Source organism: Lepidochelys kempii, chromosome 1 (assembly GCF_965140285.1).
Source record: "Lepidochelys kempii isolate rLepKem1 chromosome 1, rLepKem1.hap1, whole genome shotgun sequence".
Lineage (NCBI taxonomy): Eukaryota > Metazoa > Chordata > Testudines > Cheloniidae > Lepidochelys > Lepidochelys kempii.
Genome location: NC_136380.1, coordinates 336,177,084 through 336,249,172, shown reverse-complemented (window position 1 = coordinate 336,249,172; position 72,089 = coordinate 336,177,084). Strand labels below are relative to the sequence as shown.

General features: G+C 44.3%; 1 long non-coding RNA gene across 2 annotated transcripts; it reads right to left on the bottom strand.

Moving 5' to 3' along the window:
- Positions 1-28,933: 28,933 nt before the first annotated feature.
- On the bottom strand, positions 28,934-68,981 carry LOC144930126 (uncharacterized). 2 transcript variants are annotated; one of them, XR_013635217.1, is made up of 4 exons: positions 68,749-68,981; positions 37,660-37,778; positions 30,979-31,155; positions 28,934-30,658 (listed from the first exon to the last, which is right to left on the bottom strand). It is a non-coding gene; the product is annotated as an uncharacterized LOC144930126 (long non-coding RNA). The 2 variants fall into 2 exon arrangements; XR_013635218.1 differs by lacking the exon at positions 68,749-68,981 and adding an exon at positions 68,497-68,604.
- Positions 68,982-72,089: the final 3,108 nt, after the last annotated feature.

Sequence of the window (72,089 nt, the reverse complement as noted above, 5' to 3'; positions counted from 1 at the left end):
GCTGAGCAAGTGCAGAATGGTGGTAGAATGTGCATTTGGATGTTTAAAGGCGCGCTGGCGCAGTTTACTGACTCGCTTAGACCTCAGCGAAACCAATATTCCCACTGTTATTACTGCTTGCTGTGTGCTCCACAATATCTGTGAGAGTAAGGGGGAGACGTTTATGGCGGGGTGGGAGGCTGAGGCAAATCGCCTGGCTGCTGGTTACGCGCAGCCAGACACCAGGGTGGTTAGAAGAGCTCAGGAGGGCGCAGTACGCATCAGAGAAGCTTTGAAAACCAGTTTCATGACTGGCCAGGCTACAGTGTGAAAGTTCTGTTTGTTTCTCCTTGATGAAACCCCCCGCCCCTTGGTTCACTCTACTTCCCTGTAAGCTAACCACCGTCCCCTCCTCCCTTTAATCACCACTTGCAGAGGCAATAAAGTCATTGCTGCTTCACAGTCATGCATTCGTTATTCATTCATCACACAAATAGGGGGATGACTACCAAGGTATCCCAGGAGGGGTGGTGGAGGAGTGAAGGAAAATGCCACACAGCACTTTAAGCACAGCACGTTAAAAGTTTACAACTTTAAAATTTATTGAATGACAGCCTTCTTTTTTTTGGGCAATCCTCTGTTGTGGAGTTGCTGGTTGGCCGGAGGCCCCCCCCACTGCGTTCTTGGGCGTCTGGGTGTGGAGGCTATGGAACTTGGGGAGGAGGGCGGTTGGTTACAGAGGGGCAGCAGTGGCAGTCTGTGCTCCAGCTGCCTTTGCTGCAGCTCAACCGTACACTGGAGCATTCTGGTTTGGTTCTGTAGCAGCCTCAGCATTGAATCCTGCCTCCTCTCATCACGCTGCCGCCACATTTGAGCTTCAGCCCTCTCTTCAGCCCGCCACTTACTCTCTTCAGCCCGCCACCTCTCCTCCCGGTCATTTTGTGCTTTCCTGCACTCTGACATTATTTGCCTCCACGCATTCGTCTGTGCTCTGTCAGTGTGGGAGGACAGCATGAGCTCGGAGAACATTTCATCTCGAGTGCATGTTTTTTTTCTTTCTAAGCTTCACTAGCCTCTGGGAAGGAGAAGATCCTGTGATCATTGAAACACATCCAGCTGGTGGAGAAAAAAAAAGGGACAGCTGTATTTAAAAAGACACATTTTATAAAACAGTCGCTACACTCTTTCAGGGTAAACCTTGCTGTTAACATTACATACATAGCACATGTGCTTTCGTTACAAGGTCGCATTTTGCCTCCTCCCACCGCGTGACTACCCCCTCAACCCTCCTCCCTCCCCGTGGCTAACAGCGGGGAACATTTCTGTTCAGCCACAGGCAAACAGCACAGCAGGAATGGGCTATACTGAGTGTCCCTGAAGAAAAGCACCCTATTTCAACCAGGTGACCATGAATTATATCTCACTCTCCTGAGGATAACACAGAGAGAGAGAACGGATTTTGGTTGAATGCCAGCAAACATACACTGCAATGCTTTGTTCTACAGTGATTCCCGAGTATGTGTTACTGGCCTGGAGTGATAAAGTGTCCTACCATGAAGGACGAAATAAGGCTGCCCTCCCCAGAAACCTTTTGCAAAGGCTTTAGGACTACATCTAGGAGAACCGCAAATGCCAGGGCAAAGTAATCCTTTCACATGCTTGTCTTTAAACCATGTATAGCATTTTAAAAGGTACACTCACCAGAGGTCCCTTCTCCGCCTGCTGGGTCCAGGAGGCAGCCTTGGGTGGGTTCGGGGGGTACTGGCTCCAGGTCTAGGGTGAGAAACAGTTCCTGGCTGTCGGGAAAACCGGTTTCTCCGCTTGCTTGCTGTGAGCTATCTACAACCTCCTCCTCCTCCTCATCTTCTTCGTCCCCAAAACCTGCTTCCGTATTGCCTCCATCTCCATTGAAGGAGTCAAACAACACGGCTGGGGTAGTGGTGGCTGAACCCCCTAAAATGGCATGCAGCTCATCATAGAAGCGGCATGGTTGGGGCTCTGACCCAGAGCGGCTGTTCGCCTCTCTGGTTTTCTGGTAGGCTTGCCTCAGCTCCTTCAGTTTCACGCGGCACTGCTTCGGGTCCCTGTTATGGCCTCTGTCCTTCATGCCCTGGGAGATTTTCACAAAGGTTTTGGCATTTCGAAAACTGGAATGGAGTTCTGATAGCACGGATTCCTCTCCCCAAACAGCGATCAGATCCCGTACCTCCCGTTCGGTCCATGCTGGAGCTCTTTTGCGATTCTGGGACTCCATCATGGTCACCTGTGCTGATGAGCTCTGCATGGTCACCTGCAGCTTGCCACGCTGGCCAAACAGGAAATGAGATTCAAAAGTTTGCGGTTCTTTTCCTGTCTACCTGGCCAGTGCATCTGAGTTGAGAGTGCTGTCCAGAGCGGTCAGAATGGAGCACTCTGGGATAGCTCCCGGAGGCCAATACCATCGAATTGTGTCCACAGTACCCCAAATTCGAGCTGGGAACGTCGATTTAAGCGCTAATCCACTTGTCGGGTGGAGTAAGGAAATCGATTTAAAGAGCCCTTTAAGTCGAAATAAAGGGCTTCACTGTGTGGACGGGTGCAGGTTTAAATCGATTTAACGCTGCTAAATTCGACCTAAAGTCCTAGTGTAGACCAGGGCTTAGGCCTTTATGAGACAAGGTCAGACAGCTGCATACTTGTAGTTTGTTAATTAGAATGGGAGGATGGGACAGAAAGTTATGGAAGAGACTGAGTGGATAGCGACCTTGGTTTTAGGTGCCCCTGACATATTGTTGTTTTGGCTAGAAATGTTTTGAGATTAGGAGAATTGGTGACCTACTAGGAGTCACTGTACGTTGTATGTTTTGTTAGTTAGCTATAACAGATTAGGTAAAAGTAAATACCTTGGAGCAGTCCAAGGATGCTTTTCTTTGTGCAAGGAGCTGACCTCTAAACTCCCTATCAGCTAGGGCAGGGATCGGCAACCTTTGGCATGCGGTCCATCGGGGAAATCTACTGGCGGGCCGGGATGGTTTGTTTACCTGCAGCATCCTCAGGTTCGTCCGATCTCAGCTCCCACTTGCCACGGTCCCCCGTTCCAGGCCAATGGGGGCTGCGGGAAGTGGTGGCCAGCACATCTCTTGGCCCACACCACTTCCCGCAGCCCCCATTGGCCTGGAACGGTGAAACGCGGCCAGTGGGAGCTGAGATCGGATGAACCTGAGGATGCTGCAGGTAAAAAAAACTGTCCCGGCCTGCCAGCAGCTTTCCCTGACAGGCCACGTGCCAAAGGTCGCTGATACCTGAGCTAGGGTGACCAGATAGCAGGTTACTAGTTGCCAACTTCCTAATCACACAAAATCGAACACCCTTGCCCTGCCCCTTCTCCAAGGCCCTACCCTGCTCACTTCATTCCCCCTCCCCCATCACTCATTTGCACTGGGCTGGGGAGGATCTCTTTTCAACACTGTCAAGGAATAGGGGGTGTGGGGGTGATATGCCCCTATATCAGAAAAAGCCCTGAATATCAGGGCTGTCCTTGTACAATCAGGACATCTGGTCACCCTATCATCAGCTGGATGGAAAGAGGGTCCCTGAAAGCCTGGCTGGTGATCACTCAAAATCATCTGACTGTGAGTAACTGTATCTGGGATGTACTAAACCTATTGTTTGTCTGTGTGCTTTATATCTAATAAATAGTACTTTTAGATAAGTGCATGCTTACTTGTATTAATATTTCATCAGACAGAATTGCTGTGTTCCCATTGATTTATTCCTGACACTGCCTGAAGTGAAACAGTTAAGTTACCACTGCTTTGAATTCTGAAAACTCCAGGTAACACTTTATGCAGGTGTCTAACTGGTTCAGGTGCCTGTCCCTGGCCTGGCAACATAGGGGTTAACCCTTCAGCTCTGGGAGAAGCTGCTTATAATCAGGGGAAAAGACAGTTGGGAAGGGAGGTGATGTTTCTCAGGGTACCCAGGGCTGTCGGTTACTCCCTGCCTCCAGCATAAGGGAATCTTGGTGCATTTATCTTCATGAAAATGGGATCTCGGCCAGCGTTGGTTAAAAAGCTGAAGACCCTGGGTGAGAAGACTTCTTTAAACAGAATGTTAACCTGTTAAGTTTAGTTTCTAAAAAGCATGTTATGATTTTGTTTTATATATAACAATTTGTTTTCATGATCCTTCCTCACGAACACTTGAATCCTGAATCTTTGATGATAAACTTATTCTTGTTTTGACTATAAATGTCAGTGGTGTGATATTAAGGAAAAGTTCTGTTCCTGAGTTATACCAGCTTGTATGATGTATGTACTGTTCCTTTGAGGGCTATAGACCTGGTATTTCTGTGAGTGTTCACTGGATAATGGGGAAGGACCCTATAGAGGGTAGCACTGGCATTTACCAGAGGAGAGCATTTGAGTGGTTAACAGATTGGTGTCAGGGAACTAACACACAGCCAAGTACAAGCAAGATTCCCTCATGTGGGAGACAGGGGTTAGCAAGGTGACCCAGAATTCTGGGTATCTCAAGAACTCTCTCAACAAATAATTCCTCTTATGACATGAGGAAGGGCATAAGTCAAGGCCTGTTGCCTTAGTAGTGGGGTGTTGGCCTAGGATTTGGGAGATAGAGGGTCAAGTCCCTGCACTGTCACAAGCTTTCACTTAGCCCTGGTCTACACTAGGAGTTGAGGTCAAATTTAGCAGTATTAAATTGATTTAACCCTGCACCCATCCACATGACAAAGCCTTTTTTTTTTTTTCAACTTAAAGGGCTCTTAAAATCTATTTCTTTACTCCACCCTTGACAAGGGGATTAGCACTGAAATCAGCCTTGCTGGGTCAAATTTGGGGTACTGTGGATGCAATTAGATGGTATTGGCCTCCAGGAGCTATTCCAGAGTGCTCCATTGTGACTGCTCTGGACAGCACTCTCAACTCAGATGCACTGGCCAGGTAGACAGGAAAAGGCCTGCGAACTTTTGAATTTCATTTCCTGTTTGGCCAGCGTGGCAAACTGCAGGTGAGTGCAGAGCTCATCAGCAGAGGTGACCATGATGGAGTCCCAGAATCACAAGAGAGCTCCAGCATGGACTGAACAGGAGGTACGAGATCTGATCGCTGTATGGGGAGAGGAATCCATGCTATCAGAACTCCATTCCAGTTTTTGAAATGCCAAAACATTTGTCAATCTCCCAGGGCATGAAGGACAGGCCATAACAGGGACCCGAAGTAGTACTGCATGAAACCTAAGGAGCTGAGGCAAACCTACCAGAGAGGCAAAGGCCACTCCGGGTCAGAGCCCCAAACGTGCCGCTTCTATGATAAGCTGCATGCCATTTTAGGGAGTTCAGCCGCCACCACTACCCCAACCATGTGGTTTGACCCCTTCAATGGAGAGGGAGGCAACATGGAAGCAGGTTTGGGGAATGAGGAAGATCGCTTGCTTGCTGTGAGCTGAGAAACTGGTTTTCCCAACAGGCAGGAACTGTTTCTCACCCTGGACCTGCAGCCAGTACCCCCGAACCCACCCAAGGCTGCCTCCCAGACCCACCAGGCAGAGAAGGGACCTCTGGTTAGTGTACCTTTTTAAACAGAATACATGCTTTAAAAGCAAGCACGTTTAATTTGCCTGGCATTCATGGCCAGTACTGCTACTGGAAAAGTCTGCTAACATGTCTGGGGATGGAGCGGAAATCCTCCAGGGACATCTCCATAAAGCTCTCCTGGATGTACTCCCAAAGCCTTCGCAAAAGGTTTCTGGGGAGAGCAGCTTTATTCCGTCCACCATGGTAGGACACTTTACCACACCAGGCCAGTAGCACATAGTCAGGAATCATTGCAGAACAAAGCATTGCAGTGTATTTGCTGGTGTTCAAACATCCTTTCTTTCTCCTTGTGTTATTCTCAGGATAGTGATATAATTCATAGTCACCTGGTTGAAATAGGGGGCTTTTCTTCAGGGGACATGCAGAGGTGCCCGTTCCTGCTGGGCTGTTTGCCTGTGGCTGAACAGAAATGTTCCCTGCTGTTAGCCATGGGGGGGGAGGGGCTACCCACATGGTAGGGGAAGGTAAAATGCGACCTTGGAACAAAAGAACATATGCTATGGTTGTAATGTTAACAGCAAGGTTTACCATGAAAGAGTGTACCCATTGTTCTATAAAATGTCTTTTTAAATACCACTGTCCCTTTTTTTCTCCACCAGCTGCATGTGTTTCAAGGATCACAGCATCTTCTCCTTCCCAGAGGCTAGTGAAGATTAGAAGGTGAAAAAAACACACTTGTGATATGTTCTCTGACCTCATGCTGTCCTCCCACACTGACAGAGCACAGATGAATGCATGGAGGCAGACAATGTAAGAGCGCAGGAAAGCACAAAATGACCAGGAGGAGAGGTGGCGGGCTGAAGCTGATCGGTGGTGGCAGTGTGAGGCAGGATTCAATGCTGAGGCTGCTGGAGGATCAAACTAATATGCTCCAGCATATGGTAGAGCTGCAGAAAAGGCAGCTGGAGCACAGACCGCCACTACAGCCCCTGTGTAACCAACTGCCCTCCTCCCCCAAGTTCCATAGCATCCTCACCCAGATGCCCAAGAATGCTGGGGGGGGCTCGCCTCCTGCCACCCAGCCACTCCACCCAAGAGGATTGCCCAAGAAACAGAAGGCTGGCATTGAATAAGTTTTAAAGATTTAAACTTGTCCTCTACCACCCCTCCTGGGCTACCTTGGCAGTTATCCCCCTATTTGTGTGATTGAATTAATAAAGAATGCATGAATGTGAAGCAACAATGACTTTAGTGCCTCTGCAAGCAGTGATTGAAGGGAGGAGGGAAGGGTGGCTAGCTTACAGGGAAGTACAGTGAACCAAGAGGGGGAGCTGTAGCTCACAAAAGCTTATGCTCAAATTGGTTAGTCTCTAAGGTGCCACTAGTACTCCTTTTTCTTTTTTTAAACAGAACTTTCACACTGTAGCCTGGCCAGTCATGAAACTGGCTTTCAAAGCTTCTCTCAGGCACAGCACGCCCTGCACCTGGAGCTGCAGCTAGCGAGAGATGTTAAGAGTAACAAGAAGGGTTTCTTCAGGTATGTTGGCAACAAGAAGAAAGCCAAGGAAAGTGTGGGCCCCTTAATGAATGAGGGAGGCAACCTAGTGACAGAGGATGTGGAAAAAGCTAATGCAAAAAAAGCATTGAGTACCTCTGTCTTCACGAACAAGGACAGCTCCCAGACTGCTGCGCTGGGCATCACAACATGGGGAATAGATGGCCAGCCCTCTGTGGAGAAAGAGGTGGTTAGGGACTATTTAGAAAAGCTGGACGTGCACAAGTCCATGGGGCTGGACGAGTTGCATCCGAGAGTGCTAAAGGAACTGGCGGCTGTGATTGCAGAGCCATTGGCCATTATCTTTGAAAACTCGTGGCGAACAGGGGAAGTCCTGGATGACTGGAAAAAGGCTAATGTAGTGCCAATCTTTAAAAAAGGGAAGAAGGAGGATCCTGGGAACTACAGGACAGTGAGCCTCACTTCAGTCCCTGGAAAAATCATGGAGAAGGTCCTCAAAGAATCAATCCTGAAGCACTTGCATGAGAGGAAAGTGATCAGGAACAGTCAGCATGGATTCACCAAGGGAAGGTCATGCCTGACTAATCTAATCGCCTTCTATGATGAAATTACTGGTTCTGTGGATGAAGGGAAAGCAGTGGATGTATTGTTTCTTGACTTTAGCAAAGCTTTTGACACGGTCTCCCACAGTATTCTTGTCAGCAAGTTAAGGAAGTATGGGCTGGATGAATGCACTATAAGGTGGGTAGAAAGTTGGCTAGATTGTCAGGCTCAACTGGTAGTGATCAATGGCTCCATGTCTAGTTGGCAGCCGGTGTCAAGTGGAGTGCCCCAGGGGTCGGTCCTGGGGCCGGTTTTGTTCAATATCTTCATAAATGATCTGGAGGATGGTGTGGATTGCACTCTCCGCAAATTTGCGGATGATAAACTGGGAGGAGTGGTAGATACGCTGGAGGGCAGGGATAGGATACAGAGGGACCTAGACAAATTGGAGGATTGGGCCAAAAGAAATCTGATGAGGTTCAATAAGGATAAGTGCAGGGTCCTGCACTTAGGACGGAAGAACCCAATGCACAGCTACAGACTAGGGACCGAATGGCTAGGCAGCAGTTCTGCGGAAAAGGACCTAGGGGTGACAGTGGATGAGAAGCTGGATATGAGTCAGCAGTGTGCACTTGTTGCCAAGAAGGCCAATGGCATTTTGGGATGTATAAGTAGGGCCATAGCGAGCAGATCGAGGGATGTGATCGTCCCCCTCTATTCGACATTGGTGAGGCCTCATCTGGAGTACTGTGTCCAGTTTTGGGCCCCACACTACAAGAAGGATGTGGATACATTGGAGAGAGTCCAACAAAGGGCAACAAAAATGATTAGGGGTCTGGAACACGTGACTTATGAGGAGAGGCTGAGGGAACTGGGATTGTTTAGTCTGCGGAAGAGAAGAATGAGGGGGGATTTGATAGCTGCTTTCAACTACCTGAGAGGTGGTTCCAGAGAGGATGGTTCTAGACTATTCTCAGTGGTGGAAGAGGACAGGACAAGGAGTAATGGTCTCAAGTTGCAGTGGGGGAGGTTTAGGTTGGATATTAGGAAAAACTTTTTCACTAGGAGGGTGGTGAAGCACTGGAATGCGTTGTCTAGGGAGGTGGTGGAATCTCCTTCCTTAGAAGTTTTTAAGGTCAGGCTTGACAAAGCCCTGGCTGGGATGATTTAATTGGGGATGGGTCCTTCTTTTGAGCAGGGGGTTGGACTAGATGACCTCCTGAGGTCCCTTCCAACCCTGAGATTCTATGATATGATTCTATGCTGTATTCTTCTAACTGCCCTGGTGTCTGGCTGCGCGTAACCAGCGGCCTGGCAATTTGCCTCAACCTCCCACCCACCGCCCCCTCATAAATGTCTTTCCCCCTTAATCTCACAGATATTGTGGAGTACACAACAAGCAGTAATAACAATGGGAATATTGGTTTTGCTGAGGTCTAAGCAAGTCAGTAAACTGCGCCAGCATGCTTTTAAATGTCCAAATGCGCATTCTACCACCGTTCTGCGCTTGCTCAGCCTGTAGTTGAACAGCTCCTGATTACTTTCCAGGCTGCCTGTGTACAGCTTCATGAGCCATGCCATTAAGGGGTAGGCGTGGGCATTTCAACATCCCCCATGGTTATTTTCTGGTCTGGGAAGAAAGTCCCTTCCTACAGCTTTTGAAACAGACCAGAGTTCCTGAAGATGCGAGCGTTCTGCAGAAAAGGACCTGGGGTTACAGTGGATGAGAAGCTGGATATGAGTCAGAGGGCCATTGTGGCTAAGAAGGCCAATGGTATTTTGGGCTGTGTAAGTAGGGGCATTGCCAGCAGATCAAGGGATGTGATCGTTCCCCTCTATTGGACATTGGTGAGACCTTATCTGGAGTACTGTGTCTAGTTTTGGGCCCTACACTACAAAAGGATGTGGAAAAAATTGGAGAACGTCTAGCGGAGGGCAACAAAAATGATTAGGGGACTAGAACACATGACTTATGAGGAGAGGCTGAGGGAACTGGGATTGTTTAGTCTGCAGAGGAGAAGAATGAGGGGGGATTTACTAGCTGCTTTCAACTACCTGAAAGGGGGTTCCAAAGAGGATGGATCTAGACTGTTCTCAGTGGTAGCAGATGACAGAACGAGGAGTAATGGTCTGAAGTTGCAGTGGGGGAGGTTTAGGTTGCATATTAGGAAAACCTTTTTCACTAGGAGGGTGGTGAAACACTGGAATGCGTTACCTAGGGAGGTGGTGGAATCTCCTTCCTTAGATATTTTTAAGGTCAGGCTTGACAAAGCCCTGGCTGGGATGATTTAATTGGGGATTGGTCCTGCTTTGAGCAGGGGGTTGGACTAGATGACCTCCTGAGGTCCCTTCCAACCCTGATATTCTATGAACTCCTGGCTGCTCGCCAGAAGATGGTACGATAGGACTGCTGGCAGGACTAAAGAGAATGACCTGGTCGAGTCACTCCTATTTCAGTCCCTGCGCCCATGTCTGCCCAGGCGCTCCTGACCGACCTTACCAAGGTAGCCAGGAGCACCTCAGACATGATGATGATGGTTATCAGGCCTATTGCACCGTCTGCTGTCACAAGGCCATGAGCTGCTGCTGTGTAGCAATGCAGTACCACATCTGCCAGCACCCAGGAGACATAGGGCGACAGTGAGCTGAGTGGGCTCCATGCTTTCCATGGTATGGCATCTCCACAGGTAACTCAGGGAAAAAAGACGTGGAACGATTATCTGCCATTGCTTTCACAGAGAAGAGGGGGCCTGACGACATGTACCCAGAACCACCCGCAACAATGTTTTTGCCCCATCAGGTGTTGGGATCTCAACCCAGAATTCCAATGGGCAGCGGAGACTGCGGGAACTGTGGGATAGCTACCCACAGTGCAACGCTCCGGAAGTCGACGCTAGCCTCAGTACTGTGGAAACACTCCGCCGAGTTAGTGCACTTAAAGCACTTTGAGCATTTTGTGTGGGGACACACACAATCAACTATATAAAAACAATTTCTAAAAAAACCAACTTCTATAAATTCGACCTAACTTCATAGTGTAGACATACCCTTGGGAGCAGATCCACCAAGGGGACTTTACAGTGCTGTGTCTTATGCTTAACTTTAGACACCTTGCTCCTAGTGGAATCCACAGCCCCACATTAGATGCTCAGGATCTCTGTACAATACATGGGTACAGGTAGGTGACTAAGAATGGGATCCACAAGAGTCAGCATGCTGAGAGGAGAGCTGCCTAAGCTAGCCAATCGGAACTGACAGGGAGAGGGGTGTGATCTAGGCCCCACCCCTCAAAGAGATTTCGGAACCAAAGTCCAGGTAAGAGAGAGGTGCCTATTTGCATTTAGGATTTTCAGATGTGAACCCTCTCTTGGAGTTTGATGCCTAAAGCCAGTCAAGCAAAAACAACAAGGAGGAGGTGGTGCTGTCCTCCTGCCCCCATTCCTCATGTTATATTTTTAGCCCACTGGTTAGAGCACTCTCAGAGGTTATAATCCTCCTTCTGCTTGAGTTGGAACTCAACTCTCCCACCTCTGTCTCAATTACTTTTTAATCCAGTCCCCAAATCATATTGTTCTGCTTGGTTTTCTGAGCCTGATTAAACCAGTTTGGGCAGCCCAGCAGGAGTCAGGATAGCCACATTAAAGTTAATATTCTTTGTTTTCTGCTGAGAGTCTGCCCTGAGTTCTTGTCCTCCTTCCTGACAATCCTGCTATTGAATTAACTCAATATATGCACACAGTAAGCCTTCCAATAAGCAGGTCACACAGTGCATTCAGAAATTACAGAGCAGCTCCAAGTCTATTGTACCTGCTTCATGCTGAGCATTCTCATAGGCTTCACACAGATATTACTATAGTTGCTCCTCTGCTACCAATCCATCATCTCATTACCACAGTCACTCCCCAACTTGTAATGATGTTACCTATCTAAGAGGATAGCAGTACCCTTCTGCAGATCCAACCTGTTAATGAGCGTTGGCTCTGTTAGATGATGAATGAGTTCAGTTGATAACTGTGCATGTGTAGCTCATTAAACTCCACTTTGGTTACATATAGTTGGGAGTGGCTCTTTGGGGAGAAGAGTGGTTGGGGAGGATCCCTAGGAACCGCAGTCCAGTATGTGGAGAAAGATCATGTTAAATTTGAGTGACTTGTTAATAAAGTCAAATATCAGAAAGGTGGGGGTATATTTTGACCCCATGCAGAATGTGTAGATTGTGTCTTGGTGCAAGCTGGGGAAAAGCATCTACTCACAAGAGGAAATTCACTTGTATCGGGGGAAAAATAATAAAATTGCTAAATTAATTGCTGTTGCACTAGCATATGATACAAAGAACAGAAGTCTCTGCAAGATGTTTACAGCAGGGTCAACATTAAAAATGTCAGCAGTCATTGTAGACTGATATCTGCAAAGCTGTTTTACAGATGGAGAAACTGAGGCAGAGTGTAAATGATTTGCTTAAACCACCGAGGAAATCAATGTCAGGGCTGGGATTTTACAGAGGAATTCCTGGCTTCCAGTCCTCCACCACATGACATCTCTCTCTCTCTCAAATATTAACAATGTTTTAGTATCAGTTTATATGTGTTACTTTATTGGGATGTATAAGAGGGTGCCCTCATCTCACACGAGCACCGCATCTGGGTTTGTGGGACTGCACTCTCTTAGTCTGCAGTAAGCTCTATCAGTGATTTCTCAGGTGGTTAGTCGACAACTCATCCCTCTGGCTGAGTCACACATAGTCTGTATGTAAAACAACATAGATAATTTCTGGGGTATACAGTCCAACTGGAGCCTATCCCTGTAGCCCTCCCTGGGCTTAGTCTTTAAATAGTCCCGGCCCTAGTATGGGACCATATTCCCAGGATTCCCTCCCTGGGGACACTGTCTTTGTCCGTTCTAGGCCTTTCCGATCCCAGCTCGGCCACTAAACTATCTGATCCCCTTCCAAGGGTGTTTCACAGTTTAATATTCAGCCCCTTCTCAGCTTCCTTCTTCAGGGCTAAAGCCACTTCCCTAGTGGCCAGTAGGGGGGACTCAGGCCAACTCAATACTCTGGGTCCCAGCCCAGACACCCTGTGAATAGCAGCCACGTGCACTGCACCCACTATGCTGCTACACTTCTCTGGGCCACTTCCCCGTGGCTTCACAAATGCTTCACCCTTACTATAGGACTGAAGTCTTTTTCTCAGTCTTTCCCAGCATCCATCCAGGAGTTCCCTCTTACTCCTACAATCCCTGCCAGCAACTGATCTGTCTATTGTCCTGCTGCTCATTCATCCAGCCAGGAATGCAGGTCTCATTCCTCCAGTTCCAGGCAGCAACTGACTGTCCTAAACTCCTGCAGCTCCTTTTGTATGGGCCTATAATGCTCTGATTGGCTGCTTCCCACACAGCCTCTCTAGGCCACTTGGAGGACGCACCTCCACTGCTCCTTTCTGAGACAGTTGTGGTAGGACCACAAGGCCTCCAGCAGGGGGTCTCTGGGCTTAATACAACCCGTCACAGAAGAGCATATAGGTGAGAAACTTTTAACCCACTTTCAGTTTACAGCTACTTAGGATTCAAGCTTTTAACAGAGAATATGTATCCTGAAAGATAAAATTTTAGGCAAACTTAACAGTTTTCATTGTAGGGGTTTGAAGTTTTGTTTAGTGCTTCTGGTTTCTTGGTTGCTTCAACAGTGTCACAATAGATGGAATACCAACTTTTGTGAATTCTGAGAGCTATTGGCAGCTGACTTTCTAAGAGCGACAGCTGTACATGTCACCATGGCTCACAGAAACTAGCTGCTAGCAAGTAGCAAAACTTTGGGCTTCAGAAGGAGGAAAAGGCCTTTCCTTTAATGTGTGCTTTAGGAAGGAAAAGATCCTTATAAACACAATTAGATGTGGAAGATATTCTGAATACCTATCAGTGAATAGTAACGGGGCTTCTTATAATGATCTTGTTTCACCTGTTAAAAGCTGGTTGTTTGTTTTTTATATATGCAGCAAAGGGCAACAGCATCAGTGCAAAACCTCTTGTTCTCTTGACTCTTGTCTAACAAGAATACTGTGCTCCACTTTAGATTCAGTGGCTGACCCAGCTGATCCTAAGAATATTTCTCTGTCGTCGCTTTTTTCTGCACTTGGCAATAAGCCAAAGGAATTTAAGAGTCCAATTTACCAAATTCTCCACAGTGAGATTTGACTACTATGTACTGTGCTTTGGGCTTTCCTACGCGCGGGTCAATATCCCATGGTCCATGAGAAGTAAAAAGATTAATGGGCTGCTCTAGCCCACATGGAACTCCACAAAGAACGAGGTGCTGCTTGGAGTGATTAAGGGTTCATATACTTCAAGGGGATGAGGTACAGAGCCTTTGTTTAGGGTATAAACAGCCTAGAATGACTTATTGTGTCAAGGACCATTTATTATCTATTGTATATTCATGCACAGAAATAGGATCCTGCCCCATGGCATTTCTAATATATGGTCACCAGTGAGAGGGAGTGAAACATCCTGCTGCTGTAACATGCCAATGTCTGGGTTGCCACACAGCTGTAATTCGTGATTTCAAATTGAACTGTAACTCCATTTTTTTTAAGTGTAGCCCATTCACAATATTCAGAATCTCATTACCCCTGAAGCAACATCCATCCTTGTCTCAACTGTGCCACTTAGCACATAGATGGCAGTGGTGAAAGAGGGTTGAGCCAGTAGAGGGAGCGCTTATCACCTGCCTAGTCCTAGAGCCTGTGGAGTGTGGCGTTGTGGGGGAGCACTGTTTACTTTAGCTAGGGAAAGGAGGGGAGCTCCCCTCTAGCTTTAGCTGAAGAGATGGAGCTGTGACCATCCCCTCACCACTTCCGCCACTCCTACTGCCCCTCAGTTTTACCCGTTGTTACTATTATGATTTTACGTGTGGTTTTGGGGACTGTGTCTCTATGGGTCAAACTTCCCAGATATAGAGTCTGGGTGGGGCGCTGTGAAACTCTTGTTGTTATGCACACAGCCAGCTGGAACCAGGCATAGAACAAAGTAGACCTTCCGCAAGCACCATAAGCACTGAGTGATCACTCAACACCACATTAGGTAAGCCAGACTACGAGATCCGCTGCTAGCAGTCCATCATACTGCTACTGTCCAAACACAGTCAGGTTCCTTTTAAGGATTTGGGGTAACAATGTACAGGAAAAGCCTATTGCACTATGCAGTACAATCACAACTCTTACCAGAGGGCACCCATTATGGGTGAAATCCTGGAGCCACTAAAGTCACTAGTAAAGCTCCCACTGACTTTAGTGGGGCCAAGATTTCACCCTATGTGCTCACCTCTCCATTCATGAGCCAGGTGAATAATGAATTCTAGTTCACGTTATTTAATGACTGTGTTCTGCTCATGCTTGTGAGCTTTTTTGTATTGACATCCAGCAAATATCTGTGTGATCGCGTTTTAGTGGCACAAATATTCATAGGAAATGAATCGCAAAGTCATGTGCATGAGTGATCATGGAAACCAGATTTTAAAGGGCCTTTCTGCTGGTGCAGCTTGCCATAGTTCCATTGTCTCCAATGGAGCTATGCTGGTTTTCCACCAGTTGAGGATTGGGTGCACATTTTCTCATGCAAGAGTTTATGCAGAAGTGCAGGCACACACATCCACAAACTATAATAAGCAAAAAACCCAAGAGTGTTGGAAGGGATGTAAACTCTTCTGCTGCAAGGTATAAGTCAATCCTTATAGACCAGTATGACAAGGTATACTCGCCCTGCACTGGAGTGGAAGGGGTTAAGGCAGCACTTTTGGCAGTGGAAGACACACCCCCTTGTCCCTGCTGGGCATGCGCTAACTGCTGCAACAGTATAAAAGGGAGCAACCTAGCTCAGTCAGGGTTGACTGCTAAGGAAGGAGGATGTGCTTTGCCAGCTCCAGCTGAGGAGAAGCCGGAATCCCAGACAGTGGGAGATGCTAAGACCCAGATAGGTGCGAAGATGCCCCAAGGAGATTGCAATTGCTAGGAGCAGTGCTGCCTGAGGAGCCCTGGGACTCTAAAGAGGCCCAGGGAGAGATGTAGCCAGTGTCCCTGCAATGTTGGTGTGTTTTGGGCGGATTCCCTGCTGACTTGGTGGAGAACCCATTTGCCACCATCAGAGCCCTGGGCTAGGACCCGGTGGAGCAGGGAGGGCCCTGGTCCCCCTACCCTGGCCATCCCCCTTTTGGGGGGAGGCCCACCAAACCTCCCTTACTGACTTTGGCCATTGGGCCACACTCCCCTACAAACCAAGGGGAGGTCCTATTGATTCTGGCCATTGGGCCATGTGGCCCTCAGGCTAAGGGCAGCCATACTGATGTAAATGCGGCCCTATCACTCCCTTGCCATAACCCCCAGGGTTGATGTTGCTCTGTGACAGTCTAATACAAGGTTTCTTGCTTCTTGCTTATTTTCTCCATAGTTCCTTGTGTTGGGCCCTTTAAAGTTTTCATATTTGGCTGACCCAAAAATGTAGCATAAAAGGGAATCTGATTCACTTCAAGCCATCAACCTCCTCTGATGCAATGTAATATTTTCATTTCCTTTTTTTCCCCCTCCAGGTTTGGCTGTATTTAGTGACCTTTCCATCTGGATGTGTTTCATCTTAGCTGATGGGAACAGAATGCTTATGAATCCAGGGAATAGTATTGTCAGCAATGTGCTCCCAAATGTGAACAATGGGTCTAGAGGCACATCTTGCAAGACACAAGCCTCCCACAAAAGTTTGAGGGTGGTGGGGATCAGTGTCAGGAAGGGAGCCCACTAGTGTCAGGGGGTAGGAACAGTGCGGTGGCAGATGCCTGTCATTCTTATCTTACGTTGAATCTCTAAGAGCTGTCTGACAACACTGACGCTATATCTTACTCCACAAATGGTTCTATTGATTTTGACTGCTCAATGGGGCCTGGTTTTCATTTACACTACAGCTTTTATACTGCTACCCCAGACTAGCAAAATCTGTCCCTATAGGAATTTATCCCCAGTTTGTGGCACTGAGACCAAAAATCAGAGCAAGTGGGCTCCTACTGGAAATCATCTGATAAGGGTATGTATTTGTTTTAATATTAAAAGCTCTGCTAGCATCCCCAGCGATTTATGAGCCTGGCACCAGTTGTGGACAGCTGCCCTTCCCTGCAGTTTTTATTATTAAATAGAACTTTGTGAGAGCCCAGACTTAATGCCAACACCGAGGCAGGTTCCTGCATTTCATTTACTTGCTCACTTCTTATTTATGAGGGCTTGGCCACACAGCTAAGTCTTGGAGCTGAGATAAAGCATCATTCACATTGAGGAAGTGGAGTGAGAAAGAGACAGGTCTGACTGCTGTTTCTTTATTTAAATAGATTTTTCTTCACTGGTTAAGATCATCTACTGAAAAAGAAAAGGAGAAAGAAAGGGGAGAGTGTGAAAACAATTTTTTAAAGAGCTATTTAGGGTCATGTAATCAACAGCTGAAGCAAGATCCGAGCCTGTTCCCATTGAAGATAATGATGGTTTTGCTAGGGATTTCAATGCAGGGAGAAAGGGGTAAGACTGGGCCAATAAAGCAAAAGTTGGTACTTTTAATAACCACATTACCAGCTCTTGCAGTTTTATCACAAGTGTTGGCATATTTCTGTTCTTAAAGCACCAGGTCCCAAAGTCCTGGGACTATGGAAAATCTCCACTTTCATTTTAAAAAAACTCAGTTTCTACCCTCATGATTGTAGAGGAAAGCTTGAAAACATGAATCCTAGAGGCTTAAAAAAAGAAACAGCAAAAAAGATCCCAAAATTATTATTTTTAAGCCAACTTCATAATTTTGGGGAGGGCTTGACTCGTGTTTTGAATGGTTGGGGTTGACAGTCGTGTATAAGCAGTGACCTCTTTTTGCATTCTAGGCGCCAGATTTCAGCAGGTGTAGGTCAGCCTAGCTCCTCTGACTGCAGGATTTCCATTGTGCTAGGCCGATTTACACCAGCTGAGGCTCTAGCCCTATATTAAACTCTTTCCTTCCATCTGTGCCTTTCCTCTTCCTGCATTCCACATTTCCTTATTCTTCCATGAATATTCTCTTCACTTAGAATTTGTCCATCTTCACATCAGGCCAGTTTTCCAAATGGTTTCTGCTTTTTAAACGTTTCTTCCTCTAAAACCCTTCAGGGCTCTTTCTAGAAGAAAAAAATTGTTTCCACTTGTTCAGCTTTTCTCACTCTTCATATTTTCACCTTTAAAGTTATCTTTGTTCCTCTCTGACCCCAATCCCTCTGATTCTCCATTGATGTGTCTCTCTCTCCCACCTCTGTCCTTATTCCTTCTCTTTCCTTTCCTCTGAATGTTGTCTAGATTAGGGTTTAATGGTGTAACGTTAAAGAAAATTAAATAGCTAGGACTTCCCTCTGGGGGTTGATTTGGCCAGTTTAGCACATTCTAAAGTACAACTGCTTTGTCTTGACTAGTTTTAGGTGTTAATTAATTTGAGTTAGCTAAACTGATCTAACATCACTCCTAGTCTAGAGAACGACATAAAAGGAAGTAGAAGCGGTATGCTAGTATACTACAGTTAATGTTGAAATAAAATTTAGATTTTCACTCTTCCCCCCCCAGGACTTTAAGAACACTTCCGTGCCAACTGGCAAAGGGTTCATTGTTCTTCACAAACTCATTGCTTTTAGAGTATTTATTCGAAGAGGGTCAAGTGAGGAATCTAATAAGAGCTTATTTCATACTCACAGACTTTAAGACCAGAAGGGCCAATTGTGATAATCTAGTCTGACTCCTGCACATTGCAGGCAACAGAACCTCACCCACACACTTCAGTAATTCAGCCAGAAGTTAGAAGTCCTCAGATCATGATTTAAAGACTTCACATTACAGATACTCCATCATTTACACTAGTTTAAACCTTCATATGTGTAGGGCTCCTTGCCCTAGGGTTAGGGTTCCTATTGGTAGGGTACTCAGACCTATAGTGTCATTGTAGGCACTACTAATGGGGACGTGACCATGTACCTTGATGCTCCCATTGGTAACTCAGACATCTCCTTTGTAGTGTTCTCAAATTTTCTTTAAGCTTCAGCACAAACTGTATGAGGCAAAGGGTGTTAGGATATTGGTTCCCTGTTCGTTGTCTGTAGTAAACAAAGAATACCCTGAAGAGAATGGAATTGGTCCTTATCAGCACAGACACATCAGAGACTCCTCTAAGGTCTGGGCATACTAATGCTTCAGTGTCCACTTCTTCTCTCACCTCAGCAACCTCCTCTGGAAATTCCAGATGCACTATGACATTCCCTTAGTCGGAGTATTCATTTATTCTGCACCCACACAGGTCACGTCCCATCAGTGGTTGTGTAGGCAGGTGCTTAAGCATCTGTGGGTAGAAGGACTGAAATATAATAGTCACTTGAGCATTGCTTTGCATTCTGTCTCTTCGATCTTCACTGTGACCTCTGCTCGAGGCCTATCAATCCTGGCGGGATTCTTCAAGTCCTGCAGGCATGGGAGGGCTCCTTCCCAAGCCCCTTTGGCTGTTCCTCAGCTCCTCCCAACCGGTCCTCAGCTTTTGATACACTAAGGAAGGATTTTCTTCATTATGACACTTGGCAGCAGCATGTCCATACTGGCCATAGGGGTAGCAGAAGGATTGTCCTTTCCCCCTCAAATCTGGTGGGATGGTGCCTCTAACCACTGACTTTTCTATCACCGCAGCCAGAGGCTCTTTATGCCTGGAAGGCTTAGTTCAATCAAAGGTACTTCATAGCTCAGCCATCTGTTCCATCAGGACCTGCACTTGTTGGGCAAGTTCCTCTCTGATGCTCACCATCAGTACACTGGCTGTTCGCAGGAGTGCTGTGCTGGCTGGCTCAGATGGTTGGGTTTCCCAAAACTCACTGGTGCCTGCCTTTCTTTCTCCTCTCTGATCTGTTTTATGAGCTTGGAGATAACCATTGGAAGATGCATGTATGGATGATATTTAAGGAGCTGTGTATATATTGGAAAATATGTTTAAAGCAGTGTTGTCAAGCAGGTTTTGACCAGACAAAGGGGATGTATATTCACCTGTCCACCTTGGTTCACATGTAAAATAAGCATTGTAAGCCAACACAATGGATGTCTGTCTACATATGGCATCAGCATGAGGATGTGAAGGCAACATGGACACTAGCACCCCAGTTAATAAACTGGGGGGGGCTGACTTTGGGGACAAAACAATGAACTTTAGGGATGTTAGAAGAAGGCAAAAGGACACATCTTTATCCTTCACTGAGGAAGCCAAAAGGACTGCACTTTTTGCACAAAAGGAGGATCCTATCCATATTGGTTGAAAATGCTGGGAGCTTGCTCTGGGTGAGATGAGCTACTTTAGATGAGGAATTAGCCTGTTAATGTTAAGTTTAGGTTCTACGATGTATGTTGCACTTTTTGTTTTATATGTAACCATTTGTGTTTCTCCTTGTTATCCTTCCAATCTCTCAAATCTTAACCTTTGATAATAAACTTATGACTATTCTCATTATATAATATCTCAGTGCTGTGATGTTATATTGGAGCTGATCCGTAGTTGAATCAAACAAACTGGTGTGTTTACACTGTTCCTTTTGTGGACAGCTTACCTGGTAATTTCTGTGAGTGTCCAGTGATAGGGGCTGTATACTACAGGGGGCAATTTCAGAGGAGCTTGGGGGCTAGGGTGCACCTCTTGTAAACCTGCAAGGTAAACTGAGGGCTGACTTAGTGCAGAGGAGATTATTTGGGTGGCTAGCAGGCTGCTAGAGTCAGGGCTCTGACACCCAGTTAAGCACAAGCAGGTCTCTTTCTCACTGAGGCAGTGATTCGCAGTCCTGGATATCCGAAGAACCATCACGGTACCCCCTTTTCCCAGTTGCACATACATTTCTCAAACTGAAATTTTCCCAGTTTAGTTGCAACCCTGAGGTCATTTCTAGTGTGTGAACATTTCTGACAAATGCATTAATCTCTTTTTAGGTCCTTTGGTTCTGCCCTTGGTTACGTGAGTCAATGGAAGCTACACCTGTGTAACTGAGAACACAACTGGACCTTCCTTATGGAGCAGTGCTTCTGTGCAATGTTCCACTGGCAGCTGCTACGCTCCATACCAGCACCCAGTTCGAGACCAGGGCAAGGCGGAAAGGATTATGCGTTTGTAGTAGGTAAGCAGGAGCAGTACCTCCCAGAAACACTTCCACATGGACATCCATCCAAGCCACAGCACAGCCTGTCACAAATAGTGGATGGCTTCTCCTTTTCCCAACCCACTGTGGCTACAGATTCCAGAGGGGCCCTCCTAGAACTGGAGAAGAGAATGTGGCTCTCTCCCCCAGGTGTGCTGCTCTTTCCTCTGCCTTTCGCTATGCTGCTTCTCTGCATAGTGGAGTACAGCATGTGGCCTGTGTGGTTTTTAGTTCCAACTGAAGAGATAACTTTGGGTTGGAAAGAAAATACAGCAGCAAAGATGTTCCTTGCGAAATGGAACTTGTTCAGACTTTACTGCCAAGGGTGCAACATATAATACAAGTAAGTAGGGACAAAATTAGAAAGGCCAAGACACAAAACGAGATCAAACTAGCTAGAGACATAAAAGGTAACAAGAAAGCATTCTACAAATACATTAGAAGCAAGAGGAAGACCAAGGACAGGGTAGGCCTGTTACTCAATGGCCCGGGGGGGGTGGGAAATAATAACAGAAAATGTAGAAATGGCAGAGGGGCTTAATGACTTCTTTGTTTTGGTTTTCACCAAGAAGGTTCATGGTGATTGGATGTCTAACAGAGCGAATGCCAGTGAAAATGAGAGAGGATCAGAAGAGGCTAAAATAGGGAAAGAACAAGTTAAAAATTACTTGGACAAATTAGATGCCTTCAAGTCACCAGGGCCTGATTAAATGCATCCTAGCATACTCAAGGAGCTGACTGAGGAAATATCTGAGCCATTAGAGATTATCTTTGAAGAGTCATGGAAGACGGGAGAGATTCCAGAAGACTGGAAAAGAGCAAATATAGTGCCAATCTATACAAAGGGGAATAAGGACAACCTAGGGAATTACAGACCAGTCATCTTAACTTCTACCTGGAAAGATATTGGAGCAAATAATTAAGCAATCAATTTGCAAACATCTAGAAGATAATAAGGTGATAAGTAACAGTCAGCATGGATTTGGCAAAAACGAATTGTGTCAAACCAACCTGATAGCTTTCTTTGAGAGGGTAATAAGCCTTGTGGATGGGGGGAAGTGGTAGACGTGGTACATCTTGTCTTTAGTAAAGCTTTTGATACTGTCTCCCATGACTGTCTCTTAAACAAACTAGGGGAATGTATCCTAGATGGAGCTACTATAAGGTGGGGGAAAAAACTGGTTGGAAAACCATTCCCAGAGAGTAGTTATCAGTGGTTTACAGTCATGCTGGAAGGGCATAACAGTGGGGTCCTGCAGGGATAAGTTCTGGGTCCGGTTCTATTCAATATCTTCTTCAATGATTTAGATAATGGTATAGAGAGTACACTTACAAAGTTTGCGGACGATACCAAGCTGGGAGGGGTTGCAAGTGCTTTGGAGGATAGGATTAAAATTCAAAATGATCTGGGCAAACTGGAGAAATGATCTGAAGTAAATAGGATGAAATGCAATAAGGACAAATGCAAAGTACTCCATTTTGGAAGGAACAATCAGTTGCACACATACAAAATGGGAAATGACTGCCTAGGAAGGGGTACTGTGGAAAGGGATCTGGGGGTCATAGTGGACCACAAGCTAAATATGAGTCGACAGCGTAATGCTGTTGCAAAAAAAGTGAACATCCTTCTGGGAGTATTAGCAGGAGTGTTGTAATCAAGACACAAGAAGTAATTATTCCACACTGATTAGGCCTCAGCTGGAGTATTGTGTCCAGTTCTGGGCACCACATTTCAGGAAGGATGTGGACAAATTGGAGAGTCAAGAGAAGAGCGACAAAAATGATTAAAGGTTTAGAAAACATGGCCTATGAGGGAAGATTGAAATAATTGGGTTTGCTTAGTCTGGAGAAGAGAAGACTGAGAGGGGACATAACAGTTTTCAAGTACATAAATGGTTGTTACAAGAACGAGGAATAAAATTGGTTTTTCTTAACCTCTGAGGATAGGACAAGAAGCAATGAGCTTAAATTGCAGCAAGGGAGGTTTAGGTGGGCGATTAGGACAAAACGTCCTAACTGTCAGGGTGGTTAAGCACTGGAATACATTGCCTACGGAGGTTGTGGAATCTCCATCATTGGAGATTTTTAAGAGCAGGTTAGACAAATACTTGTCAGGGATGGTCTAGACAATACTTAGTCCTGCTACAAGTGCAGGGAATGGACTAGATGACCTCTCGAGGTCCCTTCCAGTCCTATGATTCTATGATTAGGAGTTTGTTTTTCAGGAAACTGAGGCAATGGTGTGACCCAAGGACCTCTTGATGCTGCCTGGTGCGGGCACAGAGGTGCATAGGGTTACAGAGATTCTCTGGATTCACCAAAAGGGGCCAGGTAAGGTCTCTACTGAAAACCTGTGTCATACTTGTCATCATCATTACAAATGCATGGGCAGATAATGTGCAAGGAGTTATGTATGTGTACTGAAAATTCTGTTCTCCAGGCCTTATAATAAATGCAGGGCATTCAGAGGCAGAATTCATTGAGACAAACTTCTCCAGACAGGAGGTGGGAGGCACCCATAGCTTCCAGATTGATCATTGTGTGTCTTATAATGGAGGTCTTTTTGCATATGGAGTTAAATGCTCATGAAATTGTGAGGTCTGCAGGAAAAAACAAAAACATCCAGGGATATCCCTTTTATGTCTAATAACGTACCTCTTTTAGAGGTATAACTGGAGATGTGGAGCTATACCGTGGATCTTTCAATCTGTAAAGACAAGCTGACAGGAGGTTTGCTCTTAAGAAAGGAGGATCTCAGCCATCCTAGTTGAAAATGCTGAGAAAAGGATTTGGGGGATGGTATACTATACTGTAGGAGATAACGGAAACGTTTTGTGAATTAAGTGTAGGATCTAGCAAGTGTGTTATGAGTTTGTTTCCAATGTAACCATTGGTTTCCAATATTCTTACACATTATCATTTGAATCACTGTGCTTTGATAGTAACCTTATTCTCGTTTTCACTGTCAATCCATCCAAGTGCTGTGCGTTAAGCAGAGTGGTGAGCTTGAGGGGAGACTAGTAAGCAGGTGCGTATTATCTCTTGGGAATTAGCTGTGAGTTGTCAGTGGACCCAGGGCTGAACAATGCAGGGAGCACTCTGAGTGCTTGGGGGTTGGTGTGTGCCTATCACTAATCTGTACAGAGAGAGCGAGGCCTGGCAGTCCGTGCTTGCGTTGACAGAGGCTTGTGGAGTCAGGGATCTGATCCACAGCAGGTACAGTTGAGACTTCCTCACGCTAAGGGCAGGTGGTCACAAAGTGCCTCACAACCCTGGGAATCACCACATATGGTCCCTATGCTGTTTTGGGCTTTAGCAGGTTCCCATTAAAACACTGGAAACCCCATTGCTAAAACCCAATCTTAAACAGTTTAAAGACCTGCTATAGCAACAGGAAAACTAATAACTCTGTTTTCCTTGGAAACTTTGTGAGATGTAGTTAGGAGGTACCAAATACTTAAAAAAATCATACTGATCCAGAGAAGCTGATATAAATTGATATAGATTCAATTACTTCAAAAGTGCTTCAATGATTTACGCCACCTGAGAATCTTGCCTTTGCTTTTTGCACAACATTTTGAGAGGCGAATTTAAAGCTCTGGCCTAGGAATGACAGTGCTGATGTCTTTTTGCTTCTTCTCATTAATATCACTCATAAATCCACACAAACAAAAGATTACTGCTCCAGAGACAGTCCTAGAGATTGAGAAAGTGACAAACAAAGCTGCCTTTGCTAAAGAGCAGAGTGCCAGCCAGAAGTGAGTGATGACACCAATTACCATTTGCAAATTAGTTAGTGTTCATACTATCAATTTTTTTCCCCTAAACCCATCATTGTCAAAATTGCTGCCATTCAGGACTGATTCTACAGTTGGATGAACCCTTTGGAGCTCCAGGTTTTATGAACTTCTGCAAATCTTTTTTTAGCTTTGCAAAACTTATTCATGTTTGAATCCCCAGATTGTTCTTTTCCCCAAAGGAAAATGCTCAGTACCTTTATAAAGCAGACATCTTATTTAAGTTTCATAAGTAGAGACGCAAGGATTGTCATATTGGATCTAGTCCAATAACAGATGCTTCAAAAGAAGATGCAAGAAACCTGGCAGTCGGCAGCTATGGGGTAATCTGTCCACAGGGAAAGGTCCAGCTGAGGACCAAAATTGATACATAACTAGGCACTGGAGCTGAGTGAAATTTTTCAGCTGAAACTTACTTTTGACAAAAAATGCAGATTTGTCAACACGGAAGCTTTTCATGAATTTGTGTCAACTTTGCCAAATGGTTTGTGTGAAACCTTCCCTCCAAAAAAAATTCCAAAAAGTCAAACGTTTCATTTTGAAAACATTTTACTTTTTCAATTTAAAATGACTTTGTTTTGAAATTTCCTTCAAAATTATTTTTAAAAATCCAAATGATAAAAATGTTCATAATCTAAACAAAACATTTAATTCAACCCAAAATGACTTATTTTTTTTTACTTCTCAATTCACTGAAAATTTTGAAAAATGTCATTTTCAGTTTGATGCCAAAATTTTTTTTGTACCAAAAAAATCCATTTGCCCTCTTAGGCAATCAGGATGAAATCTTGGGCCTACTGGAGTCAATGTCTAAATTTGCATCGACTTCAATGGGGCCAGGATTCCACCTCCACTATCCCCAAACTTTAAAACAGCAAAGGTCATGCATATGTTCTAGTAGATTAGCATTAAGAGAATACAGCATTCATCTGAATTTCATGCAGCTGGTTCACTTCGACTTCATAGAATCCTAGAATATCAGGGTTGGAAGGCACCTCAGGAGGTCATCTAGTCCAGTGGTTTTCAAAGCCGGTCTGCCGCTTGTTTGGGGAAAGCCCCTGACACACCGGACCCATTTGTTTACCTGCCACATCTGCAGGTTCGGCCGATCGCAACTCCCACTGGCCGAGGTTCACCGCTCCAGGCCAACGGGGGCTGCGGTAAGAGTGGCCAGCATGTCCCTTGGCCAACGCCGCTTTCCGCAGCCCCCATTGGCCTGGAGCGGAGAACTGCGGCCAGTGGAAGCTGCGATCAGTTGAACCTGTGGACGTGGCAGGTAAACAAACCAGTCCGGAGCGCCAGGGGCTTTCCCTGAACAAGCAGCAGACTGGCTTTGAGAACCACTGATCTAGTCCAATCCCCTGCTCAAAGCAGGACCAACACCAATTAAATCATCCCAGGCAGGGCTTTGTCAAGCTGGGCCTTAAAAACCTTTAAGGATGGAGATTCCACCACCTCCCTAGGTAACCCATTCCAGTGCTTCACCATCTTCCTAGTGAAATAGTGTTTCCTAATATCCAACCTAGACCTCCCCCACTGCAACTTGAGACCACTGCTCCTTGTTCTGTCATCATTTATACTTTTTATTCATTATTTCTGAACATTTGTACGAACAGATATTTGTCCACATAAATGTTTGGTGAATGATTGTTCTTGACCCAAATACCCATATTCACATGCAACTAATAATATTCTTGCATGAATAATAATATTCACTGTTTCTTAGACTCCTGTTTAAGAAGTTTCATTTATAAAATAGAGTAGCAGAAATAATACCAAGGATGTGTCTTCACGCAGAGTTAACTCAGGTTATCTATGCTTGCGTTACTCCTCTTAAGTTAGCCAGGCTTGAGTGAGAGTAGCTACATTGTGAAATAGCACTCAGTTGCTGTGTCCACACTGGCTAAATCTGTTGGATAATTTATCTGCAATCATTCCTTCAACCAGCTCTGTATACAATAAAATGACTTTTAAAGTAGGTGCCTGCACTGAACAAAGGAAATTGAAGAGAGCAACAATAAGCTACTGGTAGCAAGCATATCTGCACAACCTTCTCAGAGACCAACCAGCCATGTGATTGATGATACTGTTGGTTTCATTAGCAAATGACATATGGACACATTTTCCTGTTAGTTACACTAGTTCAACACCATGAACTTCAGTGAGGTTGTACTGGTGTCAGTGTCAGGACAATTTGATCTTTAGAGTCTAGGACTCTCGAGGGACAGTCAGCAAGAGTAGTGGCAACATTTTGAACCTGCGACTAATTATTATTCATCATTTATGTGGAGAAGATGTCTAGACACCCCAACCAAGCTCTATACAAACATATGATCCTTGCCCTAGAGAGCTGACAATCTAAGGAACAGCTAAAATGGACATTTTCCCCACATGGATAAAGAAAGAGAAAAGATTCTAAGAATTAGATCTGAGTTTCTTGTATTGCTGGGCAGGGTGCTACTGTACTCCCCTTTGCCAGCCTTAATCAATATTTTCTACTCTGAGAAAGGAAGACTGTAGGCTCTGGAGCAGAATTGTGAAAGCTGTAACTCCTCATTTCCCAAGTCACTGTCAGCCATTCACTAGCTACATTCCAGCTGAGCATATTTCACTATATGCAGTGGCTGTATTTAGTAGATGCAATCATACTGACAATCCGAGTGATGGAAACCCTAATCTGCACGTGCCATGCTCTATGGATCACCAAAAGGGGAATCTCCAGGGACACATTATTAATTAGAGGAAAGCAGGCACATTACTATTGTTATTTATGACTTATGATGCACCACACATGTGCATGACCCTTTACAAAACAAATAAAGATGGAGTCTCTGCCATAAAGAGAGTAAAAATCCAAGGGTCAGTTTGTGTCCTACAACTCTAGGGGGGCACAAGGGGCGGGAAGGAGAAAGGACACAAGAAGTCCACCAGGGTCACCATTTAGGGAGGGGGGGCACTGGCCTCCCCTTGCATGGGTGGAGATTGGGGGAATGAGGAAAATTGCCCCCCAACTGGATATATTGCAGAGGCGATATGTGGGGAGAGGTGCCCAGGTTTCCGTCTTCCATTAGGCCCTGCCCCAGGCCTGTGCCCGCCCCCACCCCCATGGGGCTTGGGACAGAAAGAGTGCCCTGGGGTAAGCGGCAACGCGAGGCGCTCTGTGGGTTCAGATCAGTTTCCCCACGTCGGCTGGGTAACGGCTGCTGCTCCCTCCAGGCACAGGACGGTGTAATCTTCAGTGCCTATGAATCACTGGATGCTGGTGGCCATGGTGACTGTATCAGGTGGCCAAGCCTGGCCTGGTCTGGCCCAGCCTAGCCCAGCATGCATACAGCCATAAGGAACAGCGCTGCCCCCACTGTGCCAACTAGGGACTGAGCACAGGGCCTGGCCCCGCAGCAGCACCACCCCCTCAGACATAGCCCCTCCTAGTGCTGCCAACCCAAATGTTCAAAAATCATGAGCTTATGTAAAAATAGTAGATTTGGTGTTCTTTTTATTTGTGTTCTGCTTTTTGAGGCTTTAGGGTGCACTGGGGGTCATATTTTGAAATTACTCCCTGCACCCTGAGCTACCTGCCTTTCTGCACACAGCCCCTAGCTACCCCCTGCCTGCATCCTGAGCTATCCCTTCCCTGCATGCCTCCCTGCACCTCTCAATGCACACAGCCTCTAGCTTCCCCTGCCTGCACGCTGAGCAGTTTTCAAACTTTTTGAGCTGAGCTCCCCCCATTTGAGATATACTTTTGCACCCCACCCCAATCGAGGGAGGCTGGGTAGCCTGTTGAGTGAGTCAGGGGGTGGAGTGGTGCTCCCTTCCCAGGCCCCGCCATTTGGAGCTGGCCTGAGCCCCACTGGATCCTGCCCCTCTGAACATAGATGTCAAACTACACCTATGGAAAAAAAAAGAGAGTTGTCAGGTGCTTAAGTAGCCCCTGGATTCAAGGTTAAAGTTGCGCCCGTCCCCATCTGAAATGGTACCCCTGAAGCCCACTCTTCCTCCCCCCACCTTTTGCCCCTGCACAGCAGAAGGACACAACTGGAATCCTTGTGATCTCTGGACACAGGAGAGAAGGAGCCAGGGATGGCCACAATGGCTAGGTATCAGAGTAACAGCCGTGTTAGTCTGTATTCGCAAAAAGAAGAGAAGTACTTGTGGCACCTTAGAGACTAACCAATTTATTTGAGCATAAGCTTTCGTGAGCTACAGCTCACTTCATCGGATGCATACTGTGGAAAGCGTAGAAGATCTTTTTATATACACACAAAGCATGAAAAAATACCTCCCCCCACCCCACTCTCCTGCTGGTAATAGCTTATCTAAAGTGATCACTCTCCTTACAATGTGTATGATAATCAAGTTGGGCCATTTCCAGCACAAATCCAGGTTTTCTCACCCCCACCCCCCACAAACCCACTCTCCTTTGTGTGAAATAGGAAGAATCAGTCATCTAAAATGGCACATATGTGACTCATACAGAGGTGATGATGATATATTTGTTTATTTATTTGTGTTTTGCTAGTGCCTGAAGGGCCCAAGCTGAAGTGGGGCCTCCTTGTGCTAAGTGATTGTGCTAGGCGCTGCACATACATAGAATTGAAGATTCTCCCTGCCCCAGCAAATTTACTGGCATAAAGACAAGATAGACAACAACAACAACAAAAAGGTAACTTGCCAAAAGTACAGACCTTTTAAATTACAATGAAATTTCTTCCCAGTTCCCCCTTCACATAACAACCTACTTCTTCTGCCAGCCTTCCCTGTCCCCAGCTGCCAGTTGAAATCTTCACTGTCCTTGTGTGATGGCCACCACCTTGGCATATGAGACCATGTGGGACACACATATATCAATGGTCTGATGTTTTGAACCCTGGCGGGGCCAGAAGCCATGTATAGGTCTTCAAATCCAAAATGTATTACCCCTATTCATCCAACAGGATGGATGTTTGTTGAGCTTTATAGCATGCTGCAGCACCTATCTATTTATTCAGTCCTTTCTTGACTAAGAGAGTTCTGTTTATTCCTTTTAAAAAAACTGACTTAGTTCCACTTTGTTTCCACATACACCGGGCTTCCCTACTGTATACTTTATAAAGCTAAAACAAATATCCTGACTCTACGTAGGCTATATAGATCACTACGGCGGTGTCTTCATTGCCTTTTATTTGATGTTCCTGAGCAGCTTGCAAAACATCTGGCAATAAAATGGTTTCTATTTTGGGGGCATGTGGATCTTTCACTGAAGTCAAAGGAAGTTTTGCGGAAAAGTCTTTACCAACATATGCCCCTTTGTGTTACTGCTATAAGCAGGAGAAAGGTTACACATTAGAACAGCGGAGAATGTTTCACATGAAAACAAATTCTTTAAAAGCATCTTTTCCCCCTTCCCGAAAATATAAATTTTGGGCGTGTGACAGAAAGATTTTATGTTTGTTTCACCACAGTTGTATCTTTACATAAAGTTCTCGTTGCTTCATGGTTGCAGAAGAATTCTTTTTTTCAGTAGCATGTCCACCAGCAGCACGGCAGCTAGAGGACCAGAGGAGTAAAGCTCCATTGAAATCAATGAGGCTGTGCAGATAGACAACAGTTCGGGACCTGGCCCAACGGCAGCCACCTCTGGGCAATGCATCAAAGCCATGCAATGTCACAAGGAGGCTAATGAAAATAGAATACCTGGCTCAGAAAGCCAGTGAAGAAATTGATCAATGAAAACATCTAGGTTATATGGCTGAACTACAGTCTCCTCTGGTCAGTAAAATATAAGCATCACATTTATTGATAGAGCAGAAGAAAGATTTGTCTGAGTTACTGATGGAATTTAAACACTAGACTAAAGGGAATATTAAATCTGCAAGGTTATAAAATGCAAAAAATTAGAAGAGGAGATGCAACTTCATACCTTACAGACTATCACAAGCAAAGGAAAAGGCAGTGGAGACAGATCGTTCAATTTCCAATTGCCTTTGCTCTCAGAACTGTCTCTTATTCCAGTGTGAGCCACAAGACAGCAAATCTAAGGTGCTGTAGGCTTATTCCAGCATAACGTTCTCCATTTCTGGCATCTGAACTGCTTCAGGCTCTGGTACTATGGAAGCCTGTAGGGACAGATCTTGAATTTGCACATGACAACACACAGATAACCATCAAACACAGAATATCATCTGACAATTTGATTGCTATTTTTGTTTAGAAAAGAATATTTAATTGTGTTTAATCCATATCATAGTGCTTTGTTGACTTCTAGAATCTGTAAATTGTGTCTGCAACAAAGCAAGGTTCCAGGAACCCATGGGAATAAGCTGAACAAATGGAAGCAAGAACCACAAGTGTAGCTCAGGCCAGCTATGGAACCACTTTGGTATAACAACGTTGCTCAGGGGTGTGAAAAATCCACACCCCCTGTAGTTATACTGACCTATGCTCCACTGTAGACAGCATTATGTCAGTGGAAGGGCTTCTCTCACCACCATAGCTGCCACTTCTCGTAGTGGTGCAGCTGCGCCAATGCAGCGTTTTAAGTGTAGACCGGCCCTCAGAGGTGAAGAAGCCTGATGCAGAATTATGTGAAGTCAGGAGGTGGGACTGATCTCTCCTGTCCAGGCAAAAGTTTTGTGGGTTATTGGATATTCTCTTAATCATAGAATCATAGAAGATTAGGGTTGAGAGACCTCAGGAGGTCATCTAGTCCAAACTCCTGCTCAAAGCAGGACCAACACCAACTAAATTATCCTAGCCAGGGCTTTGTCAAGCTAGGCCTTAAAAACCTCTAAGGATGGAGATTCCACCACCTGCCTAGGTAACGCATTCTAGTGCTTCACCACCCTCCTTGTGAAATAATGCCTGATCCAAAACCCCTTTCAGTCAATGGAAGACTCTTAGTGACTTCAACTGGCTTCAGCTCACACCCTAAATCACTAAGAAAATAGATTGAAGGGAAAACAGAACCAAATCTTTGCAGACTCCAAAGGGCTCCAGGGCCACTGCACACTCCTGGTAACTAATTACTATTTTAGGAACTAGACCAAGTGGGGCCTGCTGAGCACATCTCAGGAGGCACCTCAGAGATAAGGCCCTAAAGGAGATTCCTGTTTCCTTTGTGCATGGAACTCTCTCATTAGACAATTGAATTCCATTGTAACAGAAGCTGATTGTCTCATTGCCAGCATTAGTTCCATATTTCCTAGAGATAAAAGGCCAAATTCTGACCTCAGCTGCCTCCGTGCCACCCCTCTGACATCACCCAGGTCTCTCCAGATGAAACGGAGTGGAATCTGGCCCATGGTGCTTAGATCTCACTCCCCTTTGAAATGTCCCAGTTTTAACTCTCTCTCTTTCTGTTTTTGTTCATTCCATAACTCTTCTGCTTCAAAGAAGACTAAAAGGCAAACTCACCTCTAGTGGAACCCCTTCAGAGTTGTGCCAGGGATGAATTTAACACTAACTTTTTGCCCAGACTTTGCTTTAGTCTTTTACTATTATTTTATTTATTTATTTTTGGAGGCGGAGGAAGAGGTTAGGATTTTACTGAGATCTGTGAAATCCAGATTTAAAAATAAATTAAAGAATGTAGGGAAGTGGCTTGGACTATGAGGCATGAGAACAAACTGAGATTTCAATTTTTAAGCATGGTTCTTTGATCCTCCCTTTGTTATCATTTTACCAAGCCTTAATTGGTTGGCTAATGCATATTTAGAAAGGGTTGGTTGCACTTCTAAGTCAGAGAGAGAGGGAGAAAGTAGTTTGGGAACCTTCTTTCTGTTATTCTTTCTGGGTGGAAAGGCTTGAACAAATGGGGGTTTAATTGACTACTTAAAAAATCATCTGATGAAGTGAGCTGTAGCTCACGAAAGCTCATGCTCAAATAAATTGGTTAGTCTCTAAGGTGCCACAAGTACTCCTTTTCTTTTTGCGAATACAGACTAACACGGCTGTTACTCTGAAACCTAAAATATCAGTCTGGCTTACTGCCCATTCAATAGAAGGGCAAGTCATTTACGCATCTGATTACTCAATCAGACCATTTAACATTTGCTGCTAATGCTAATCCCTTCTAGCCCAGAAAAGCTACCCAAATAGTTACAGGGCTGGGTTCTCTGCTGAGTCCCATGTGGACATCCTGCATAGAGGAGGAGAGAGTGGAGGGTGAGGAAGCTGCCTTTCTGCTTCCCAAATCCTGGGCTGCTTCAGAGGCTTTGGCAGCTTGACACTGGCTGCAGCTAGACAAGGTGGCTGAGGTGACATGTTTTATTGAACCAACTTCTGTTGGTGAGAGAGACAAACTTTGGTGCTTATGAGAGCTCTTTTTCAGCTGGCTCATAGGGACCTTTGTGCTGGTTCAGGATCAGCAGACCACTGTGTGCTCTGCCCCGCCACTCTCTGCACCCTGAACACACTACTTCCCATCTCTGCCCCGACCTGCCCTCAACAGCTCTCTGCCATGTCTGAAAGAGGAAAAGCTTGGTAGTACCTTCAGGGCAGCTGTATGGCTGGTAGGACAAACATCCTCCATCAGAATCATAGAACCATAGAATTAGAAGGGACTACAAGGGTCATCTAGTCTAAACCCCTGCCAAGATGCAGGCTTTGTTGTGTCTAGGTCATCCAAGACAGATGGCTATCCAGCCTCCTTTTGAAAACCAGCAGTGAAGAAGCTTTCACAACCTCCCTAGCCAGTCAGCTCCATTATCCTACTGTTCTTACAGTTAGGAAGTTTTTCCTGAGATTTAATCTAAATCTGCTTTGCTGTAGTTCGAACCCACCACCTCTTGTCCTGTGGCAAGAGAGAAGAACTTTTCTCCATCTTTTTTATGGCAGCCTGTCAAATATTTGAAGACCGCTATCCTGTCCCCACCTTAAACCCCCTCTTCCAAACTAAACATACCTAGTTCCTTCAGCCTTTGCTCATATGGCTGGCATTCCATCCCTTTGATCATCTTTGTCACTTGCCACTGGATCCTTTCCAGTTTCTCTACCTCCCTTCTATACATTGGTGACCAAAATTGGACTGAGTACTCCTTCCAAAAGTTATGACACACCTGCAGTGCTTGTAACTACATCCTAGTACATCTGACAATGCTAATGGACTGCTTTCCCATGGGGAGTGCTGCTTAATGCAAATGTTAACTAAAAGTGGAGATTAAAATATTTTTGTATAGTTATATAAAAACCCACTTTTTTATATTTAAATAATAACTTTGCCATGAACAGGATTTTTTTTTAAAGGAGCACAGGGATTTCCATACCAATGGTTCATCTAGTCCAGTAGACTGTCTCTTACACTGGACTCAGAGGAAAGTGTAAAACCCCCTTGGGGGACAACTATGAACAGTTTACCAAGGGTTGTGCTGGTTTCTCCATCACTGGCAATTTTTAAGCCAAGATTGGATGTTTTTCAAAGACATATACTGTAGTTCAAACAGAAATTAATTCAGGGCAGTCCTATGCCCTGTGTTATACAGAAGGTCAGACTAGATGATCACAATGGTCCCTTCAGGTCCATTATACTCTATGAAATAACATGTCTGACCCAGAAATTCCTCCTCCTCATCCTTGTTGTTGCTGCTTATACATTTTTTCCTCTTGTCCTTCTGCAGCAACCTTATATCTTCCTTCCCCTCCTTACCCCACAAAGCTTTCTAAAAGCAATGGGAGCACTTCTGTTGTGAACACTTGCAAATTCTCATTTGTGCTTTTGACATGTTTGTTTTCAGTGAACAGTTTGGTTCTCTGAATGTTTGTGAATAGAAGGGGCTGTGAATACCAGAGGACAAAGTCTGTAGGTTTTCCTCACAAAACTGTGCGTGCATATTCTTTTTGTTGTATTCACCAAGATGTTGTCAGTTCCATCTAATTCAGGATTTACTCAGACTTATTCTCCACTGCTTTGCCCACTGGTGTATTCACTATTGTTTATAGATCTGAAGAAGAGCTTTGTGTCAACTGGAAAGCTTGTCTCTCTCACCAACAGAAGTTGGTCCAATAAAATCACCCCGCTGACCTTGTCTTCTCAAATTACCCATTGACCGTCATTTACACATTTGCAAGTGAGTGCAAACTTGGTGTCAAGCACTACCTTGGTAGCATTTGATGTCAACTCACTGGGTTTGCATTCATGTGTACAACTGTAAATGCTACACATGATGCAAAGCAGCAGAGAATCAGGCCCACTCGCTTTAATAAAAAACCTGTGTGGCCACAGCCCACTGTAAATAAGACAATCAAAATATATTTTCTGTTACAGTCAGCTGCCAGGAAAGAAGTCCAGTGAACAGCAAAGGCCAGTAGTAGACCAAGCACAGTGATGCTCAGTGGGTATAAACTGGAGACGTTCCACTGAAGTCAATACAGCTACAGTGATTTTTATCAGCCAAGTATACATGTGCCCATTTCATAGACTCTTAGGAGCTATGGATTGGAAACACTTGTTAGATCAGCCAGCCCATCTCCCTGCCAATGCAGGATTCTTTCCTAAAGAACATTTTCTAGTGCTGTGTAATCAAACATGTAATCAAAGCTAAATGTAGATATGGCATGCAGTGTAATGAAGCAGACAACTGAGCAAGGCAATGATAGATGTAGGCACAGTGTACACTATAATAAAGTACAATGTTAGATTACTCTGCCTACCTTTCAGTTTAGTCCCTACTCCACTTTTCCCTTTTTTCCAGTTTTTAAAATATGCAAAATGAGACATACACTCTTCAAAAAGAAATGCAAGAAAAGAAAGATTTCAGAGTAACAGCCGTGTTAGTCTGTATTCGCAAAAAGAAAAGGAGTACTTGTGGCACCTTAGAGACTAACCAATTTATTTGAGCATGAGCTTTCGTGAGCTACAGCTCACTTCATCGGATGCAGAAAAGAAAGAGAATCCCTTAAGCTCCATGACATTGTTTAAAAAGTGCTTCTTCTCTTCCTCCCTCCCCCGTGTTCTTTTGACCAGCCTGAGGCTGGGACTTTGATCTATATTTCAGTCATCAGGGTCCCTTATCAGAGAAAACACAAGAAAGGGAAAGTGAGAGCTACAGACAGAATGACAAATAGACACATCCTGAGTTTCCATGGAGTGACTTCTGAGCACTTCAGTATCTCTTAAGCACAAAATCAACCTGAAAAAATACAGAAAATATATCTACAATAGGAATGCACCCAAGAGGCAAACAAAGCTATGGCCTAAGGGCCCAATCCAACCCCTACTGTTTTCAAGGAGCCTCTTTTTAATACAAAGAAGGTTGGTTAGTGTAACTACCATAGGATAAACTGATGTATTTTATTGCAATGCTTTGTATGTACACCTCTTCCTATCTCTCCACCACCAAGCACAGCCTGCTCTCTCTCCTCTACAATGTTGCCACTCTGAATGGAAACACCCTCTCCTCTCCAACTTCTGGGACAGTTTTCCAGAAATCACAGCACTGAGCTTGGTGAGGGAAGTTTCTTGTCATGGGGCACGCTGTGATTTTCAAACCTTCCACTAGAACTATTGGTTTCTATTTCCTCCTCACAGCTCTTCAGAGCTGCTTCCTTTGTTTTTGCTTGGCTGGCAATGGGCCCGGCACCCATCATCTTCCCATCTTCTTCTGCCTTGCCTCTAACTCTGATCTTCCCTCTGCTTTTGCTCTCCTAATCATGTAACTGTGTTATTCATCTCTGTAAACTTGTAAAGCTTCTTGAGATGGTGCATTTGGAAGAGGAGACACCAAATACAGCTAAGTGATACAGTTAGAGAAGCTATCTACAAAATAATGTCCAATATGATGCAAACTCACTAACAGAAGGATGGTGCTTGCATAACCATGGAAAATTAGCCCTTTCTGTTGATGTACTCTGTGGCAAAGTGCTCTGGGGCCAAAATAGGGATGTGCATGCCATCTATTACTCCACCGCAGTTTGGAAACCCCATAGCTGCAAAGCCATCCACTATGTCCTGCACATTACCAAGAGTCACAGTCCTGCGTAGCAGGAGAGGATTAATGGCACAGCACACTTGCTTGACAATGGCCTCCATAATGGATTTTCCAATTCCAAAATGATTTCCCACTGACCAGTAGGAATCTGTCACTGCAAGTTTCCACAGTGGGACTGTCACTTGCTTCTTCACTGTCAATGCAGCTCTCAGTCTGGTGTTCCTGCATTGGATGTCTGGGGTGAGCAGGGCTGGATTTACACCTTACGCACCCCTAGGCACCGCATCTCCAGCGCCCCCCCTCCCTCCCCATGTGGCCTTGCCTGGAGCCCTCCGCCCCACACGCATCCCCATGTGGCCCTGCCTGGAGCCCCCTCCCCATGTGGCTCTGTGACCCCCCCAGCAGCCCTGTGTGGCCCGCTCTGCCTCCTAACCTGGCTCCAAGAAGGCTGCTGTGAATTTTCACTTGAGGAAAAAATGCACTCGCCACCCACCTGCCAGCTGTTTGCCCCCCGCCCGCCAGACCAGCCAGCTCAGGCTGTTCTTGCGCCACAGCGGCCTCTGGTGAGCAAAAGGCGGAACTGCAGCACATTTTCTGCAGAAAAAAAATTCTGCCTCCCTGGGACAAGAATTCTGCACATGCTGCAAAAGTCACCTAAGGGGAGGGGAGAGGATGTGAGAAAAACAGCGTGTAGGGCTTCTCGGCAGGAGGTGGGGCAGTTCAGGAGTCTCCCTCCCTCCTGAGAACTCCCGAGCCGTGCGGCCAGTGGCAGCAGGGCACCAAAATAGCCCAAAATACTGCAACTCGCAACTGCTAACCCCCCAACCCTGGCAACTGACAGCTACAATTAACCCAATTGGGCTAGAAAATTGCATACTTGGCAAGCCAGGCCCTTAGAATGCCGGCACCCCTAGCCTTCCTACTGTGCCTAATTGGAAATCCGGTCCTGGTGTGAGCCTAGCACACAGATCCAGGAATGTGGCCTTGCACATCCGAAAGTTCTGCAGCCACTGCTTATCATCCCAAACCTGCATTACAATGTGACCCTACCAGTTAGTGCTTGTTTCTTGGGCCTAGAAGCAGTGCACCACTGTCTGCAGGTGCTCTGTGAACACTACCAACAACCTTGAATTGGTTCGCGCTATGTCCCACAGCAAACGGTCTCCAAGAAATCATCATGTTCCCCAGAGTACCTCTTGTGGCTCTGCAAATACTGGAGGATCATGCTTCCCGTGCTTGCAATGCTCAAGAGCTGTGCAGGGTCCATGCTTCTGTCAGAGGTCTCAGATGGCAACAAGACCAGTGTGGGTTCCTGAGAAATTGAAAACAGGCACAAAAATTAAGAGCTAGAGATAATGTTCCAAGATGGAGAACATGGCATTATGGGAAGTTGACCCCTTGCTCCCAGTCCCTCCTCAGTGACTCGCTTCTTCCCCACTAAGCATTGTCAAAAACTTACAAAACATAGGGCATAGAACAGTGGTGGGTTGCTCTTTGGGATCCCTACCCATGGTGCACAACATTGTACATCAACACAAACACTCCGGGTGAGTACATGCAGCACCAATGCAAGCAGCCAAGCATGCATACACACAAGCGATATACTAACTCTGGTGGCTGTATGCCAACATAACTTGTGACGGCAAAACTTTGCTCAGTTACTGAGGTTTCTTTAGGTCTTTCTGGAATTCCTTATCGTCCTTCTGATCTTGACTAACCTCAGTATTTTTGTGCCATTCACATACTTTGCCACTTTGCTATCCACTTCCTCTTCCAGATCATCAATAAAAGGAGGGACAAACCCTTCAGTCCTTATTTAAGGCTTTCTGAGACACATACTTCCATTGATTTCACTTCCATTGTTACCACTGGATTTCAATGTGAGCTGTTCATGAGTATGGACCTTAGGATTTGGCACCGGCAAACTGTACTGATCCCTGGGCCACCGCACTATTAACCTCTTTCCATTATCCCTTCTCTTTATTTCCTATCTCTTAAATGGTTTTTAATCCAGGACAAGCCTTTACCTCTTACTCCATGGTTACCAAGTTTGCCTAATAGCTTCTTGCAAAGGTCTTTTTTGAAAGTCTTTTGAGAGACTTGAATAAATTTTATCCACTGGTTTGCCTTTATTCACTATTTTGTTAACACCAAATGAGTTCTAGCAGCTTAGAGAGGCACAATTCACCCTTGTAAAGCACTGCTTTTTTGTCCCATCTGATTATATATATCTGCTTAATTTATAACTCTATCTTTAATGATTTTCCGAACTATTTTTTCTGAAGTAAGGCCCATATGTCTATAATACAGATGATCACCCTCAGCTCTTTAAAAAAGATTGATGCTGGTGTGTTGGATACTTCTGAGTTGTCCAGTGTAGCGGCTTTTGTAAAAAATGATAAATAGTAATTCTGCTGTTTAGTTTTTTAGAGTTTCCAGATAACTAAGATCCAGAAGTGGTGATTAATTGCAATTAAATGTCTTGAGTTATTCCAATGCCTCTTTGTTTGTGATATTGTGCTCTCAGACAAGGTCATGCCTTCACTACCTGTGAAGAGTAACCTCAGGCTAAGTCTTTTGGAAACAACAGTAATCACTCCATAACTTGCATCAACACTTCTCTTGTCTAGCCTGATTCTTTAACACCCTTGCACCTGAAACACCAGATGATCAAGATGAGCTAACATGGTCAGCTCCATAAACTACAAATGCTGCCTTGTGTAATGATTAGAACATGGGACTGGCAGGCATAAATTTCTGAATTTTAATTCCAACTCTGCCACTGCCTTGCAGTGGATCCTTGGGCAAGTCATTTAACCTCTTCAACTCGGTTCTCCCAGCTGTAATATAGGGATAATAACATTTGCCTATCTCCTGGGCATGTTGTGAGGATTAATTAGTTAATATTTTCAAAGTGCTTTGAATATAAATGCTGAGTAAATAATCACGCCGCTCTCCCCCCCCAAAAGGAATAAGTGAAAGGGAAAGTGAAGAAAATACTAATTGTATGTTGACCATGGAGGACAAATTCTTTTCTTTTAAAGACATTGGGCCAAATACTGCTTGGGTACCCCAATGCAAACTTAAATTACCCAGGGCCAGATCCTTATATGAAGTAAGTTGGCAAAGCTCCACTCAATTGAGTGGAGTTACACTGATTTACACCAGATGAGACACTGGTCCATTTACTTCAATGGAGTTAATCTGAATTTACACTGATATAAATGAGATCAGTATTTGGCTTGTTGTCAATATGCCACTGTCTTCATTCCTTTTAATGACGAGATCTTCTGCCAAATGTATACTGTTGGATGCCAACATTCAAAGCTGAAAAATCTCTATATGAAGAGCAAATATTTGTATTGTGATACTACAGTACTAACGAGAAGCTGTAACCAAAATCATGACTCTTATTGTGCTAGGTGTTGTACAAACATAAACTGAGAGACAGTCCTCACCCCAAAGAGTTTACAATCTAAATTGACAAGACAGAAAAGGTTTTTAGGGGAAACGGAGGTGAAGTGACATGCTGGAGATCACACGGCAGGTTAGAAACGGAGTTGGAAGGAAACCCAAGTATCCTGAATCCCAGTCCAGAGCACTAGCTACTGGGCCATAAACCGCAGACAAAAATGCAACAGTTAAAAATACCTTCTCATTCTCTACTAGTAAGTATTTTAGAATATTGGTGTCCAAGGCTCAATTACAGACTTTGCAGGTGCTTGGTGTTATCCCTCCATTACAGATGGCAACTTTGTTTCTGCTTCTGTAATATTTCGTTTTCGTTTGGTTTAGCTGTAGCTCCTTGAGGGGGTAAGAGTCGTGTGGAAGTAAAGAGGAAGAATGATCACTGTACGTGAAAAAAAGGCTTCTCATTGATACTTATATCAGCAAAGGCAAGACTGTTACAGGCAAAAGCTCAAGAGGATTACTTGGGATTCTGCAGTGTACAGTAAACCATCCTTATCTCTCTCAGAATGGCAGGACATTTTCTATAGTAAGGTTGGTTCAAGCACTTTTTTAAAAATGCCAGTTTTCAGAGGCTTGCAAATGCTGAAATTTGAGCTTAACCATTTTGAGACTTAAAATTAGATTGATATTCAGTTGGTACATTGCCCATGAAACCGGTGAGAATGGCTGCTTGTGAAAAGAACAAGAAGCACTGTAGTTACATTGTATCTGGGTTTTAGTCTTTGTTTCACTTCCCTCCATGTAAACTGAGAGTAAATCCAGAGCATTTTATAGAGCTGCACAAGTGGACAGCCAGTGTGAGTGAGATCAATCCAGTGTACTGCATTTCAAAACATAGGCTCAAGTTTTTCAGAGCACTAAAGCACATGCTTAAAGTTAAACATGCGTTATGGGCTTTGCAGAACCAGGGTCATAAACAGTATGGTCCAAATTTGATGGTCCAAACTTATAACATGTATAAAAGTGCAGATACTACTGTCTCTCTCTCTCTCTTTCTCTCTCTCTCACCCTCCCTCCCTCCTTTGGAGGATTGAAATACAACACAGCTAAGCTGAAAGAAAGAAAGAAAGAAAGAAAGAAAGAAAGAAAGAAAGAAAGAAAGAAAGAAAGAAAGAAAGAAAGAAAGAAATTCACACACAATTTTCAGGGAGAGGAGAGAACAAAGGAAAGGGCTACATGTGACAGATGCCATTCAAGTCACTTAATGCACTACTGGAGTGTGCTCAGATACTATGGTGATAGGCATTGTATGAGACACTGAACACAACAGAAGGCCTCAATCCTGCAACTGGCTGTGTGCAGGCAGTACTCTGTCCCCATGTGGAACTAATTCCAGGAGCAGAGCCCCCGAGCCAGATTCTGCACCAGCTTTCACCCTGCCTCTCAGGAAATCTGTGACAGAGCTAAAAATAGAACCATTGCTATACTTTGGGGGGAAAGTGGTGGTATGCTCCAAATTCATCTTCCTAAAATACCGCTTACCCCTTTTTTATTTATCTTCATCATTGAGATGTGAGGTTATGGCATGACCAGCCAAAATTCATTTCTCTAGTAACAAACGAAGGGAACGCCCACCCAGACATATGAATGCTGCATTTGTTCTGGTTCCCAAGATAAGTGCAAACTTCTGCTTTGAGATGAGATAACTTTAGAAACATTGTGGTCCTGGAGAATAATTATGGTAATTGAAAGTAGGAGTAGAATTATGGTAATTGAAAACTTCTCTTGTGACAGGTATTTCTAAAGCTCCAGGATTCTGGGGCTGCTCCGTATCACTATGTAGGATAATTCGTGTTATTTTTGCAAAAATGACTGAAAGTTCATGCAAATGTAACTTCAACCATTATTTGTATAATAAACTTGTTACGCATACAGACATAGAATTTATTTTTTAAATGTGCGGTTTGCAGTCTGGTGAGAGGTGCTGGCTTGAGAGTCATAAAGAGTGAAATCGTCTGTTCAGTGTACAACATGGACACTATAATCTACACCCATATAGTTCCACCTGTGTGTCCCAACCTTGACCTGGAAGGAACACCTCTAGGAAGAAGTGGGTAGTTCACTCCTCATGCTTGTTTAGACTGTTGCCTCTTGCCTGAGACTACCAGCAAAGCGTGAGTTAGTGTCAATTGTGGAAATCTGTGTGTTGAGGACACTTGTCTAAAAGGAAAAAGACTACTGTCTGGTCTACATTTGAACATGTACCACTTTAATTGTAGTTAAAGCAGCATATGATGAGGTACACACATCCCACACTGGAAAGGAAGGGGTTGAAGAGCTGCTCTGAGCCCACCCCACCACACCAGCAATCCATGCACAGAATGGAGGCAAAGCTTAAGAAGGGAGCGGAACGGAGGCAGGCAGCCCATGGAGATGAGCTGACCTATACTCTGAAGCTCTGCAAAAGGAGTGCTGTGGGAGGCCCAACTACCAGGTCCCTTGATTATTGATGGTCTAGTTGCCCTGCTGAGGGAAGAGGACTCCAGACATTTGCAAGGTTGGAGACTTTGATTTATTTTGTTTACAAGCCTTTGTTTTTCCCTCTTGCATGGGGAGGAAGTGATCTGGGCAAGTAGCCACCTAGCTTTGGGTCAGAACCCAGGGAAGAGGGTGGGTCTGGGTTCCCCTACTCACCCCTGATGGGGCGGGAGGCAAAAAATGTGTCCCTCATAGTAGAGACTCAGGACTAGGAAAACCCCCATCCTAGAGAGTCCAGGACTTTGGCTAGATGAAGCTTGAAGCCCATTGCTGGGCATTGCAACTAGGCCTTTGTTGGACTCTTTATATACCCTGGAAGCAGTAAACAGAACCTGTGGCCCAGCTGGAGGGCCGAACCACAGAAGGGGACAGACCACCGCAGGGCCAGAATGTCTATTAATGGGGGCATTAAGACAGAAAAGCAACTGTTGTACCCTCGCCCAACCACTAGGCAGTGCCTGTGGGGAACAGACCCCTTCACACAGTACAACCCTTCCTCGATTACACAGTTATATCAGTATAAATTATCAGTGTTACTATTGTCATATAGAAATTGTAATAAGCTATCTCAATATAAACCACCTTTATACTACTTTAATTGCTTCCATGCTAGTATACTTCCAGTACAATGTGGCAGGGCACCTCCTTCACCTTGCCGGGTGCAGTGGTTCCCCCTCTGGTGGTGGCAACCTGTGGTAAGTCATTCCCACTCTGGAGAGTTTTTATTCCTCACTTAGGTTTTTATTCTTCCATATTTACAAGGTAGCCCTCAGGGTAGGCCCAAGAGAAAAGTATATAACACAGAAAGGGGACTGTCTCCTGCCCCATGTTCATAGAATCATAGAATATCAGGGTTGGAAGGGACCTCAGGAGGTCATCTAGTCCAACCCCCTGCTCAAAAGCAGGGCCCATCCCCAATTAAATCATCCCAGCCAGGGCTTTGTCAAGCCTGACCTTAAAACTTCTAAGGAAGGAGATTCCACCACCTCCCTAGGCAACGCATCCCAGTGTTTCACCACCCTACTAGTGAAAAAGTTTTTCCTAATATCCAACCTAAACCTCCCCCACTGCAACTTGAGACCATTACTCCTTGTCCTGTCCTCTTCCACCACTGAGAATAGTCTAGAACCATCCTCTCTGGAACCACCTCTCAGGTAGTTGAAAGCAGCTATCAAATCCCCCCTCACTCTTCTCTTCCGCAGACTAAACAATCCCAGTTCCCTCAGCCTCTTCTCATAAGTCATGTGTTCCAGACCCCTAATCATTTTTGTTGCCCTTCGCTGGATTCTTTCCAATTTATCCACATCCTTTCCTGTGTCTTAAACACAAGACAATCCTTTTCTCCCCATTAGCAATATCTTTGCACATTCTGCATTGATGTTTGGTGAACACAGTAGATTCAGTTTTCAGAGTAACAGCCGTGTTAGTCTGTATTCGCAAAAAGAAAAGGAGTACTTGTGGCACCTTAGAGACTAACCAATTTATTTGAGCATGAGCTTTCGTGAGCTAATTCTTCTGAGACTAGGAAAGCCTGGGGTGATTTAGCAGTGATACTTCACCCAGCATTCATCTAGCTTTGCTTAGTTTTTGGGTGACTCTCAGCATCTCTGGGTGACTCTCAGGACAAGCCAGCAGCAAAGTAGTTACTCACATCTTCCATATTTTTGTATGAAGTTTAGCCAGCCCATAAAGCAGCTCCCTGCAGTGCTCATCTCCAGATCTGAATTGGTAACTTTAAGGTTTATAAAGAAGGTGTCTGAATGGGAAATTCATTCTTACCATTAGCAGCAATTAGAGCTTTCTGGAGGATGATAATTCTATTTTACATCATCTTTTGAGGTTTCTAAATTTGTTTTTGTTCCAATGTGGAACAAAATGTTTTACAAAAATGGAATTATAGTGAAATGTCTGTTTTCAGGTCAAAACCTGACCTTGTTGATTTCCGGATGTGAAGAAGTGTGTCACTCTAAAGCCTCATGGTTAGGGCACTGGCCTATGATGTAGGAGATTCAGAGCAGTTTTTCATCCCAGACCACTCTGAATCACCCAGAGCAGGGTGATTCACCACATCCCAGGCCAGTTTCCTAAGCACAAGGCTATAGCGTGTCAAAGAATATTTCTCTCTCCCATACCTGAGAAACATTTTGTTGAAACCTATACATCTCCATGGAATGTTTCAGCTTTGATGAAAATGTTTTGTCAAAACATTCTGACCAGCTCTATCAGCAACACAGAACTAATTGCTTTAAAGAATCTATTCTCAGTCAATATCTAAGGGTATGTCTACACTACGGAATTAGGTTGAATTTATAGAAGTCAGTTTTTTAGAAATCGGTTTTATATATTCGAGTGTGTGTGTCCCCACAGAAAATGCTCTAAGTGCATTAAGTGCATTAACTCGGCAGAGCGCTTCCACAGTACCGAGGCTAGAGTCGACTTCCGGAGTGTTGCACTGTGGGTAGCTATCCCACAGTTCCCACAGTCTCCACTGCCCATTAGAATTCTGGGTTGAGATCCCAATGCCTGATGGGGCTAAAACATTGTCACGGGTGGTCCTGGGTACATATCGTCAGGCCCCCCTTCCCTCCCTCCCTCCCTCCGTGAAAGCAAGGGCAGACAATCATTTTGCGCTGTCAGCGTGGTCACATGAGTGATCAGGACATGGACACAGATTTCTCTGAAAGCATGGGCCCTGCCAATGCATGCATCATGGTGCTAATGGGGCAGGTTCATGCTGTGGAACGCCGATTCTGGGCCCGGGAAACAAGCACAGACTGGTGGGACCCCCATAGTGTTGCAGGTCTGGGACAATTCCCAGTGGCTGCGAAACTTTCGCATGCGTAAGGGCACTTTCATGGAACTTTGTGACTTGCTTTCCCCTGCCCTGAAGCGCATGAATACCAAGATGAGAGCAGCCCTCACAGTTGAGAAGCGAGTGGTGATAGCCCTGTGGAAACTTGCAACGCCAGACAGCTACCGGTCAGTTGGGAATCAATTTGGAGTGGGCAAATCTACTGTTGGGGCTGCTCTGATGCAAGGAGCCCACGCAATCAAAGATCTGCTGCTATCAAGGGTAGTGACCCTGGGAAATGTGCAGGTCATAGTGGATGGCTTTGCTGCAATGGGATTCCCTAACTGTGGTGAGGCAATAGACGGAACCCATATCCCTATCTTGGCACTGGAGCACCAAGCCTCCGAGTACATAAACCACAAGGGGTACTTTTCAATAGTGCTGCAAGCTCTGGTGGATCACAAGGGACGTTTCACCAACATCAACGTGGGATGGCCGGGAAAGGTACATGACGCTCGCATCTTCAGGAACTCTGGTCTGTTTCAAAAGCTGCAGGAAGGGACTTTCTTCCCAGACCAGAAAATAACTGTTGGGGATGTTGAAATGCCTATATGTATCCTTGGGGACCCAGCCTACCCCTTAATGCCATGGCTCATGAAGCCGTACACAGGCAGCCTGGACAGTAGTCAGGAGCTGTTCAACTACAGGCTGAGCAAGTGCAGAATGGTGGTAGAATGTGCATTTGGACGTTTAAAGGCGCGCTGGCGCAGTTTACTGACTCGCTTAGACCTCAGCGAAACCAATATTCCCACTGTTATTACTGCTTGCTGTGTGCTCCACAATATCTGTGAGAGTAAGGGGGAGACGTTTATGGTGAGGTGGGAGGTTGAGGCAAATCGCCTGGCTGCTGGTTACGCTCAGCCAGACACCAGGGTGGTTAGAAGAGCACAGGAGGGCGCGGTACGCATCAGAGAAGCTTTGAAAACCAGTTTCATGACTGGCCAGGCTACAGTGTGAAAGTTCTCTTTGTTTCTCCTTGATGAAACCCCCCGCCCCTTGGTTCACTCTACTTCCCTGTAAGCTAACCACCCTCCTCTCCTCCCTTCGATCACCGCTTGCAGAGAAAATAAAGTCATTGTTGCTTCACATTCATGCATTCTTTATTCATTCATCACACAAATAGGGGGATGACTACCAAGGTAGCCCAGGAGGGGTGGTGGAGGAGGGAAGGAAAATGCCACACAGCACTTTAAAAGTTTACAACTTTAAAATTTATTGAATGCCAGCCTTCTTTTTTTTGGGCAATCCTCTGTGGCGGAGTGGCTGGTTGGCCGGTGGCCCCCCCACCGCATTCTTGGGCGTCTGGGTGTGGAGGCTATGGAACTTGGGGAGGAGGGCGGTTGGTTACAGAGGGGCAGCAGTGGCAGTCTGTGCTCCAGCTGCCTTTGCTGTAGCTCAACCATACACTGGAGCATACTGGTTTGGTCCTCCAGCAGCCTCAGCATTGAATCCTGCCTCCTCTCATCACGCTACCGCCACATTTGAGCTTCAGCCCTGTCTTCAGCCCGCCACTTACTCTCTTCAGCCCGCCACTTACTCTCTTCAGCCCGCCACCTCTCCTCCCGGTCATTTTGTGCTTTCCTGCACTCTGACATTATTTGCCTCCACGCATTCGTCTGTGCTCTGTCAGTGTGGGAGGACAGCATGAGCTCGGAGAACATTTCATCTCAAGTGTGTTTTTTTTTCTTTCTAATCTTCACTAGCCTCTGGGAAGGAGAAGATCCTGTGATCGTTGAAACACATGAAGCTGGTGGAGGAAAAAAAAAGGTACAGCGGTATTTAAAAAGACACATTTTATAAAACAGTGGCTACACCCTTTCAGGGTAAACCTTGCTGTTAACATTACATACATAGCACATGTGCTTTCGTTACAAGGTAGCATTTTGCCTCCCCCCACTGCGTGGCTACCCACTCAACCCTCCCCCCTCCCCGTGGCTAACAGCGGGGAACATTTCTGTTTAGCCACAGGCAAACAGGCCAGCAGGAACGGGCTCCTCTGAGTGTCCCCTGAAGAAAAGCACTCTGTTTCAACCAGGTGACCATGAATTATATCTCACTCTCCTGAGGATAACACAGAGAGCTAAAGAACGGATGTTGTTTGAATGCCAGCAAACATACACTGCAATGCTTTGTTCTACAATGATTCCCGAGTACGTGTTACTGGCCTGGAGTGGTAAGTGTCCTACCATGAAGGACGCAATAAGGCTGCCCTCCCCAGAAACCTTTTGCAAAGGCTTTGGGAGTACATCCAGGAGAGCCGCGAATGCCAGGGCAAAGTTATCCTTTCACATGCTTGCTTTTAAACCATGTATAGTATTTTAAAAGGTAAACTCACTGGAGGTTCCTTCTCCGCGGGCCGGGTCCAGGAGGCAGCCTTGGGTGGGTTCAGAGGGTACTGGCTCCAGGTCCAGGGTAAGAAACAGTTCCTGGCTGTCGGGAAAACCGGTTTCTCCGCTTGCTTGCTGTGAGCTATCTACAACCTCCTCCTCATCCTCTTCATCCCCAAAACCTGCTTCCATGTTGCCTCCATCTCCATTGAAGGAGTCAAACAACATGGCTGGGGTAGTGGTGGCTGAACCCCCTAAAATGGCATGCAGCTCATCATAGAAGCGGCATGTTTGGGGCTCTGACCCGGAGTGGCCGTTTGCCTCTCTGGTTTTCTGGTAGGCTTGCCTCAGCTCCTTAAGTTTCATGCGGCACTGCTTCAGGTCCCTGTTATGGCCTCTGTCCTTCATGCCCTGGGAGATTTTGACAAAGGTTTTGGCATTTCGAAAACTGGAACAGAGTTCTGATAGCACGGATTCCTCTCCCCATACAGCGATCAGATCCCGTCCCTCCCGTTTGGTCCATGCTGGGGCTCTTTTGCGATTCTGGGACTCCATCATGGTCACCTGTGCTGATGAGTTCTGCATGGTCACCTGCAGCTTGCCACGCTGGCGAAACAGGAAATGAGATTCAAAAGTTCGCGGTTCTTTTCCTGTCTACCTGGCCAGTGCATCTGAGTTGAGAGTGCTGTCCAGAGCGGTCACAATGGGATAGCTCCCGGAGGCCAATACTGTCGAATTGTGTCCACAGTACCCCAAATTCGAGCCGGCAAGGCCGATTTAAGCGCTAATCCACTTGTCAGGGGTGGAGTAAGGAAATCGATTTTAAGAGTCCTTTAAGTCGAAATAAAGGGCTTCATCGTGTGGATGGGTGCAGGTTTACGTCTATTTAACGCTGCTAAATTCGACCTAAAGTCCTAGTGTAGACCAGGGCTAAGCCTTCTAAGGTAACAGTTACAATCTATTTCCTGGTTTTTCATTTGTGTAGGAATTGTCTTGTCTAACAGCTGTTCTCCATCCTAGAAGTCAGCTAGGATCATATGTCATCATGGCTGAAGTCCATGATGTGCTTGACTTGAATATACTTCCCCCCATTGACTTTCAGGGTGATCTGATCAGCTTTGGTATCAAATAGGCTATTTTGGCAGCCTCCTTCTAAAAGGCAGTGTTAAATTTCTTAAGTGGTACCAAGATATAGTCAAGATAATAATAGAACTCCATCTTTATTGAACTAAGGTGATCTGCTTCTGTTTGGACCCTGGCATACTTATCCACGTCTTCCTAGCTACTGAGATAGTTTTAAAGGATCTGGCTGTTGCTGCAGTGTCCTTGATATGTACTTCTGTAGGCTAAGCCTGTGCTGCACTATTCGACACACTTTAATGCTCCTGAATACTTAATATCTTTTGTAGCCTTTCTTTTGCTTGGAATGGGAGAATATATCCAACAGCAGCTCTTAGACATATAACTGTCTTCGTTTCCCATTGTGTTGGCAGCATCTGCTTGCCAATTGACAAACACAACCTAGGTCAGATAAGTTGGGCTGTGCTTGATGAAAAGAAACATTGTTTTTCTTTCTCATAACAGTGCAGTTCTCATCACTGTGGAACGCGACAACTTCATTCCAAAGTCTAGTTTTGTCTTGTCAAAGGTAGCAAAGGTGTTCACCTATAACATGTCAGAATGTCTAAAATCTAGTTATTGTTTGGCCTATATCTTTCTCAGAGAGTTTCACTAGAATTACAAATTCTGTCTCACGTCTTTTATCACTGCTCTCATCTGCCATTAGACAGAATGACCCATCATTTCTGATCTGCTAGACTAACAAAGCATTTTCATGGATTATCATGGTTTTCACACATCCATATCTAAAATCTTTAACAACACTGCCAGGGAGTATTTCCTCAGTGTTTAGGTTTTTATATAACACCTATCACCATGGTATCTAAGATTAGCAGATTACACGGCTTTGTGAAATGATCAACGGCTGCAGATGGTGCGATATGTTTGGCTTCTGTTCTTATTCCATTTCCAGCACTGACATGTTAATCAAGATCTTTGTACTTGATAATCTCAATCAAAAAATCAAGCATTGATTAATCATCATAACAAAGAAGGGAAGTGCAGTCCCGTATTTAGAACACGCTGCTGTAAGCTATCCACTGACTTGCTGAGTATATTGGGCAAGCCATTTGACCATTCCGTACCTCACTTTAAGCATCCACACAATGAGGATTTGTAAGTCTTTATATTTATTTGGGGACTGTAGGTGCTAATGTAATACAATCAAGTATTGGGATCTCCTTGTGCTAGGCACCCTACATACACAGGTCCTGCCCCAAGAGGCTTAAAATCTAATCGAGAGGTGAGATTCACTGCTGTAATGTGATCTGAGAACCTGCCACGGAAAGTGATATGTAAATGCAAAATGTTATATTTTGGCTTGTTCTGGGTCATAACTTGCATGGTAATTTTTATCACGAGAGGCTTGTGTACCTATTCAGGGCCAAAAATAGCCATACTATTTGCCATGTCAACTTTTGCCAACCCATAGGAACTGACATTTCCACGAATTTGGTGGTGGTGTATTATAACAGCACTAAGTGGCCCTAACAAGCACCAGACCCCACTTTGCTGGTTGCTGTTCAAGAAGATAAGACAGGACTCTTGCACCAAGAAGCTTTAAATCCAGTTTAGAGAGTGTTCTTTTGCCTCCAACAGCAAAACTTCTATATGTGTCATATCCATTTGTCTAGCCATTAATGAAGGTATCTGAGAGTGCTAAGTGGCTGGCTTAAGATATGGCCACTGTTTTATGGAATTCCTCGCATCTAGGTCATTGGTTCAAATGTAATCCAGGTTGGTAGAGACCAAATCCTGCTATGTTCTGATGGGTATGCAATAGCCTGAGAAGTTAGTGTTCTCAGCCTATTTCCTAGTGGACAACTGTACACTTCCTAAACACATCACTGAATCCCTAGACTGAACTACCCTCTCATTAATACAGGCAGTCCCTTCAAAACAAAGCTGAAGTATGATGCCAGGACAGTGTGGTAATGCTTGCATTTTCACTGGCCATGATGTGTGCTGTGGCTCAATATAAGACTTTGGTCTCTGGGACTGTCCTTCTAACACTATTCATGAACACTGATTCTCCAGTACCTTGCATTTTACTACATCATTTACACCTGGGCAATATGAGTGTAAAACACTACCATTCAGATTTTGTAGTACTGACTTTGCACAGACCTATTATGCAAACTAAAAAAGCACTGAAGCATGTACTTATCTTTGACTTAAATGAGATCACTTGTCTGCTTAAAGTTAAGCCTGTGTTTAAATGCTTTGTTTGATCATGGCCTTAATCACTACACTAGCGATGAGGCTGTGAAGAAATCATCCTTAATTCATTGAACAAATGCCACTATTGACTTCATGTGTTTTGGAGTCACTACTGCTGTTATGGCATACCATTAGTTATAGAAAATTGAGATTTTAAAAGGCCCTTCTGCTGAATCTGCTTCTCACAATGTGTGCTATGAATAAATGTATCCATCAGGGTCCAAACTCCACTTGCCCTCTGGGGTGGAGCAGCACTTTTCCTTAGTTGCAAAATACTTTCAGAAGAGAAGTTGTAGACTGAAGATAATATAAAATATGGTGTGCTGTTTTTTTTTTAGACCATTTCTCTGTTTCCTTACGCCTTCATTTTGCACAAAGACTGTTCGTGGTTAATTCTGCTTTTGAAATTTTAACATTAACTTTAACTTTTATTGTTTGAAAAGTTAAAAATGATTCAAAGTTCAGTAAATAAAAAGCAGTTCAAACACACTGCAATGTACTAAGTAGAGCTGGTTGAAATTTTGCATATGGATTTTTTTCCCTCAAACAAATGGTGTAACTGAAATTGAAATTTTTCTTGGGAAAATGTGAATTTTTGATAAAATTCCATTAAGTCATGTTGAAATAGACCTTTTCATTTTGAACTGACATTTTGAAACAAAATGACACTTTTTGTTTCAACATAAAATGTCATTTTGGTTTATCAGTTAAAAAAAACAAATGAAGTGACATTTGATTTCAAAATCTTAATTCAAGATGACAATTTTCATTTTGGTTTGACTGATATCAAAATTTTCATTTTGGAATTTCTGGTTTGAATCTTTTTTTGGCATATTTCATTACATGAAAGTTTCCAATATTTCAACTTTCCATTTGGGTGCAGAACAGAGACTAATTTCAAAACGTCAAAATTTCCCATAAGATGAAAGTTCAATTTTTCAACCTGTTCTAGTATTGACTTTATATGTGTAAGTTGGTAATACTGCCCATTAGTGTGTGTGGCCCACAGAAGGGATAAAGGCTGATAGTGCTGTGAGCTATTAGAGTTCTCCTTTAGTTTGTTAGAGACCTGTATTTTAGGAACTGAAACAGCAGGGGTCTTGTCGTGTAATGACTTGATACCAGCCACCACCAGGTACTGTAAAAGTTACATTTGCTGACAACCATATGTGACCTAGAAGGTGTGTGTGTGTGGGGGGATCGTGACCCCCCCCACCCACCAGATTTCTGCTTAGCCTGCTGGGGGGGAGTGAGAGGCGCTCCCTTTTCTCGCTGCCCCTGTCCCTGAGATCCAGGCCTGGGGTGAGGAGCAGAAGGGGCAGGACTAGCTGCTTCTCATGCTGGCTGCTCCGGGTCACTGCTCTCAGCATTTCCCTCACTGCCTGGCCAGGGCCAATCTGAAGGCACACACAGCACTCCAAAACAAGGAAACAATATATTCCTCAACCCCTCCCATTTACATCTCCGTATGCTGAAATGCGGACACGTAAATTGCAGTAGCAATTCCTCAAATGGAGATTTCCGAATCAGTGAACCTTTATCTCATGCACAGGAAGAATATTTTTTTTCTATTTCTTTAATTCCTTTTGTGTTGCAGCTGTTTAGCTTAGTGAAATGAAATAGTCCTCGGTATGCTGAAAGTCTCTTTGATTAAATATAAACAGTTTTTAATTAACTGGAATTTTTAATATCTCTCTAATTGTCTTTGCCAAGTTTTGTTTAAATAAAGACACATTATTATTACAGCTATATATTTAATTTAGAGCTTAGAGAAAAAGGAAATGAAAAAGATTATGCAGATAGAGTCCAACTCACCAGCCAAAAGCCTCTGTGCTATTCAGGATCTGCTTAAGAGCTAGGCACCGTGTGAGCCCTGAAATAAGACTTAAGTGAGGCATAGAATTTATGCTGGCTCTCGTCTGCACAGGGATGAATTTCGCCCTTTGTGAATAATGTAACAGACTTACTGTGCTGGTATGGTGAGCGAGTGTTTGGGCACATCCTAAGGGTGTAGCTCCTCCTAGATTAGAAGGATCCCTTTCTCAGAGAGGATTCTGAGACAAAGTTCAGGGGTTCGCTTTGGGGCAAAAGCAGAACTGTTTTGGGTCAGCAGCACCAGCTGCAGGAGGGGAGATGTCTCTGTACTGCCTTCCAGTAAGAAATGAAGGTGGTTCTCTTGCGCCAGTGCTGTTACTTTGGAGACTGCATGGCTATCCTAACCCACCCATCAGGGGATTGCAAGGTTATGTACCAATACTACAGTCTAATGGATTGCCCATAAATAGGTGTGCAAGGTCAGTTATAGAGCTGGTCAGAAAACTGAATTTCCACCCAGCGAGAAAGTGTAACACTGCAAAATTTGCTTCAAATTGGAACTAACGAAAATAAAAACATTGAATTTTTTCCTGGAAATTCTGGGAAAAAATTGGTTTGGAAAAATTGACCTATTTTGTTTCAATTTATATTGCATTGTTTTGTTTGACTAACCCCAGCCACTTTGTGGTGATGTGCGCCTCTGGGGGAGCAATCCCTCTGCTTTCCTAAGTGCCAGGCTGATGCATGGGCTGCACATGGGTGGGAAAGGCTTTGTGCCCTCCCCCCCAACTCCAATTTGATAATGGGCCTGTTACAACCTGGTCCTTTATTAGCAGAATAGGGATGTGTGCAGTAGATGTTACCCCCCACTACCACCACAGCAGGATTGCAAGTGACTGGTGCCAGGAGGCCAGGAAGACCACTAGCTGGGCAGCGAAGACACTGGAACATGTAAAAAGGAAACAAGCCTGCTTTCTTATGGAAAAAAAAAAATTGGCTTGATTTAAAAGGCCCAAACATCCCGGCTCTAATTAAATCTTCAAATGAAGGGGAAGGGGAGGATGTGGGGAGAAAAACAAACTGTCAGATCTGAAGTGACCATAGAACCTCCCCTTGCAAAAACCAAGCGGCCCAGGGGGCCCATTGATCTTTAGGCAGACATTCATCCTTCACCCATTCAAAGACAGCCCCGTTTGGCACCAGTCTTTACAAGCCCTAACTGTTCATTAAAGCTAAGCTGAACTGCTGAATGAACTTGTGAGCTGTGTTTGAAGTACTTTGGCATAGCTGCATGGGGAAGCTCACGCCACTGCTGCCTGCACTGTAATTGACGATAGTGCGTATTACCCGTGCCTGAGTTTCCTGAGCGGAGAAATTGCTTCTCATCCTTCTCTGTGGGCTCAGCCCTGAGGTTGTTATTCACTCCCTACTCTGGGATACCTCCACTGAAATCATTGGGCAGGTGAAGGCCAGATCCTGATACTTCTGTGGCAGGTGTACTCTATCAAGTCATATAACTGGTTATAGACAATCCTAGCTGATCCTGAGGAAGGATGGCTTGGCACACAAGGGGAAGAGGCTGCCTCCACTGAAGAAGAGTGGCTCAGCAGGGGGAGAATCGTGTAAAGGAGCCCCTCCTCTTTTTAGTTAGACATTAGCCCTTACACCCCTTCTTCTTTCTAGCAGGAGGAGAGTGTGGGAATTAGCCTGGTCCTGGTAATCTTTGCCTGGCTCACTCAGGAGTGAGAGAGGTGGGATCAGGATGGCTTGCTCTTGTTTAAAAAGGGGATGTTTGAGAAAGGGAATCTAGTCTCCACTAGTCTCATGGAGCCATGAGCATATGCATTGCCTCCCTCATGTCAATAAGCCAGGGTAGAAGACTACCCAGAGATATCGGGGAGGCAATGCATATGCTCATGGCTCCATCCCCTCCTTGGCTCCTCTGGGGTTTACACCTTGGTGTTTTCCTGAGCACAGGATTGCATTTCGCCCTGCCCCATACACGGGATCCGTAAGGGAGAAGGCTCTTTGTAACCCCTTCCTGCCCCCGTGCAAGGGTTTGGCACAATCTAGCCCAATTTCTAATACATTTATTTATTTGTATTGCAGCAAGACTTTCCAACTGAGTTCAGGACTCCTCTATGCTAGGCACTTTATAAACATATGGTAAAAATCAATCCCAAAGTGCTTTCAGTCTAAATAGACAAGACAGATCAAGGATGGAAGGGGAACAATATTATTTTGCAGGAAAGAACCTATAGGACGGCCTGATATATATTTTTTCTCAACCTGTGTAGTTTCTTGTCTGGACATAAAAACATGTTATTACCTGCTGAACTGTCCTCAGAATTAAATATTAAAGCAATAATAAAGAACAATTTAAAAAATGTGTAGAGAAACTTGCCAGGGTATAGTCATGGGGCATTGACTTGGGTGAAGGGTACAGCTTTCTAAATGAAATTGAGGAAGGAAAATATCAAGTTCTGTTGTTTTTACCTTGGATAGAGCCAAAAAAAAAAAAAAAGAGTGTTCAGTTGTGTTAGAGATCTGCTAATGTACCCTGGCAAGGCTCCAAGCTCCTCTGTGCTTGGCATGGGGTACTTGCCATCCCAGAAAGCAACACTTCTTAATGCCCACAGCAATGATTACCTGTATAAAGTTCCAAGTCAAAAACAGTCAGACCAAAGCAAAGGTGGCTGCATCCTCGAAATCAGCACCTCACCAAAGCAGTGCTCACAGAAGATGTGGGGCTGAGGAGATGGGTATACTCCATGGCTGCTACTGCATGGGTAGGGGTGCAGATACTGTTCACTGTTGCTGTGTGATTTGCAGGGAGAGTGGGCTACCTGTCGCGGCTGCTCCCCTTGCTGCAGAAATGCATTGTTACTGATGCCTTTTGGACTTTTCGGCAGGGCCACTGAAAATATTCACTGTGTCACAATGTTTGAATTAATGTGTTATCAACCTTAACTTTGTACTTTTTTTTTTTTTTTGGTCCACGAACAACTTTTTTGGAAAGTACTAAGCATCATTGTTAGTTGTAGAAGAGTTGGTTTGAATTTTTTTTCCTTCTTCCCAGGAAAAATGTAGATAAAAATGAAAAATTCTGTTAACCCCCCGACACTCTCAAGCACTGAGAAATGTTTGGATGCAAACAGCAGAAAAATTAGTATGTTTTTGACTGAAAATATTCAATTTTTTTTGGAGGAAAGCAGATGCAAAAAGCAGAAAAAACATGTAGTTGAAAATCCTATTATTTATTTATTTATTTAAGTTTTGATGGAAAATTTTCAACCTGCCCTGATTAATCCCTTTACCCAGGACCAGCTCTGCTATAGAGGTGGAACAGGCATGTATTTAAGCAGAAAAATGCCATTGCAAATTCTGTCACCCCTCTAATGTAAATGGTGCTGAGGCGATGCGTTGGGGGACATGTAGGGTCACGTGGCCCCCAGATTTGCTGCTTGGCTTGTACTGAGAATGCTCACATAGACTGAACATGCTCAGTAACACTGCTGAAGATGGAGGCCCTCACTCTGCCCTCCCCCCACTATTCGCAGGCAAGGTCATCTGTGTCTACACTAAGGGCATATCTTCACTAGCAAAGTGCTTTAACGTGGCTGTATAGTCGCGGCACCGGCGCTGGGGGAGAGCTCTCCCAGAGCCATAAAAAAAACACAGCCATGAGGGGAGTAGCTACCGGCACTGATGCACTGTCTACACTGCTACTTTACAGCGCTGAAAGTTGCTCTGCTCAGGGGGGTGTTTTTTTACCCTGCTGAGCGAGAAAGTTGCAGCGCTGTATAGTGGCAGTGTAGACAACGCCTATGGGTTCACACTGATGTGGTTAGAGCAGTGGCTCCAATCCTAGTGTAAACATAGTTATATTTGTGTCCTATTGTTAGAGCTGGGTGCCATTTGTTAGCCAAAACCTTGGTTGAGAAATTTGATTCAGATTGACCAAAACAAAGAGAATTTGTGTGAAATTCACCCAAATTGCTTTGGTCAGAAAAAATAATCAAACATTAAAGTTTTTTTATGTGAAATTTTACTTCAAATTAAAAAAAAAGTTTTAAAATATCCCTGCTAAATAATACAAAACATTTCTTTTTAGATTGAACAAATCATTTTGTGAGAGGGACACATTTGAATGGTGTCAAGCTCAGTGTGGTTAATTTTTTACCTTGAACTCAACCTGTGTGCACTTTTTTTTTTTTTTTTTTTGGACTAAGAGGCTTGTCAGTTGCATCATTTTTCACAGGTGTATTGAAGGTTTCATTAAAAATACAGCCAAGGTGGTCAGCCTTTCCTTTCTGATGTTGTCAGCAGAAATGCAGGCACACGCTCTCACAGATTCATGGTTCGGAAACGTAGATCTGGAGTTCTTCTGCTGAACTGTTTGGAGTTTGAATTTCCTGGCAGTTTGGTGGCAAGCAGTTCCTCTGAGGATGCTTGAAGCTTGCTCTTCAGTGTGAATTTGGGAAACAAGTGGTATATTTGGTGATTATCAGATAACTATCAGTGAGTAGGCTCCCAAATTTGGAGGTACCTGAGCACAAGGCTGAATATCGCTCCAAAAGTCAGCTGAACCATTAAACCAGTCATCCTCAAGAAAAGGTTCTGTGAGGAGCTGCTGCTAGGAGAATAATCTTGCAAAGACATCTTTTGGAATATTATTTTAGCCAGTCTCTGAAACTGACTGAAAGGATGGATGCTTTGGAGTAAACTAATACTCTCTGTGTTGTACAGAATCCTGGTGAGCTGATAAATAAAGCAAAACACGGTTCTTGTAATTTGTTATTGCAAGGGGTCAGTGACAATCACGCTGCTAGCTTGACCCTTCCTTAGCCCACTGAGGCTGAAATGATAATCCCAAACAAGAGCAGCACAATCTCTGCAAGGCTAATTCAGCATGTTCTTTGTTCCTATATAGCAACTTACTGACACGAGTTTTATTTTTGTTGCTCCTGGTGTGCGCAGAATTGTAGGACTGGAAGGGACCTTGAGAGGTCATCCAGTCCAGTCCCCTGCACTCATGGCAGAACTACGTATTAGTATGACCAAGAGAAAAGTGAGGAGAGCAGTAGAAGGGGCAGGAAGGTTGGGCGTGCAAAGACTCCTAGTCACTTGACACAGAGGGGTCTCAAAGAGAATCCAAACAACTGCTGCAACATCTGTCTGCAAAATAGAAGAGCAGCCACTGTGGTGACAGTATGATTAAAAAACAACAACGTGGAGATGCAGCAATAAGTATCATATCCCTATGGTGCTTTTGCTTTATTTATTTAGATCATTTAAAGAAAACACCAGAAACTAGCACCGTTCCAAAAGCTCAGGACAACTTTGACAGGCACGAAAAGGTCAAAGAGCTTCAGCAAGTGCATCAAAGTTCTTAATTCAGAAATAAATAAGGAGAAAATCTCCACCCCCCAACAACAAATCCCAGCACACAGTGCGGCCCCTCCCCCTTGGTATTGTGATTTTTACTGGAGTGATGCTTACAGGCCCCAATCAAGAATCAAGGCCTGATTGTGCTAGGCACAGCACATCCAGACAATAAAAGAGAAGCCCTACCCCAAAGAGCTAAGGCCCAGATTTTTAAAGGTATTGAAGTGTTGCTCTGCTCAGCATTGCAAGGTTCCTTCCCCACTCTGAAATCTAGGGTACAGATGTGGGGACTTGCATGAAAACCCCCCTAAGCTTATTTTTACCAGCTTAGGTTAAAACTTCCCCAAGGTACAAACTATTTTATCTTTTGCCCCTGGACTTTATTGCTGCCACCACCAAGCATTTAACAAATATATAACAGGGAAAGAGCCTGCTTGGAAACGTCTTTCCCCCCCAAAATCCTCCCAAACCCTACACCCCCTTTCCTGGGGAAGGCTTGATAAAAATCCTCACCAATTTGCATAGGTGAACACAGACCCAAACCCTTGGATCTTAAGGCTAATGCAAAGCACTCAGGTTCTTAAAAGAAGAATTTTAATTAAAAATAAAGTAAAAGAATCCACAGCTTCAAGTTAGGCAACCAGACACCCTATACAAGGAAGGGGCACAATCGGGTGTGAAGGAGTCATCAAACTAGCCACCAGGCAATGCTGAGAGGAAAGGTGTGGCCTAATCCCCTCTACTCAAAGGGACTTAGGTGCTGAGTGTTGGGCTGAGGGAAGAACCTATCTCTGCTTGTGATTCATAGCCATGAACCCTCTCCTGGAGTTAGGTGCCTAAGCCAGATCAGCTTTTTCTTATGAAAAATTGAAATAGAGGTGGTCTTATACTTACTAGCCCGGTGCTTTGCACACGCCCTTGGGATGTTGGAGACCTGGGTTTGAAACCCAACTGTGAGTGATGTGGAGTGGGAACTTGAAACTAGGTTTCCCACCTTCCAAGTGAGAGGTCTAACCAGTGGGCGATTGGGTATTTTGCATGGACGGAGACTGGGAGGGCATTGCTCCCTCCTCAACTGGATATGTCACCATGGTGATGTGTGGGAAGGCCCAGATTTCTCCCTTAGCCCTGCTTCCTCCCTGCGGAGGAACATTCAGGGGCAGGGCAAGCGGCAATACCAGGAGCTCTGTGCCTGCTGGGTAGTTTTCCCCTTGTGGTCTGCATAAGGGAAAGGCAGGAGAGCTGTTCCTGTTGACTCACCACACAGCCCCCATGGGGAAACTGACTGGCAGGCACAAAGCACCTGGAGTTACTGCTTTTCCCTCCTCCCCTCAGCTCTCCTAAGGGGACATGGAGGAACACTCTGGCTGTGGGGAGAGAGGTGACACCAGCCAGGTGTTCTCTGCTTGCAGGTCAGTTTCCCATGCGTGGGCTATGTAATAGGAGGGGAGACGAGCAGCGACCCAGGAGAGCCAGGCAGCTGAGCTGCTTCCCAAGCTCTGTGCAGTGTACAGCCCAAGTGAGTGACCGAGTGAATTACTCCTGGGGGAACTGGAATTCTGCGCCTGGCTGAGCTGCTAGTCTGGAGGTCAGGGGAAGGGAAAAGGGACTTCCTCTTCCCCTGGAGCAGCTGGGGCCAGAGCCCAGGACTGGGTCAGACCAACCGCCAGGAACCTACCTGTCTGCAGGAATCTCTGCTTCCCACTCCTGCTTCCTGCCCCCGTCACTCCTCAGCCTCAGGGTGGGAGGGGTCACTGTATAGGGAGCTACCTCTCTATCAGCCCAACCCATGTGCCTCCAGACCCTCCCACACATCCAGAACACCCTCATGAGCCGCTCACACCTGAATCTTCACCCTGCTGAGCCCCACCCCCTGCATCTAGAGCCCTCCCCTATCTGGACCCCTTGCCAAACCCCTCCTCCTGGCACCCAGACCCTCCACCCCCCCCCCCGGTGAGCCTCACCCTCCAGCACCCAGACCCGCTGCTAAGTCCCCCGACACCTGGATCTCCACCCCGCCAAGCCTCACTCCATGCATCCATAACCCCGCAACAAGCCCCATCCCCTAGACCTGGATCCCCAGCTGAGCCTTCCCCTCCCCCCACAAATATAGAAGAAACTATGCCTATGGTATTCTGGGGTGGGAGTCTCTCTTCATGAAACTGTTCCACTTTCTATGAAATAATTAAATAGCTGGTAGAGCAGGGTGACTGGATATTGGGTCTCCCATCTCTGAAATGAGTGCCCTAATCACTGGGATATGAAGTCATTCCCCCTGGCTCAATGAATATTTAATTTTCTGAAACAGCTTCAAGGGTCTGTCTCAGTCTCTCCTGTTGAAGCTATTTCAAGGTGTATTAATGAAACTGCGATGCCTTTTCACATTAAACAATGCAACTGTTACTTTTGGTTTTTTTAAATTCAGATGACAGGCTACACCCCTTCTTCCTCTCCCCGACATATTTCTTCCTGCATTTCAGCCTGCACTGGCTCTATGTTCAAGGGCCTGATACAAAGCTGTTCAGAGGGTTGGAAAGTTAGTGGTCAGCATGTACTTGGGATCATCAAAGATGATGGAAGACAAATGCAATTAATCACATGGTCCTTCTGTTTATTACAGTGGTTCTTCCACTCTCTTCTCCTTCCAGTCTTGCGTCAAAACACACCGAGGAAGCCTAAAAGCCTTAGCTCTCCCTATTATAGGAAATGCTGACAAAATAACTAGACAATGAAATACACGGAAACCTGCAAATGATTAAACTAATAACAGGTGTTCCAAGCTCACTACTCAAACAGTTCTTTGATGCATCCTGAATGATGACCTTTCTTCCTCTATATATTGTCCATTTGGGGGTACAATTTTGTGAGGTACTGAGCACCTGGGAATTGAGCACCTCACAGAATCAGGTACTTAGTGTGAATTTCACTGCTGTTCAGAGGCTGGTCTAGAGGCTGGAACTGCTGTCTAAAATCTAGCTTGAGTGGAAGTTATGTGGTACATAGAGCTGGTCTTCTCCACATGGGTGAATTGTGCACATAGCACCTTGAGGGCCAGATCCTCAGCCAGTGTAAAAGTGGCTTAGCTCCACTGACCTACATAACGCATTAGCTTCAGTGGAGCTACCCTGTTTTACACCAACTGAAAAGCTGGTCCAGAATCCATTCATAGTTCCACAATAATATTTTTTCAGTATGTGCAAATTTGGAATTGACTCTGAATAAGGCTTTGTCATGATTCTCTTAACACTCTGTTTCTATGCATTCTGAAATTATTCAGCTTCTTAACAGTCTTTAAATTTCTCCACAATATGATTACTCCATCCCATCCTTCATTAGCGCTAGAGCACTGCATAAGTGCTTGAGAGAATGAGACAGCTGGTTATGGGATAGTCAGCTGGTGATGTTCACAAGCTTCTTGTTGCACGAAAAAGCCAGAGAGAAATGGGTCACGTTGTAAACATTAATGTTAATTTTCACCAGAGGCTCTGGAAGGATGTAGGTCACCTGACAAGATGTTTATACAAAATATGCTACAGCAGTAATAGCACCTGCTAGGAAGGATAATGCCACTTTTCACAAAGAATTTTATTACCCACCACCCCTCCCAAAGGGATTCAAGAAGACTGAAAGCTAGAAAGCCTGGCCTGAAAGCTTGTCAGAAGGATTGACAATATGGTAATATTTTTTGTCAAGTTCTTTTTTTTTTTTTTTAAAGTCAGTTCCTTTCATAAAAGCCACAGAATGAAATCCCCAAATGATATTTGGTGTTGAAATGCCCTATAGGCTATATATTCGCCTAACTGCCATTAAATCTAGTGACATAGGTCTAGTGCTAGCAAAGGTACAGCGTCACTTTACCAAAGATATTTTATTTTAAAGACAGTATTTTCTGATAAGCAAAGGATCCAGAAAGTTAAAGCTATATACACCTTACACAAACAGGACTGTGCTCCGAAAGCACCTTCCACTGGAGACTTTCAAAGAGCTTTACAAATATTATTCATCCTTGCAACACCATTGTGAGGCAGGTAGGTATTGGAACTCCCATTGTAATGACCTAGGTTAGATTTGAAACATTTAGCTCCACTTAAAGGATATGTACTCATGATGCATAGGGATTTACATATATGTAGTCTCTACCCATACCCAGAGCATAGATAGAGTATACTCCAGAAGCATTAGACTTCCCAGATGTTAACATTTCCAACAAGCAAAATTTACTTTTAGGAAAATTAAAAAAAAACCCTTTCCATTGCATTTGACTTTGCTATATAGTTTATATAAACGGAATGAATCTACTTTAATTTCTATTGGCTTGTTGAACTTGGTCTCCTACGATATAACAAATCCTTTTACTGAAAAAAAACATGTCTAACTCCCTGGTGAGTGCATGTTACAGGTTTCCCTCTGTGCTGATCTAAAAAGGATACAAGGTGTTACAGCCAGGAGCTACAGAGGCTTGCCTCTTTCGCTCAGTCTGTACCAGATTGTGCTTTTAGCTCTGCAGGTTCCTTCTTCAATTCCTAGTGTGCCCTCCAAAAGGGTGGCCATCACATATGTATCGCAACTACCCATGCCAAGTCAACTGCAAAAACATTCCAAAGTGCCATTGTAAACAAGTAAAAACAAAACAAACCCCACAAACCCCAACAATACATGGATCTTAGGCAAAAGAGGAAGATAAATTTTAAATAATAAAATACATAAATCAAAAATACAAATAATGCTAATTAAAAAGAGTAAAAGTGCTATATTTAAAGCAATAACTTTTTAAAAGTTCAAATTTCCTATTAAGGACATCAGAATTTGTATATGCAGTTTTGAAAACACAATTATTCATGGTTGCAAATAATAGAAATCTAGGGCCAAATTTACTGCTGGCATAAGCTGGGGCAAGCTATAAAAGTAATTGGAAATGTGCTTACTTCTGCCAACAGAGAATTCATTCACTGTCTACCTTATGGGCACAAACCAACACATGCATATTAGAATGCATAACCTGAACTACTTAAAACACATTGTTGGCTTATAAATTAACTGTAACCACTCAGGAAAAAGACGTATAGCCAGATGATAGATGCCAACTGGTTGGCACACAGGGCAGCTCCAGGAAGAGATTAGCTCAAAGATGGTTGTGGTTGTGGTTGCAGCTCTGACCCTATGCACACCATGCCAGTCATGCGACACAAGAGAGAGTAGCCTTAGGGGAAATGCCACGTTATTCATCTACAAAGCCTTCTCACATCAAAGCATCTACTAACCATCCATGCAAATATTCAGCATAATCTTACAGTATTTTCTCAAGCAAAACTCTTGATGACTTCAACAGTTCCGCCTAAATAAGTAGTATGGTATTGGGCCTGTACAGCAGGATTTTAAGAAGTGCCTAAACTCTAAACACTATAGAGATAACAGAGACCCAGCACACCATGGCTGGGATGAATGCAAGGCTGACTTTATTTCCTATTTACACTGACTTAAGATTTACACTCCTTGCTCTTTGTGCACCTGTGGCAGCTCTAAATATTCACAACTAACAGCACATCCCCCTTTCTGAAAAGGGAAGGGTGATAAAACCTTTATCCAAAGTTTACATTAAACAACAACATATAACAGGAATAAAAGATCAATACAACAAAAAAAATCAATATGAAGGACAGGGTAGACTGCCTGAACCTTCAGCCTTCTGTCAGGGATTTCTTCTGCTCTCTTAAGACATTCAGCTAGTAGTTCTCTAACTTTGTTGAATTCTCAAGATGTGATGTAATCCTCCAGGGATACAGGAGTCTCTCTTGCTAGCTACCTCTTTGCAGGGAGAGGATATAGAGGACACGCTGGTGGTTCTGTGTGGGCAGCTGGGGTATTGGTCACAGGTTGAGTCTCGAGGTAGCAATCAGGGTTCATTGCAGGTCCATCAGGTACTGCAACAAGATGACACCAAGTCCAGTGGATGATTCCTGCTGGTACCCTAATAAAGTAGGATCGAGGGGTCCTGGCACATCCATGCATAGTCCCCTTTTTAGACATTTCCTGCCTGTGGTATGGTGTCCCTTGCTGGATAAGTTGTTTGCTGTGAGGTGGTTTGCCACACCATGGACATTCGTTCGTGCTCTTGTTTTGGCTTGAACTGGTCTGGTGTATATTTTTTCTGGGCATCCTGAATGTGGGCTCCCCATGTCTATGGCTTTTACATTGTATTCCTCCTCAGACTTATTGAGAGTCTGTTGCTTCTTCATGCATCAACTTTGGAAGGCAATGTTCTTGAGCATCTCTACTGTGAGGTTAGGATCATTGGAGTCTTTCCAGTAGTTGGGTGTCCCTCAGCCCTACAACAAGTCTGTCTCTGAAAACTTCTTCATTTATCTCCCCAAAGCCAGAGTGTTGGATTAAGTTGTAAAGGGCTATTGTGAAATCATTTACTGACTCATCCTTCTCTTGCTGGTGTAAGTGAAATCGTGCATACTCAAAAATTACATTGCAGCGTGGTATGAAATGTTTGTCCAGTTCTTCACTAACTTTATTGAACTGTTTCATCTGAGCAGCAGTGAGGCTTCTGGAAAGGATAATGTCCCCTGCTGTAGGTCCCATTGTATAGCGCAGGGTTTTAATTAGTTTATCGTCTGACTGCTGACGTAAACCACAGCCATCTCTGGGGTTTTTCCAGATTATAGAATCCCTTCCTTTGTTTCCTCTGGGTTCAATAAGGTGGTGTGGTCCCTTAAGGAAGCCAACTAGTGTTGGTGTGGATCTAACCTTAGTTTCAGTGTCCCTTAGTTTATTACTTTCTCTGAACTCACCATAATAGTTCTCTCTGCGCTCTCTGTTTTCAGGCTTCTCTCCCTGCTCTGCTACTAACTCTGTGTAGCTTTTCAGCTGTTCTGCTCTGTTTTCCTTTCCCCCCCTTTTCCTTTTTGCAGGGGTCTTCTGTGCTCTTCATTTGATTCCACTCTGATACCATGTAGATGTATCCTTTGGGTGAGCTAGAGTTTGCTAAATTGCCCTTCTCCAGTGCCCCAAGAAAAATCCCCTAACTCCCATATAAAAGCAACTAGACATGCAGAATTCAGTCTCTAAGGATTTTCAGCAAGGATTGCACAGGCTCAACCTCCCCACATTCAAATCCCAAAAGAAATTAATTTAATTAAGTAACGATTTTATGAAATCTCACGATAAAGAAACATAATAAATGATAGTAATTTAATTTTTACAACAGATGATACAAAACTGCTCAAGATAGTTAAGGCCCCGGGCAGACTGCGAAGAGCTACAAAAGGATCTCTCAAAACTGGGTGACTGGGCAACAAAATGGCAGATGAAATTCAATGTTGATAAATGCAAAGTAATGCACATTGGAAAACATAATCCCAACTGTATATATAAAATGATGGGGTCTAACTTAGCTGTTACCACTCAAGAAAAAGAACTTGGAGTCATTGCGGATAGTTCTCTGAAAATGTCCACTAAATGTGCAGCGGCAGTCAAAAAAGTGAACAGAATGCTGGGAATCATTAAGAAAGGGATTGATAATAAGACAGAAAATATCATATTGCCTCTATATAAATCATTGGTACTCCTACATCTTGAATACTGCGTGCAGATGTGGTTGCCCCATCTCAACAAAGATATAATGGAATTGGAAGAGGTTCCGAAAAGTGCATCAAAAATTAGGGATATGGAAAGGCTTCCATATAGAAGAGATTAATAAGACTGGGACTTTTCAGCTTGAAAAAGAGACGACTAAGAGGGGATATGATTGAGGTCTATAAAATCATGATTGGTGTGGAGAAAGTAAATAAGGAAGTGTTATTTACTCCTTCTCATAACACAAGAACCAGTAGGAGAACACTTAAATCTCCCTGGTCACATAGTAACAGACCTAAAAGTGGCAATTCTTCAACAAAAAAAACTTCAGAAACAGACTCCAACGTGAAACTGCAGAACTGGAATTAATTTGCAAATTGGACACCATCAGATTAGGCCTGAATAAAGACTGGGAGTGGTTGGGTCATTACAAAACCTAAGCCTAATTTCCCTAATACTAATTGTGGTGGAAAATTAACCATGCGTTGTGTTTGGATCAGAACAGGCCTGAGGCCCCTTTATTGATTACAAGCGCAGAGGGGTAACAGCTCGAAGTAGCTGCCCCCTGATACAAAGCACACACAGCTTTTTAAAGCTTAAAACCACAGACAAATTACACATATTTCAGTATTAATTACCTTATTTGGAATACATTGCAAAATTAACAGTGGTCAAAAGCAAAACAAGCATCTCCTCCACTAGGCCCCTCTTGTTATTCACTATCCGTTCTTTTGCGGTCAGCGACCTTTCTAACACAACTGTTGTGGCTATATATTTCATAAGCTTGACTATTGCAAATTTGTTCTGTCCCCAAACCCCAATTGGTCAAGCACACTTGCACCAACTGCGTTTTCCCTTATTTGGCATATAATGTAAGCTTTTAACAGTTGCTCTGCCTTATTCGGAATACAGCAAAACAAGCTTTTCCTGTTATTGACAGGTTTGTTCTTTTGCAGTTAACGGTCTTTCCTAATTTCTAGCTGCTATGGTTACATTTCTTAAGCCATGCTCTTGTAACTGCCTTACAATGGAATTTCTCTCACCCTCTTCTTATGCTCTGTATACACAGTAAGCTTGACCAAAGTTTTAGGACTATAAGTTTAGGCCCGCTAGATTTTTCCTCCACACTTTCCCTAGTTTGGTCAGTTAGCTTGACCAAAGTTTTAGGCCTATAAGTTTAGGCCTGCTAGATTTTTCCTCCACACATTTCCTCCACTAATTTCCCTCTACTGTTACTCACACCTTCTTGTCAACTGTCTGAAATGGGCCACTCTCATTACCACTTCAAAAGTTATTTTTCCTCCCTTGGTATGCTGCTGTCAATTGAATTGTCTCATTAGACTGATCTTACACTTGGTAAGACAACTCACATTTTTTCATGTATTTATACCTGCTTCTGTATTTTCCGCTCCATGCATCTGATGAAGTGGGTTCTAGCCCACAAAAGCTTATGCCCAAATAAATTTTTTAGTCTAAGGTGCCACAAAGACACCTCATTGTTTTTACAAGACCTAGGGGTCACCAAATGAAATTAATAGGCAGCAGGTTTCAAACAAATAAAAGGACGTATTTCTTCACACAACGCACAGTCAACCTGTGGAACTCTTTGCCAGAGGATCTTGTAAAGGTCAAGACTATAATAGGATTCAAAAAAGAACTAGATAAGTTCATGGAGGACAGGTCCATCAGTGACAATTAGGCAGGATGGGCAGGGATGATGTCCCTAGCCTCTGTTTGCCAGAAGCTGGGAATGAGCAACCGGGAATGGATCACTTGATGATTACCTGTTCTGCTCATTCCCTCTGAGGCACCTGGCATTGGCCAATGTCAGAAGACAGGATTCTGGGGTAATTGGACCTTTGGTCTGACCCAGTCTGGCCATTTGTATGTTCTTATAATAACCCACATACATTATCTTCACATACAGTTATACATAAATAAAGAAAACAAATTAGTTCTGAACAGGTCAGTCCCCACCAAAACACAGTGAGAAGAAACTCAGAGTTCCCAAAAGCTTAGGCTGAATTCACCCAAGTCTCAGAGTCTTTCATCTCCAAATCTATATAGTCTGCTGAGTCAAAAGCAATATCTTCTCTCCACTTGTGTCAAGGTTCCTCCCCCACTCTGAACTCTAGGGTACAGATGTGGGGACCTGCATGAAAAACCTCCTAAGCTTATCTTTACCAGCTTAGGTCAAAACTTCCTCATATTCCACCCGTTGTCCTTGGATTGGCCGCTACCACCACCGAACTAATACTGGTTACTGGGGAAGAGCTGTTTGGATGCGTCCTTCCCCCCAAAATGCTTCCCAAAACCTTGCACCCCACTTCCTGGACAAGGTTTGGTAAAAAGCCTCACCAATTTGCCTAGGTGACTACAGACCCAGACCCTTGGATCTTAAGAACAATGAACAATCCTCCCAACACTTGCGCCCCCCCTTTCCTGGGAAATGTTGGATAAAAAGCCTCACCAATTTGCATAGGTGACCACAGACCCAAACCCTTGGATCTGAGAACAATGAAAAAGCATTCAGTTTTCTTACAAGAAGACTTTTAATAAAAATAGAAGTAAATAGAAATAAAGAAATCCCCCCTGTAAAATCAGGATGGTAGATATCTTACAGGGTAATTAGATTAAAAAAACATAGAGAACCCCTTTAGGCAAAACCTTAAGTTACAAAAAAGATACACAGACAGAAATAGTTATTCTATTCAGCACAATTCTTTTCTCAGCCATTTAAAGAAATCATAATCTAACACATACCTAGCTAGATTACTTACTAAAAGTTCTAAGACTCCATTCCTGGTCTATCCCCGGCAGAAACCAGCATATAGACAGACACAGACCCTTTGTTTCTCTCCCTCCTCCCAGCTTTTGAAAGTATCTTGTCTCCTCATTGGTCATTTTGGTCAGGTGCCAGCGAGGTTACCTTTAGCTTCTTAACCCTTTACAGGTGAGAGGAGCTTTCCCCTGGCCAGGAGGGATTTCAAAGGGGTTTACCCTTCCCTTTATATTTATGACAACTTGCTTACAGGAATCTTCCGTTAGAATCCATGCAGACTCTTCCTCTGCTGAAATCACTGGTAGCCAGCCAGCTAACTGATTAACCAACCACTCAGTTAAGTATATAGATTAAAAAAAAAAAAAACCAACCCTGCTGCAAAAATACTTCAGAATTAGGGAAAGCAGCCTGCTTTCTGCTCTGGGGCTCAGCTTCTCCCAGCTTACACAGGGCACATGGCCTTTAGTAAAGCAGCTGCCCTGACTGCTTGCCCTTATGGAGTCTGACCCCACCAACAGGGAACCTACTGGCGCACACCCAAAACTACCATACCCAAAATCCAGAAGCTTCTGGATGTGGAGTGCTAAATCCGCCTAACCACAATGACCAAGACACAAGTCACGCCTAACCCTCTCCCCCGCATGGGTCTCTTAAAGAGATATCCCCCTATTAGGCACATGGGTGACATAGAGGTTACAGAGATCCAGCACATCATGGTTGCAGTGAATGCAAGACTGACTTTATTTCCTGTTTACAGATATACTTACCTCCTTGCTGTATGCCAAATATTCACAACTAATACCACAGTCACCAGCTCCCATGGAAAATCAAGGGGGGCGGGGGCATATGACCTAAGTCTTTTAGGGTGTGTTTACACAGCAAGCAGCCGTCTACGGCAGCAAGTCTCAGAGCACAGGTCTCCATACTCGGGCTCATGTTAAAATAGCTGTGCAGCTGCTAAGTCTGCAGCTTGGGCTCTGAAGCCAAAGCCCTGCCCCCCGCACACACACCTGCCCTTGGCTTCAGAGCTCAAGCCTGAACATCTACACCGTTGATTTTAGCACCATAGCATGAGTAGGGTTGCCAATTTTGGTTGGACGTATTCCTGGAGGTTTCATCACGTGATATAATCTTTCATTAAAAATTAATATTTACTTCCTGGAGACTCCAGTACAATCCTGGAGGGGGGCAACTGCAAGTATGAGCCCATGTCTATGGACTTGGGTTCTGAGACTCGCTACTATTCACTATGTAGATGCACCGTTAGGTGCTTTTGAAAATCCCCTCCACAATCTTTGTCACTAATAGGGAAATGCTGAAGGTCTACAAATTCAGAGCAATTTTTCATTTTCACATGAAAGTTCAGTGTAGCTTTCTGTATGCAGTAGCTTTCTGTATGTTGTACCCATGTCAGTCCCAGAACATTAGAGAGACAAGATGGGTCAGGTAATAGCTTTGATTGGACCAGCTTCTGTTGGTGAGAGAGACAAGCGTTCGAGTGCTGTAAAGCTTCTACTTCTAGAATACAGTTCTAGTTAATGGGTGAAATCTATGGCCCATTAAAGTCAATGGCAAAACTCCTGTTGATGTCAGTGGGGCTAGAAAGTCACCAAAGTGACTATGGAATGCAGACTGGACCTGTAGTAAATTTTATTACTTAAAAAATGTCATTCAATGAAAAAAAATGTAACCAAAAAGTAAAAATACCCCAAAGAACGCTTTCCTCTCTGCTGTTTAGAATCTGTGGTATGATTAATGGACTCTGGATCTAATTTGGTGAGGGCGCAGGGGCTCAGAAATGCAAACCGGAGGGGCAACTGTTGAGAGACAAACAGCAGAAGCCTCACGGTGTAACCCTGGTCTCTCAGCATGTTTAGTAAACCCTGTTTCTTGCAACTCTCTCTGCCTGCTGCATTGCATATGGCCAACGTAACCACATTTCAAAATTAATGTGGAGACTGGACCCATAGAGGAGAAAAAATAATACATTTCAGAAAAGAAGAAGAGGAATATTTGGCAGTTTTTGTACACGGATTTCCCAAGCCACATATGCTCAAAGCTAACATAGTTTTAAGTTCATCATACTAATTATGTATGCTGTTTCAGATGAACACATAATATAAACCCTCAGAATCACTAGACCAGGACTAGAGAGACATATCTGGGTACTACAATATGTGAGCAAAGTTGGAGCTGTGTAGGACTGTATCTCATGGACAGAAATTCTCATTTAAATACATTGGCATAATTTGTTTTCTACAGGCTGGGTAAAAAATAGGACAGGGTATGTGTGGGCTGTATTCGTGAGATATCCAAAACAGACATATTTCATCCATTTTCCTTTCAATGATCCAATAGTCATCTTTATATCCTGTAAGATAATGTGCAGTCATGATAGGAAAGGACTTACATACATCTGCTGGTTGGTGAGTTGCTCTGTTTCATTACATTGCCCCGTGGATGACTGACAGTTCTGTAATCAACTCCAGGCTGGCTTTCATGGTTCCACAACCTTCTTCCTCGTTAATTATTAAAGGCGTTTTTCTCTGCTCAGAATGAGTGACAAGGGCTGCCAGTATTCCATGTGATCCTGTTTGTATTCTACCGCTATGTCTCAGCAAAGATGCTGTGCTTGGCACCATTAATCAATAATAATAATAATTAATTAATAAAGAGATTTGCAAATATTTTCATGAATGAAGGAGCCAACTTCACTCCATTGCCATTCGGGAGATCATATTGCTCATTATTTGCAAGGGTTTGAATGACAGCTACTAGTCGCAAACTTCTCATTGCCTGAAAGTTTCACCAATTTTATCATAATTATTCATCTGAAAATTCATATCAGAAATGCATCATTCACCCCCATCTTTGGATATTTCCCTGTTTTAGTTAGCCATTCAATCAGGAAGCAGAAATAACACTGTGTGACTTAGGGGACCAATCACAGCCCACACAAATAATGTAGAATCATATATTCATAGTATTGTAGGTCTGCAAAGGACCTCAAGAAATCATTAAGTTCAGCCCCCTGAGCTTAAGCAGGACCAAGTAAACCAAAAGTATCCCTGACAGGTCTTTGTCCAATCTGTTCTTAAAAACCTCCAATAATGGGAATTCCACAACCTCCTTTGGAAGTCTATTCTAGAGCTTAACTAACCTTATACTTAGAACATTTTTCCTAATATCTAACCTAAATGTAATGTAATGAAACAGAGCAACTCACAATCAGAATATGTATGAAAGTCATTTCCTAGTGCTCTCTCTTTGCCTCCATCTCCCATCTGTAAAATGGGGATTGTAGCATTGCTCTACCCAAAGGGTGTCATGAGGATAAATAGTAGTTTAGGCTGGGGAATGAAAATTCCTTTTTCCAGAGGATTTTGAGATTTCAAAATCTGTTGTTCTGAAACCACCAAATTTTGAAATTTTCCACCAAAGAAAACTAAAAAAAAAATTGTTTTGGTTCAATGGAGCCTTTTATTTTGACAAAAATCAAAACTTTATTTTAAAAAATATTTATATTATATATAATGTAATTTTTTTTAAAAAAATTCAAGATGAAAAGTCATTGCAAAAGAAATAATTTGA